The sequence below is a fragment of the Schistocerca serialis genome, chromosome 4, assembly GCF_023864345.2.
Source record: "Schistocerca serialis cubense isolate TAMUIC-IGC-003099 chromosome 4, iqSchSeri2.2, whole genome shotgun sequence".
Taxonomy (NCBI): Eukaryota; Metazoa; Arthropoda; class Insecta; order Orthoptera; family Acrididae; genus Schistocerca; species Schistocerca serialis.
This window is the reverse complement of record NC_064641.1, coordinates 817,616,503-817,688,591: the sequence shown is the minus strand read 5'-3', so window position 1 is coordinate 817,688,591 and position 72,089 is coordinate 817,616,503. Positions and strand designations below refer to the sequence as shown.

At 41.4% G+C, this 72,089-nt stretch overlaps 1 protein-coding gene across 2 annotated transcripts; it reads right to left on the bottom strand.

Moving 5' to 3' along the window:
- Positions 1 to 13,634: 13,634 nt before the first annotated feature.
- On the bottom strand, positions 13,635 to 62,348 carry LOC126473409 (uncharacterized). Of its 2 annotated transcripts, none has more exons than XM_050100431.1 (5): positions 62,140 to 62,348; positions 61,734 to 61,883; positions 28,552 to 28,658; positions 26,024 to 26,270; positions 13,635 to 14,539 (listed from the first exon to the last, which is right to left on the bottom strand). In XM_050100431.1, the coding sequence occupies exons 2-5, from the start codon at positions 61,855 to 61,857 to the stop codon at positions 14,502 to 14,504; spliced, it is 516 nt and encodes a 171-aa protein (XP_049956388.1). In that variant the 5' UTR covers positions 61,858 to 61,883; positions 62,140 to 62,348; the 3' UTR covers positions 13,635 to 14,501. The 2 variants fall into 2 exon arrangements, with proteins under 2 accessions (XP_049956388.1, XP_049956387.1); XM_050100430.1 differs by having other exon boundaries at positions 13,645 to 14,539; positions 26,024 to 26,273; positions 62,140 to 62,345.
- Between the last annotated feature and the right edge of the window lie 9,741 nt (positions 62,349 to 72,089).

Sequence of the window (72,089 nt, the reverse complement as noted above, 5' to 3'; positions counted from 1 at the left end):
TCAAGGATGAACGGATGTCGCTGGCCGATGACGCACGATCTGGAACGCCACACCGCATCACCGCCGATACCATTGTCCACCCGGTGGATGCCCTTATTACTGAAGACCGGCGAGTTACGGTGGTAGCCATTGCCTCAACGATCGGACTGAGCGTTGGAATTGCAGTGCTCGCCATACACATGTGCATTCTCTGACGAATTTCCGTTCCCTGCACCCATTCCCCTGTAACGAAACGCACTACGTCCCTTTTCTCTTCCTCTGAAGCCACCATTTCTCTGCTTCCGCACTACTGATTCCAGTGGAAGTTGACGCGTGCATGTGCTCGTTCTGTCGTGACGTGGGTGCGCGCCCGTGACCCTATAGCGACAAGTTTGGGGCCTCAACGCTCAACTAGCGACTACATGATCGTCTGTAAGCGGTGGCATCCCTTAGGTTTGGCTCGTTTCTTTTTTAACGCATCTGGTACACGCGAGGTCGCGCAATTTTCTTTCAAGCCACGCACCCTCTAAAATGGTTAAAAAGTACGGGGTCGTCAGAAACAGCCTGAAAAGCTTGTAAGGGTGTTGCAGGCGAGATTGTGCTGAGAAATGACTGATAGGAAAAAATTCGATACGTTGCGCCGTTTCCGTATTATTTAGCTTTGATTTTAGCCTATCAGGTCACTGCTCGCGCAAATTCAAGCGCTTACACACGCTAACATGCGGTAATGCGCAGGCGTTTGTAGGTTCCGTCAGTTACCACTTGTTCAAATGCTCATTACCAGTTAAAATCTGCCTTTTTCGTAAGCGATAAATTTAAGCTAGTTGAGCAAGTGCTACATTTGTTCGGTTTGAGGAAACCAAACTGCTGCAATTTGCGCGCGACGACCTGATTGGCTAATTTCAAAGCTAAATAACTTGGTAACGGCCCAACGTAATGAATTTTTTTCTTAACAATTATTTCACACCACAACCTCCCCTGCAATATTCTTATAAGCTTAGTTTCAGTCCAGCCTGTATGCATAATCGATGTCCAAAAAGGTTTACGGTTATCACCAATCATATAACGCCAAGTACGCCTTTTGGTGCAGAATTTCAATGAAAGGTTGCTTTCTACCAAGTTGACAGCACCCCAACTCACACCTCTGTCTGGTGTCAGCCGTGGGTTGGTGATCATAAAAAGCATCGGGATGATTCCTCTGAAAGGGAACGGCCTGTTAACTTCCACTTGTGCTCCGTCTCTAATGACCTTGCAGACCAGACGTTAAACCCTTATCTTTCTTCATTTCTTCTGATATGGTGTGGCTTTACTTCACGATCCTTGCTAAGGACACAAAGCGGTGCACAGCAACACAAACGGTATAACACTATGCCTAGCAAGTTACGTTTGACATGAAGTGGTAATGTTGTGCACATCTTTCATGGAATTAAAGTTGAAACTATTTCTTCAACTGGAGAGCACGGATGGCGCCTGTTATTATTAGGAACCAGTTTTACTCAAAATACTCGAAAAGAAACACAATTAATGAATGTCATCGTTCATGCTGTTGCAGCTACTCAGCCCTGGATTGGAAAACATTTGTTCGAAGAGATCTGACTCCTGACAGGTCGGGAGGACGAAGACGAGAGGTAGACGGAATCAGAATAAAGTAGTGTATGGACTGATCGACTTCAACAAGCTCGAGTGTATAATCTGTAAAAGGACGACGACAATGCTGGTACTGAATAAAAACGTCATGTTGGACGACAGGGCTGGTGACGAATAAAAACGTCATGTTGGTCTCCTGGAAAGGGGAATGCAGAAATAGAAAGAGATAGATAGATAGATAGGGGGATGGGGGGAGGGAACTTACAAGAACAGTATTCGACATACACGCTGCATAAATCTCAGTTCTTTGCGATTCTATTGATCTAAATGTATTCCGTCACCTTTGGTCGAATAATGCATACCACCAGGACAGACACTGCGAATCACAGCTTTGGAAGTTTGGTCACAACATTGCCTGGTAAACTTTTGGAGCCTGTTACAGTTTAAATACACTACCTGACCAAAATATCCAGATACCATTAGTGGTCTTTAATATGGCGTGCCAGTCCATTCCAAGAATGTTATTGTCTACAAACCAATGCCTTACGAAGTGCTGCACGAATACTGCCTGATATTGGTTTAGCTGTAGTTGTTCCTTTGCTTTTCCACTTCACAGTCATATCACCAAGAGTCGACTTGATCGATTCGTTACTCAGGTGACATCCGATCACTAATCCACATTAAAAGGCACTGAGCTCTCCTGACCGACCCTGTTGGTGCTTCTCTGATAACACAATACTCCTTGCTGCTGGTGGGTTCAAATGGCTCTGAGCACTATGGGACTTGGCTCTGAGCACTATGGGAGTTAACTTCTGAGGTCATCAGTCCCCTAGAAATTAGAACTACTTAAACCTAACTAACCTAAGGACATCACACATATCCACGCCCGAGACAGGATTTGAACTTGCGGGCGTAGCAGCAGCGCGGTTCCAGACTGTAGCGTCTAGAACCGCTCAGCCACCACGGCCGGCCTACTGGTTGGGTCCACTTCTCCTACCATCTAGTTTCCGCATCACATAGGGGAGTCAAAATGGTTCAAATGGCTCTGAGCACTATGGGACTTGGCTCTGAGCACTATGGGACTTAACTTCTGAGGTCATCAGTCCCCTAGAACTTAGAAGTACTTAAACCTAACTAACCTAAGGACATCACACACATCCATGCCGGAGGCAGGATTCGAACCTGCGACCGTAGCGATCGCGCGCTTCCAGACTGTAGCGCCGGCATAGGGGAGTTCTGAAGCTTTGTATCAGACAGTGTACAAACGCCTAATGATAAGATGCGATATTAATATAGAATGAACACGTGAACTCATTAACAGGTAAGGCAAATAGCAGACTTGTTGATAAGGTTCCGGGAAAGTGTGGTGCATCTCTGAAAGAAACCGCATACCAGACGATAGGTGCAAACAGTTATACGAGGCGCAGAAAAAAAGCTGATAATACGCCAAAGAAGTATATGGAGAGTCGACATAGCAAGTTTTTTAAACTAATTTTAAATTGGAAAGGCACCGTTGTGAAATAGCAGCTAATCACAGCTTGGAGGTTAACAATCGCAGAGTTGATAGCAAGAATTTTGTGGTCGTGGCCATAATTCTCAACACAGCAGGAATTTTGGGGAGCGTGCGCCCGTCATTTCTTTGAAGATATCGGTATTATAGCGATACTGAAATTTGAGCATTTACTATAAAAATATGTGATTTGAGGAACAAAGTGTATTCAAATATTATTTTCCTGTTTTCTTTTTCACTGTTATCTGTTTAGTGTTACTTATCTACTTGTTCGGATAAAAGTGTTGCGGCGTAAAGTCTAGCGCCGGCGCCAGTCGGAAACGAGAGAGCAGAGAGGGCTGTGAAGAAGACGTCAGCCAATTGCACGCTGACTGACCCCTCTCCAGGACGACAACGCGATGGTAGCGGCCTCTACGCGAAGAGGACGTAAGCGCCGCGCCGACTGGTCGCTGCCCACTTCTACAGCAGCATCAACATTAGGCACTTCCAGGCGAGCGACTTACAAATTGTATATACTGAAGAACATTGTTTATATTCATGTCGCCCATTGCTTGTGACATTTATGTGTGATTGTCAAAGTTAAGTATTGTCATTGTTCATTTCGTAATAAAACTCATTAACACGATTTGTTTGAATGTTGTCTATCGATCGGAGAAGGCAGGTTTCCTAGACACCCCATATTCGACGAGTAGAGGTGGCAGGATTCAACAGAAAGTTCAAGCTCTCCATACATTAACAAAAATTAAAACACGTGGCCTTTAGACTTCATTGTTAAAAATATTCCACCTTATGAGTACCACATGCTGACTACTTTACTGCCGTGCCGTTTAACTATTACAGCTTATCATCTTAACAAGTTAATATCATTCCATTACTTCTAGCGTACTTGATCGATAGTTAAGCTTTACCCTTCAGTGTGTCTGCGAATTTCACTGATTTCTTTTTTATATGACAATACAATGAAGTAACTCTCATATGTTGTTTACAGTACAGTGTGAATAACATATGGCAGTTGCTTCATTGTGATGTCATATAGAAATCAGCAAAATTCACAGGCATGTGTTTCTGGCGTGTTGGCATCACAATGAAGGTCCTTACATAGCAACTGAAGCCCTGATCATATATGCTCACTTTGTCATGCTAGGGCGGCGATCTACATTAATCCAGAACGGAAGTACTACTTCAAACAGCCAAGATCGCTATTACAGAGCATCTACTGTGATAACTGGTTTCAGCAAACTACTTTGCCATCATCAGTAGTGCAGAAGATCTGAAGATGTAAAAAAGTCACCACAATAAAGGCTGTACAATGGCGATCTTGGCTGTTTGATGTAGTCCTTCTATTCCTGAAGCCCTCACGATGAAGCTGTGACTTTCAAATATACATTAACATGCTATCGAAAAGACAGGAGCTGATTTCATTATTACGTTTCCCAAGAGCAAGAACTTGGTCAGTTTTAGTATACTCATAACCGAAAAAAACAGTAGTCCAAAAATTTTTTTTTTTCAATTTTAAGAAGAGCAGCTTTCGTAAAAGGAAAGCTAGTGCTTAAATCAATGAAATAAATTTCTTTCAAACATTACATGCGGAAGTAAGACAACAAGTTTTACATAATCTGAATACCTATTGCTGATCGGGGCCCCGCAGTTCATCAGTACTTAAACCAATCGTGAAGCTTTACAAAATTCAGGTGTTTCAGTTTTTTTCAGGTTTGACGTAAAATCGTTCCTATAGAGTATCACATGCTGACTACTTTAGTGCAGTGCAGTTTCACTATTCCAGCTTATTAACTTAACAAATTTATGTCAATTCCTTTACTTGTAGTGTAGTTGATCACTGTTTTATCCTACAGTACATCTGCGAATTTCGCCGATTTCTTTTGTAGATGACAATACAATTAAGTAACTCTGATTTGTTGTTTACCGTACAGTGTAAATAACATATCGCAGTTTCTCAATTGTAATACCTTACAGAAATCAACAAAATTCGCAGGTATGTTTTTCTGATGTGTTGGCATAGCAGTGAAAGTCCTTACATAGCACCTGAAGATGATGAAGCTGTGACTTCGAAATGCCGGTTTGGCATAATAAAATAATGCTGTCGAAAAGACAGGAGCTGATTTCATTATTACGTTTTCCAAGGGCAAGAACTCTTGGTCAGTTCCAGGTGTACACATGACCAAAAGATATAATGGTCCAAAAGTCATTTTTTCGTTTTTAAGAATGATAACCTTCATAAAAGGAAAGCTAGAGCTTAAGTGAAAGAAATAAATTTCTTTTAGACATTACATTCACACTGTCTGTGGACGTAAAATAATACGTTTGAAATAATATGTGTACATATTGCTGATTGGGGCTTGCAATTCATCAGTACTTAAACCAATAGTGGTGTATTCCAAATTCAGGTGTTCCGACTTTTTCAGCTATGACGTAAAATCGTTCCCACTTTGTTCGTCTAAGAAGGGGATTGTGCCTACGCGTCATCACCGATTTCCCCAAAATTTGTGGTACATGCAGGGCTTGACCAATAACGACAGTGATAGAAATGGGAGCTCCAGAGGGCCAAGCGTTGTCGGGCGAGGCACGAGCCATTTATGTTATCATAGTTCCCAGAAAGCGGTTAGCGCAGCGGAAAGGGTACAGATTGGTATTCCACAGGACGTTGAGTCGAGTCCCTGTGCGGAAATTTTTTCTTCCAATTTTTACACTGCAAATAAACCGAAATACTTCTTAATATATTTATAATATTTTCGTAACAGGCACGGAAAGGAAAGGCAAAGAAAAATTTGCAGCTGCAAATAAATTTCCAGCTAGGCATTGTACGGCGTACACGAAAACTTTGTAGATGAAAACGCCGCTTATTTACATGGTTGTTTTAGTTAATATAGAAAAACTAACATCGTCTCGATTCGTGAAAGGTCTTCTCTTATCACACAGTTTGGCAGCAAACTTGGCGAGCGTAGTTGGTGACATACATTGGAACGTACACTGAGCGATAGAATTAACGGATCACTTTTTCAAAACCCCGTAATTCCCACCGATTGCGAACGCTTTAGTTTGAAATTTGCCTCAAAAGTGCATAGAACCTACCTCTGTAATGGCGCAAAAGCGTGGCGCCCTGCGACGTCACCCTCTGGCTCGACGGCGCTTCAAACAGCAATGTGTCGACATACGAAAAAAAGGTCACACCTCAAAAGTTCATGTGAGGTGCAACGTGGGTTAATGGTGTCACATTGGCACCAAACTTCATCACAGTTCTGCCCAATGCCACCGTGCAGGTGTTACACGATGGGGAGGTCGTCATTTCGGTTGACGTCGGATAATAAGAGTTCTCTATTTACCTGTTTGATCGGACGCTTTAATTATAATCGGTTCTTCGAAAGTTATTTGCACAGTCCTCGTGGACGCTGTAAGTACAATCCTTTCTTGGAAATTTATTTGCAGTCCCAGATGTTCTTTTGCCTTTTAATATGTGTTATAAAATATTAATAAACACAGTATATTGAGGATTATTTTGGTTTATTTGCAATTTAAGTAAACACTGAAAATAAAAAAAAATGTTTCTCTAAATGAACACGACACAACGCCCCTCTGATTACTGTACGTGCTCTTCCCCGGTGCCTGGAAACTACGATAACATAAAACGGCTCATGCCTCACCCGATCCGTGTCCAAAATGCTATTTTTGCTAAACGTCTGGAACTCCCACTTCTAGTTTCTGATCGAGCCCTGCATATATCATAAATGACAACGAAATCGGTGATGATGATTAGACGTGGTCTCCTTCTAAACTTCAACCCTAAGGTAAACAAATGTCCGCTCAGCATGCCCTGCCATTAGTCGTCATGTGCAGTGTACCTACGCCAGATGTAAAGACGCCACTGGAAATAGGCTGTACTTAGTGTGTTTCGTTGTTATTCAGGAGTGAATGACACAATGAGGCACGCCACAGCATTGAAAGTATTGTTGCCAATCACTTTGTTAAATATTTAACCCATGCAGTTCTTGTTTCATATCCCTATCGGCACACTGTGTTTACTTCGGGTTCCCAAAAACCGGTTTTCGTAAACCGATTTTCCTATACCGCTTCTGATTGGTCACGTACACAATCCAAAATCGATTCTGAGAATGCGATTCTAGCTGCTGGATTTCCACCTCTACAGTCGATTTTCGCTCCCATCTAAACGCACAATCGTTTTCAAAATGTACTTTGTTTGTGATGTTACGTCTTGCTTTTAAAAATGTTCGGCTAATCTAAACGGAGTGACTTTTTGTACACTAATGGAAAAGTAGAAATATTAGACTGAGCAGGAAGATGTCAACCTCTATATGTAACTGATGAGAAACAGCCATTTTACTGACTAAATCGGAAATTGGAACAGCTGACTTCCAGTCGCCATTTGTGTAAAACAACTGACGGTCGAAAAACAGCTATTTGACTGGCCTAGCAAAACCGCTTCAAACCGTAACAGGTAAACACGACAGCGAAAAGCGGTCTCCCGATTTCGGATTTCGTCTTCCGGAAGTTGTGCTACACGCAAAGGGTCTTTCTGACCCGCCGGGCGTGCTCTTGAGGTCTTGTTCGTATGCGCTGTAAAAATGTTTATGCTCTATTGAAACACATGTGCGGGAAGCCGCTAAAAGGCAACGAGAAACTGGCGTTGCTAATATCTTCGAGATTTTATATGAAAAAGGCCGCTGGGATAGAAGTGCGGCAGCAGGTTAAATACGCCAGTAAGGCGATATGCGAGGCTGCAGCACAAACGTAAAAACCGTACGCTACTATACTTAATAGGGTGTGATACATTCCACGAGAAGGAGAATCCAGTGTGACAACAAACGCCGAGGTATGCTTTGAGCAATGTTCTCTCCCAACGCACGATGCACGGATCGCTTGTAATCCATCGGTCGCTTCCACCTCGTCACACACGAGCGATTTGCCAAACAGTGTCAACCAGTATTTCGAAAGCCACTGCCTTAATGTTCTGCTACGGAAAATGAACTGCTATGTTTAGCAGCAGTGGCAGTTGATCTTCGTATGTCCACTAATGCTCGCACAAATATTGATTAAAAAATGGAACTGTTATTAACTAAACTTGTTTTAAACGCTTTTCTTGGGAAAAATAAGAAATTAGATTTTGCACTGTGGTCAAGAGTGCTTGTATTTCGCCAACATGTCTGAATGTTGTCAATTCCTTTTTCACTTGTTATTCTTGTACTTCAACTGAAAGTATAGCACATAATGCTTTTGCCATCTCGATCTGTCTACAGAAATATTAACTGCAGCGCTATACAATTTTAATTAAAATGTTCAGTTGATTTCACGTTTACCTCATTCCTGCTCAGAAGTTAAAAACTTAAATAATACATCTAGTGTCTAATAAACAGGACATATCTCAATATCATCAGACGAAGACTTGTGTCACGTGACTATTACTGTGAATTTCTACTTCTACAGCACAAACTTCAAAAAGCTAATCACAGCAAAAACTGAGGGTTGTCAATGATTTTATATTTGTATTTCTTCTTAACGTACGTGGCAACTAGGGTTTCAATTTCACTTTTCTGGGCGTTTTTGTCCAATGAATAACAGTAAATTCTATAGTAAAGTTCTTACTATAGGAAACAAAACTACACAATCACACTTCACTACAGAAACGAGGCGCAGTCGGGCAGCCATACTTCCACACATGTGACGTATCATATTGCACGGTAATTCCGAACGATCAGCGATTGATCGCTGCGGTCTGCGACGGACTGCTGCGATACGTGGCTCCTGGGTGGGGACATTACGATGAACAGGGTTATAGCAGACACAGATGAGGCCGCACTATGGATAACAAGCAGGGTTCAGAGGTGTGCGCAGGTAACAGTGTTAGCGGCTCTATTCATTTCAGTGAGGGCGATTAGAGACAGCGACGCCCACCTGCTGCAGCGCAGCGTACAGTTGCTTTCTCACGTATCCCCGCAGTGGATTCTTTTCACAGCTGTATCCGGTCTTTTGTGAAGAAGCAGGTTGGAGCCGCATCCGGCCACACAAAGCGCGCGCCACGCGGCAATGAGCATACGCGCGGCGGATTATTAAGCCGTTTCCATTCACCAGCGCTCAGTCCACGCCGCCCAACCCGCCTTCCATTATTAGACAGGTAACAGGTGTTATAAAAACACACGTTCCCATTCACTGGCTGTATTGGATTTCTCTGAACAGAGAATAAATACAAACGACCAGCCGATAATTTTGGTCGCATGTGTTCAAAGTTAGTAACCTCTCTTCCGTATGACAATTAAAAACAAACATAATTGGACTCTGTTACCCAGAGTCATACTTATACACGGCTATCTGGGTGCCTGCATCATAAAAATTTAAAACAGGGTACATAGATTTTATTTCAATTCTATGGTGTAGCCTCTCTCATAACAGTAAAAATATAGAAGTAATTATTTTGTATGGACCTATCTAACTGAATTTTTTGACAGCATTCACTTTTCAAACCATGCATGCCCTCACATCAAATCGCAGTGGCACTAAGCTGGCAAAAATTCTGGTCCTTTAAAAATTAATGGTTAATGCAATATCGCTGGTTTGAAGTTAGTTTAATTTCCCATACAGCTAATTTCTTCCATACCTCACTCATTCATCGAAACAATTTTATTTTTTTACATCTTGTTGCCAGTTGTGCATTCTTGAGACGCTGGAGCTTGACAGAACCATTGTCACATACACTGAAGAGCCAAAGAAACTGGTATATGCATGTGTATTCAAATATAGATATATGTATACAGGCAGAATACTGCACTGCAGTTGGCAATGCCTATATATAACAACAAGTGTCTGGTGCAGTTGTTAGATTGGTTACTGCTGCTACAATGGCAGGTTATCAGGTTTTAAGTGTCCGCCCCTGGTAGCTGAGTGGTCAGCGCGACAGACTGTCAATCCAATTCCCGGCTGGGTCGGAGATTTTCTCCGCTCAGGGACTGGGTGTTGTGTTGTCCTAATCATCATCATCATTTCATCCCCATCGACGCACAAGTCGCCGAAGTGGTGTCAAATCGAAAGACTTGCACCAGGCGAACGGTCTACCCGACGGGAGGCCCTCGTCACACGACATTTCATTTCATCAGGTTTTAAGTGAGTTCGAATGTGGTGTTATAGTCAGTGCATGAGCAATGAGTCGCACATCTCTGAGGTAGCGATGAAGTGGGGATTTCCCCATACTACCATTTCACGAGTGTACCGTGAATATCAGGAATCCAGTAAAACATCAATCTCCGATATCGCTGAGACCGGAAAAGATCCTGCAAGAACAGGACCATTGATGACTGAAGAGAATCGTTCAACGTGACAGAAGTGCAACCCTTCCCCAAATTGCTGCGATTTCAATGGTGAGCCATCAACAAATACCAGTATGCAAACATTCAATGAAACATCATCGATATGTGCTTTTGGAGCAGAAGGCCCACTAGTGCACCCTTGATGACTGCATGACACAAAGCTTTACACCTTGCCTGGGCCTGCCAACACCAACTTTGGACTGTCAATGACTGGAAACATGTTGTCTGGTCGGACTAATCTCATTGCAGATTGTATTGAGTGGATGGATCTGTATGGGTATAGAGACAACCTCATGAAACCATGGACCCTGCATGTCGGCAGGGGACTGTTCAAGCTGCTAGAGGCTCTGTAATGGTGTGGGGCGTATGCAGTTGGATTACCTGCATCCATTCATGTCCATTGTGCATGCCGATGGACTTGGGAATTCCAGCAGGACAATGCAACAACCCACACGTCCGGAAATGCTAGAGTGTGGCTCCAGGAACACTCTCCTGTGTTTAAACACTTTGCTGGCCACCAAACCCTCCAGACATGAACATTATTGAGCATATCTGGAATCCCTTGCAACATGCTGTTCAGTAGTGATCTCTACCCCCTTGTACTCTTATGAATTTATGGATAGCCCTGCAGAACTCATGGTGTCAGTGCCCTCCAGCACTACTTCAGACATTAGTCAACTTCATGCCACATCGTGACGTGGCACTTCTGTGTGCTCTTGGGGGGCCTACATGATATTAGCAGGTATACCAGTTTTCAGTGTAACTTTATTCGCTAATGAGATACGGCAGGAAACACACACTATGTGTGCGTAACATGTGAGATATACCTTACTGATTTGTGACATCATAGCAAGGTAATGTGAATACTGTGGGAAATCCAAAATTTAAATAAACAAGTGTGTTTTTCTGATATGAATGTATTTTTATAAAAATAGACAATAGTTCTTTGTTTATAATAACTATTTTACTAGTTGGAAACAACTCTACAAATTTTTTGACCTCCTTTCAGCAGCATTGTCATGGCTGTATGTATCATTGTAGCATGATACAAAGAATGTCATCAAGTTGACAAAATAGTTATAAATGTAAGTGCCATGGTGGCCGTACCAGTCATCACAGATGAATGATGACATAGTACCAAAGAAAATTTACAACTGTAATAATATGATTTTTTAAAAAAAATTACATGTAATCTGTTATTGTTGACTTCCATAAAATACAAACTAATCCCTATAAAAAGTGGAAGTGCTAAACAAAAGTGTGTGTCATTCTTCTAATCTCATTCATTAGTTAAATCGTGAATTGGATATTAAAAAGATATATAATTTATTTAAAAACCTTCAATTCTGAATTAGAGACTTCTAAAATAACATTTTTAGAGGTTAGTTATAGCAAAATTCTCCCTCGTATGACCAACACCACAGCTGCAGCCTAATGGTCTGTAGATCCTAAATATGTCCCTGACAGTACGTCTAAGATTTTGTATTCACATTTGTTGGCTTCATCAAATCACAATCAAACTGTCACCTTCCAACCTAACCTAGACCTTGAGTACGCTACAAATCAGCTTCTCGCCAAAAGCTAGATTCCGAAAATTTATGGAAATAAAACAGAAATAATGTCAGTTTTCTGTTCTCTTTTTGTCTGCATATGTACAGCACATCACCATTATGTAATGGTACAAAGCCGTTGTCCAATATTGGTAGGTTCAGTTGACTCACTTTCAAAATCAACCAACTTGCATTTGGGAGGGTGGCTGTTCAAATCCCTATCTGCCTATCCATATTTAGGTTTTCATTGTTTCCCTCCATCAGTTTATAAGGAATCATCCTAGCATTTGATTGAAGTACACATCCAATTTTCTGCCACATTTCCCCCCAATCTGTGGGAGTGCTCTGTATCTAACGACTTTATTGTTAATGGCCATTAAACAACAGAATCTACTTCCAGTCTGTCAATTTGTTTATCATTATTCATATCCTGCACATAAGATTAAAAACTAAATAGCTGCACAACAGCTTTTACCATTTTATGAGACCATTGCTGTTAATGGGCCTCACTTATAATGGAATATGTGGTTTGGGACTGTGGTCAAATTTTCCACCATACACAAAAGTGTGTTTCGCCCTGTCATTCAAAATAGTTGTATGTGCATTTCTAAAATGGCACAAAAATTCCAATGAACCTTAATCACCTGTTATCTAAAAATTGAAGATGCATGAAGTAAATCAGACTCCAAAAACTTAATATCACCAAGCAGTGAAAAATATTCAGTTATATAAAAATGTGGATAATTTTATGTATTTGAGAGGAGTGAAGATGAACTATGACCAAGACTATCAACAGAAGTGGTAACGAAAACATTGATATGTGCTTCAGTAAAATTACTACCTCATTACTGACCTTTTCTGTTAAAGTAACAGCATAGCAAAGCCATTTTGTAGTCTTAGATGTGATGGCAGAAATACATTCTAAATCAATAATATTATATTTGCTACTAAATATAGTTTTTATTTATCACTAAACTTCATGACAACTGCAGTTTGAAACATCAATACACTGCACAAAACAAAATGTAAAAACAAGCAAAGCTCTGTGTGAAATACTTCACACACATATGTTTACATGTACCAATTAGTCTTGTTGTTCTGAATGTCCCTCATTATGCCTTTTACTGCACACCTCAACAGATACAAGAGTTGGACAAAATAACTCTGTACACCATGCTGGCTTCTAACACATTCTGAGCACCGGATACTGATGTATGGAAACCCTAACAGTAATCAATAATGTTTTCTACCATTACGTGCAAAGAAACTGTTTCAGCTCCTAGACAGATTGTGACAGAAGACAACTGGCTCTTAGTTGTTTTACAACTGAGACCAAGTGGCTCCATAACATTCAAGCCTGTTGATTGTGGAGGCTACGATGTGACTTCATTATTATTCTCATCCAAAAACCTACATGAGTGAAAAATTTATCTTCTTGCAATCCCCTCTGGCAAAAATCATCAACAGAACACATGATGAACATGTGTACGGCCATGAACTTTGATGGTGACCAGTTTCTGGTGCATTATGATTTGATTTTAGGTTATGATATGTTCTAAGGTGCTTTGAAACCATCAGAGATGGCACAAAGGCCGAAATCAATTGTGAAATTAACTGGACACAATATACCTTACAGTTATTTGGGAAGATGTCATTACATACATACTGTGTAACAGTTGCACCAACCAGAATGAAAATATCTCTCATGCATGTTATGTTTAAGTAGTGTCTGACATACTGTTTTCATTGACACTGTGTTCACCTGATACATACAAAGTTCAGCAATCACATTGAAGTACCAGTGTTTTTCTTAGACAATAAACATGACCTCCTGTCAGTAAGTTTAATTTACCTGAAGTTTACTTTACATCTCGCTATTGCATTTAGTAGATAGTGTTTGCTCAGAAACTCTATTCTGTCTTGACACTAGGTACAGTAACTAGCTAGTAGATTTATGACAATGATCAAGGATGCATCAACTAAACAAGCACTGACAACTTTGTCTTAGCTGAAAGTCTTGTAAGATTCAAGACGTCATCTCAACTATCACATACATACTGATGGCTAGGACATGCCCAGAGGAGATGTAAATGCATTAGAGATGAATCAGAAAACAGGCTCCAAAGTAGAGGTGCTTATATCAGAGTTTTCATATTACTTTGTTAGATTCCTGGCCACATTTTAGATGATGTTCCCAATGTAATGATTTCTTACACTATTCCATGTACAACGCATTAAATTAATCATCTCGTGACTTTTTCCCCATTGCTATTACCTGCATCTACAGAGAAACACTCATTCCACAGGAGTTCGTTTCTCTGATGCTATAACTAACTTTTCCCTTAGCTCAATCTTACATCCTTTACACACATTTCAATGGTCATGATCACTTGTACTGCTGAGTACATCTTCAAGTTTAACAGCTATAATTTTCATTTTAATATGTCTTCCTAGTTTCCCATAAGTTGATTCACGTTCAAACCTTCTCACAAGTCAGCTGTCTCTTCTCAACTCCAAATTCTGCTCAGCTTCTTTTCTGCAGCCTCAGCGACAACCATTTGTGCTTACACTCTTCTCAGTACCTACACAGGCATGTTGCAAAACAAGAAAGAAATTATTCAAGATACAATCAGGTGTGTGTGTGTGTGTGTGTGTGTGTGTGTGTGTGTGTGTGTGTGTGTGTGTGTGTGTGTGTGTGTGTGTGTGTTTCTATTAAATTAGCCTTACATGTTTGGTCAGTGAACTCCCACGACTGATACTTTTTCTTCTCTTAAATGCTAACAATATTTCAAAACAGAAAGGTAACAGCATCTACCAACTCTTGTGGCACTTATTAGCTACAGCTTAACGACCCAGTGAGAATAAATTCATTAGGGGTGAGACTCTCACTAAAGGTTGAATGAGGGTTAGGGATAGAAATGGCAGTAGCCTGGTTGGAAGAAATAATGCACCTGTCACATGAAGTGATGTAAGGAACCACAGAAACTCAAACCTGAATGACTATGTGATGGTTCAAATTACACTCCTCCCTAATACGTATACTAAAGCAATAAAACAAACAGTGTGCTAGAAAATGATTAATTGTTTAGTTCTCGCAGTGCTTAGTGGTTAACCTGTTAGGCGTGGTGGGTGTTGCGGCGGTAATGTGTGTTTGGCTATCTACGTAGTTGTGTGTACTTTCTACCAGAAGAAGGGACAGAAAGCTCAAGAGCTAGTGTTCACTGTTTTCTGTTACATGTGTGTATGTGCTACACATCAGTCAGCTACAGGCGTGTGGTTGGCTTTCTTGATCATATGTACAAATATACTTTTCACCTCGAGATGATGAGAAATATATTTATGATACTGCTACTGTGATTTCTTCAAAGTATTAGTAACAGTTGCAGATAACCCGTGTCCAATAGAAATAAAATACTGATCAAAATTATACAACAATAATGTATCGTTCCCAGTTATTTATTCATCTGCAACCATCATAAATTGGTCAATTTTGAGTCTTCTGTCTGAGGGGCTTTGCACCATCCAGAACAGCCTTTGTATTATGCCAGAAAAGAGTGAGAAATTTGTTTTTACATTAGATAAAAGAAAAATTCTTTCAGTGTAAAGGAAAGCAAATTGAAGCCACAATAATTTAGTTCAGGATGGTGGTAGTCATTTGTTATTCCTAGCCTACAGACAAAGTGTAAATATGAATCAAACTACTGTGATACACTTTGTGAATGTTATGAACTTGTCATATAAACACATGAAAGATAGACGGTTTGTTCAAACCTAGTGAGCATTTCTCTGGCTACAGAATTTAAATCTTTATGGTTAATTTGATCTCTCTTATTTGCACATTTGTACTTACACAGTGCTACAAACTATTTTGTAATTATTATTATTATTATTATTGTTGTTGTTGTTGCTGTTGCTGTTTTTGCAGAATAATGTCTGCTACCCAACATAAAACAGTAGAAATAATTTGTGCCAAACTTCCACTATAAGTATGCTGTTGAACAATGGCTCATTCTTTCAGAAATAAAACACTGTTGACAGCTATAGAACTCTTCCATAACACGAACTAAAGAAAATCTTTATTGTGCAGTTTTTAGTCATCTTGCTTGTGTAATAATGTATGTATTGTTGCTTTTGTATTCCATTTGCTGCCAACTGTTTCGGGTGCGAAGTTAGCCTGAAACTTTTCAAAACTTTTTGAAATGGCAAATAATCATAAAGATACAATTTTCTCTGACTTCCACATATTTATTAACACTGTTGGCCTGTGCCCTCGGCGGGTGCTCACTTTCAAATAAATTTTTGTACCTGGGCAAATATATTCAGCTTGCCTCATGACACATTTCTTTACCACAGAGAAACCCACTTACTTATAGACAATGATGTTACAAGTATTATAATATGTTGTAAATATTAAGAATAGAAGACTGACAACTTCATGCATACACTGACATAATATAAACACAATTCTGATGCTGCACAATTCATGAGAAAGAAACATGTTGGTCAAAATGTCTTCCATGAAAAATGTGCATATGCACACCCACCTCAGCTACACACACTACTGTGATGTGACAACAAGATATGTTGTGAACTTAGTGAAATAAAATTTGGTGAAGTATTTAGCCACATTGGAATGAACCGCGGCAATTTTGCTTCTTACATTAGGGATTAGGTACAATACGCTGAAAAATGTAAGCAGCTAAAAAGTGTGCACAATTACAATGGCTATCCAGAATGAGATTTTCACTCTGCAGCGGAGTGTGTGCTGATATGAAACTTCCTGGCAGATTAAAACTGTGTGCCCGACCGAGACTCGAACTCGGGACCATTGCCTTTCGCGGGCAAGTGCTCTACCAACTGAGCTACCGAAGCACGACTCACGCCCGGTACCCACAGCTTTACTTCTGCCAGTACCTCGTCTCCTACCTTCCAAACTTTACAGAAGCTCTCCTGCGAACCTTGCAGAACTAGCACTCCTGAAAGAAAGGATATTGCGGAGACATGGCTTAGCCACAGCCTGGGGGATGTTTCCAGAATGAGATTTTCTCTCTGCAGCGGAGTGTGCGCTGATATGAAACTTCCTGGCGGATTAAAACTGTGTGCCCGACCGAGACTCGAACTCGGGACCATTGCTCAGTTGGTAGAGCACTTGCCTGCGAAAGGCTATGGTCCCGAGGTCGAGTCTTCGTCGGGCACACAGTTTTAATCTGCCAGGAAGTTTCATATCAGTGCACACTCTGCTGCAGAGTGAAAATCTCATTCTGGAAACATCCCCCAGACTGTGGCTAAGCCGTGTCTCCGCAATATCCTTTCTTTCAGGAGTGCTCAGTTGGTAGAGCACTTGCCTGCGAAAGGCTATGGTCCCGAGGTCGAGTCTTCGTCGGGCACACAGTTTTAATCTGCCAGGAAGTTTCATATCAGTGCACACTCTGCTGCAGAGTGAAAATCTCATTCTGGAAACATCCCCCAGACTGTGGCTAAGCCGTGTCTCCGCAATATCCTTTCTTTCAGGAGTGCTAGTTCTGCAAGGTTCGCAGGAGAGCTTCTGTAATGTTTGGAAGGTAGGAGACGAGGTACTGGCAGAAGTAAAGCTGTGGGTACCGGGCGTGAGTCGTGCTTCGGTAGCTCAGTTGGCAGAGCACTTGCCCGCGAAAGGCAATGGTCCCGAGTTCGAGTCTTGGTCGGGCACACAGTTTTAATCTGCCAGGAAGTTTCACAATGGCTATCCTCTACGTACTTTTATCATTCACATGAAATGTAATGAAGTTATCCATCTAGAAAGTCATGTATGTTACCACACTGCTTCTGGGTTTCAAGCAGGTGCGTCAGCCCCAGACTGAATCTGCCCAGTGGATTAATGATGAGAGCTGGTGTGCCAGCCAGCTTGGGTGTGGTTTTAGGCAGTTTTTCATGTCTGACTATGTGAATACTGGGCTGGTACCCACATTACAAATCAGTTACAAGGTTTGCAAACACACACACACACACACACACACACACACACACACACACACACAGAGTTGGGTCACACAAATTCCACCCCGTGGGGTAAAGGGGTGGTGACAGGAAGGGCATCTGGTCACCCTCTAATCCACAGTATCTTCTTGGTCTAAAAAGGCTGTTCCTGCACTGTCTAATAATTAGCTGCTTTATGTGGGAGGGTAAGTTTCAAGAGCAACAGAGTGGCCACAGGAAGTTTGATGATCACCATTTTCCCGTGCAATTGGCACAGCATTTGTCACCGAGGGAATCCTTAAGTTTTGTGCAAGAATGCTGAAGATATATTCATCATCATGAATTACTGTTTAGGAATTCCTGAGTCACCCTATGCTATCCTCCCATGTATGCATTTTGTGATGAAAATGGATGAAATTTTATGAGCTTTTTTGATGTTCTAAGCTCCCCACTATACAAATAGCTGATTTACTTTGACCACCAACCCTACCAGAACAGGTACAATAAACACTCTCGGATAGCTACATTTATATGCAAGCCTGAATATGAATAGGATACATTGAAGATGGGCAGTCTGTGCCAGATTATTACACAAGCAATGGCAGTTGTGTCAAAATTCAAAATCAGGCAGGGCTTCTCATTATAATCTTTGAACAACAGATAGAATCACATGTATTTTATTGAAATATAATGTAAAACCAATCAGCAAACCAATGAAGAAAATTAGTTCTGTGAGACAGTCTGTCAGTTTTGCTCACTGTGCCAGTCATCATCTACAGATTCACCATAAAAAGAACCAAAACCTTGACCCGTAAAACAATAATATATTCTGTTCACATACGTTTTCATATTTATCTCATCACCATTTCTCATCTAAATTGGAAAAACGATAATTTTCATACCTTTACAGACAGGAAAATTCCAAATAACATTAGTGTTCTTATATTTTATGCCACTAAATGAATTTAGTCTGTAGAAAAATAACTGAAAAACCTATCAGAATGGAAATGACTTTTTTCTGTTGGCAATTCCATTCTGATTTGCTACAGTGTAAATTACTTTCCTAGTGTGTCTCAGGATGAACTATATTAAAACTGATTACAATTGTGCTGAGATGTTTAGTGAGTGATGAAGGAGAAATGAGGTGTAACAGTTCCATACATAAGGGGTGTTCAAAAAGAAACAAGCCCGAGTCTGGAATGCACAAACTGGTGACAGGAGAGTAAAATCGTGGCGTGTGTAATGAGGTGTGGCTCCAACCAGAGCGTGGAAGTTCACAGCCTGTTGTTACAGGCCATGCGTGCATGTCACTTGCCTATACAGAGCTAGCAGCAGCATGTATCAATCACCCAACATTGTCAGTCGCATTGCAAACACTGACATGGAGGCATCAAAAGACAAGCAAAGAGGCAGTGTTTGTTTTCTGGCAGCAGAAGGAGGAGGAGGAACAGCCATTCGTTGACAAATGTCACAAGTGTACAGTAAACACTGCATGTCCCTTGCAAGGGTCAAGGTGTGACACAAGCACTTCAGGGAAGGATGGGTGTCATTAGCTGATGGTGCTTGGTCTGGAGCACCACACTGCATTACCGAAGACATTGTCCAGCTGGTGGATGCACTCATTACCCAGGACCACCGACTGACAGTGAAAGCCATAGCTGCCGTGGTTGGATTGATTGTCGGAAGTGTTTACACCATCATGAAGGAACAACTGCATGTGCACAAAGTGTATGACCCATGGGTGCCCCAGTCTTCAACCACACCAGGAAGTATGTTGAATGGCTCACTGTCTTGCTCATCTGCAGTGCTATGCTTGGGAAGGGAATGTGTTCCTGGCACAAGTGGTGGCTGGAGATGAGTAATGGTGTCATCACTTCAAACCAAAATCAAAATGACAAAGTCTCCAGTGGAAGCATCCAGGGGCACCACCAACAAAAACAGCCAAGGAAACCCACGAGTGCAGGAAAGGTTATGCTGACATTCTTCTTTGACAAAGATGGCCCCATTCTGATTCAATTCCTGCAGCACGGGACAACAGTGAGTCCGCAACGTTAACCCGCAAACCTCAACCACCCTTCACCAAGCGACCAAATTAGAATGACCAGGCAATCTCATCCGTGGGGTCATTCTGCTCCATGACAATGCAAAGCCTCATATGGCCAACACAGTCACAGCACTCCTGCAGAAATTCAAATGGGAGGTTCTCGGCCACCCTTCATACAGTCTGGACCTCTCCCCTGTGATTATGCCATTTTTGGTCCCCTTAAAAAGGCACCTCGGACGACGACGTCCAGCTGTATGTGTGGAACTGGTTAACATTGAAGCCCCGAGAAATTTATGAGACAGCCATTCACCACCTTGTGTCATAGTGGGACAAATGTCTCAACAGCCAGGGTTAATACTTCTAACAGGTACTGGTTTCTGTAATTATGCCTCCAGCTCATTTCTTTTTGAATGCCCCTTGTAATTTACTTGTACAATATTGAAGAAGGAATTCTCACATTGAACAATTGTCTGGTGATATGTGTTGTTCTTTGAATTATTCTTTATGTTTAATAGCTATATTGTATCATAATAACACTGCTACTTATGATGGTCTCTTTGTTAATAGCCCAGTTGCATCCTCTTCACTCTAGTGTGTATCTGACTTAATAGGCAAAGCATTGGAAGCTGAAGCCTTGGAATGGGGCAATATTCTTGTTCTACACTTCACTATAAATTGCAAGAAACTGTGGAGCACTAGACATTGAATACAGCCTTCGTTCCCGAAATAAGGGCTGGGTTTAAGCATTTTGTTATGTGGTTACAGAGAACTTCATAAATGTCAACTGATTTTACTTGCACATTTGTTATAGGAGAAGGAAAGGAAGTTTGATTGAAATGTGCTACCAACATCAGGGTCTTTAGAGATGAGGACCTCTGTAACATATAATGGCAGAATTAATATAAACATTTAGGCAATAATGAAATTATTATACACTTACCAGATTAAAATGTTAACTCTGTATGTTAATAATACAGTGACAAAAATATAAACTTGGGAGCATGTGAGAAGAATTCTCCATAAATTCTCGTATTGGAAACTTTTCCCTTCTCACTTCCTGAAAACAGAATGTTGCTAGATGACAATTCTCAAAGACAAAGAGATTGTCAATTTGTCAATTTTGGTCTTCATGGCAAGTAATAGGTTTAAGGGATTTTTAATGGTGAAACCATTCTGACACATTCATTTAAATCAGTTGCACTACCACGAGAACATTTTTATATGTTCTAAAAATATAAAATATGTTGCAGACTGACAGACTGAAAAACTTCAGGTTCAAATGTCCCAAAAAGTAGCAACACATACACCATGCCTACATACCTGCACCATACAATTTTGTACTGTAAATAGATGGAAAAAATATGGATGACTGTAAATGCTTAGACATATCACATAGGAACAGTGGGAAAGAAAATAGATACTGTGTACACCTGCCAAATAATTTGGAGCTGTCAACAATGTTTAATACTGTTATGCCAAGCACATTATTTTTTAGGTGCAATGAATTCAGCACATAATTTTATGCTTCCTTCCAATGTATAAACGAAATATGTATCACAAATTTCAAAATTATTTTCTCTTCCCAGACACATTTATTCTATTACAGTATGACAATAAGTCCATGTAGCACTTCCAACTGCACTAAAAGATGACAAAAAGAAGTTCAGAGTTTCATGCTATACCAGTGGTGGGGGTCCTTAGGAGAAACAGTGCTACTCCACTGTGGTCATTCCAAAAGAAATGCCATTCGACATATCGGGGCAACCATCCCAGCATTTGCCTGAAGTAGTTTATACAAACTATATAAAACCTAAATCAACAACAAGAGAAGGATAGGGTGCTATTCCCGTATAGAGGTGGTGTTGAATGGCCTTCATTGGAAGTTGGCAAAACCAAACAGACACATATTCACACATGCATAGCTCATGCACACATGGACACTGTTGTCTCTGGGGAAGCCCTGACTGTGAAGTGTCTGTGGTGAGCAACACATATTTGCTGTGGTGAGTATTGGGGATACAGAAGTGACCTGGGGCAGGGAGGGGGAGTGAAAGCACAGAGACATGAGATAACATGCTAATGCTGCCTATGGGAGTAAGCAGAGATGTGGTGGGGCACCTCTTAAGTTATTTGTGTAATCATCAGCGGAAAATTTCCAGATTGGCTAAAATATGCTGAACTTAAGCCTCTTTACAATAAGAAAGATAAAGAGATACCTTGCAACTATCAACCAATTTCACTTTCGCCGGTTTTTCCAAAAAAAATTTGAAAAGGTTGTGTTCAAGCATCTCCTTAAGCATCTGACTGCAAATAACATATTGTCCAAGTCACAGTTTGGGTTCCATAATGATTCTGATATAGAGAAAGCTATTTACATGAATAGTGAAAACGTATTTAATTCATTAGACAACAAGTTAGGGATTACTGGCATTTTCTGTGAGCTGTCAGAAGCGTCTGACTGTACGAATCACAATATTCTCTTAAGTAAATTAGAATATTATGGTGTCACCGACAGCACTGTGAAATGGTTCGAGTCTTACCTAACAGGAAACAAAAGTTGTCATCATGAATTACTCGTGCAGTATGCAATTGGTCTTCATCTGATTGGGAATTAATTACATGTGGTGTTCCTCAATGTTCCATATTGGGTCCATTGTTTTTTCTTGTGTGCATTAACAACCTCTCGTCTCTTACATCACCAGATGCTAAGTTTGTTTTGTTTGCAGATGTTACAAACACTGCAATAAGTTGCAAGCCAGGTAAAGATTTAGAAATGTCTGCTAGTAATGTCTGCTAGTCCAATTTTCACTGACATTAAGTGGTTTAAAGCTAATTCACAGTCATTAAACTTTGAAAAGACTCACTGTATGCACTTCAGAACCTGTACAAAATTTTCTCCCAGCATGTGTATAACATATGAAGACATGCAGATCGAAGAGGTTGATAGTGTTAAATTTCTGGGATTCCAACTCGAAGATAATTTCAGTTGGGAAGGGCATACCACAAATCTGTATTTGCAGTGAGAATGATGTCGGATGTAGGAAATATAAATATAAAAAAAAAACTTGCATACTTTGCTTACTTTCATTCTACGTGTCATACAGGATCATATTTTCGGGTAACTTGTCAAACTGAGCAAAAGTGTGCAAAAGCGTGTAATAAGACTAATTTGTGGTGTAAATTCAAGAACATCATGTAGAAACCAATCCAAGGAATCTAACCAATGCTCAGTATATTTATTCCTTAATGAAATCTGTTGCAAGTAGTATATTTCTACTTTCAGGCAATATTCAATACATAAAATCAATACTAGGAATAAGAATAACTCACATAAAGACCTAAAATCACTTACCTCGGTCCAAAAAGGGGTCCAATATTCAGGAACACACATTTTCAATAAATTGTCAGCAACCATTAAAAACTTGGTTTCAGATAAAACACAATTTAAAAAGAGTTTGAAAGTCTTTATGATAGGCAATTCCTTCTACTCTACAGATGAATATCTTAACAGAGACTGTTAGATCAGCTTAAGTAAAAATGTCTGTTAGATTTCAGTTCTGACAGCACTTGGTCACAACAGTCAAGATTAGGTATTTTGTATATGATAAATGTATTAAAAGTGCATAACTAAGTTTCATTCTGATGGTGTACTAATTCTGTAAATATTAGCAGTTTCAGTTTACTATTTTGACAATCTCCAGACAAATGGTCAGGGTAGTGATTATTATATTCCAATGTTTTACGTTTTCCATGTTAAACTTTCTGACGTGTTCCACACAAGTGAGAATCCCCTCAATTTTGGGTCTACAGAATCAAAACTGACTCTAATCTAATCTAATCCTCTTCTATAGCCCCAGCATCCACCTCAGCAAAGGCTGCTGCTCACCTCAGACACAGTCACTATTGGGCCTTAGTATCTGGAAACGACAGTGGTCATGCGTGGGATAGTTTTGCATGTCTGAATATGTGTGTGTGTGTGTGTGTGTGTGTGTGTGTGTGTGTGTGTTCTAACTTTGATAAATGATCTAGTCCAACAGGTAAAAATATCTAGCAGCCTTTTTTCATTGTGCCTGTCTGTCATTCAACACCTCCTCAATATGGTGAGTAGCAATCTATCTTTTCCATATTTTTGTTATTCCATCCTGGATTTTCCACTGTTTGATAAAATGTAAATCACGATAATACGAGATGAAAGGGAGTCCTAGTCTTCCTGAAAATTACAAAATATCATCTAAACTCAAACAAAAGTAAATTTCTGGAAATGTGGGTTTGCTGTCACAAACCGACTGAATTTCTTATGTGTGACCACAACATCCCTACACCTAAAATAATTGAAGAAGCCATTGCCTTTATTATAATAAGCCTACTACAAATTATATATCTAGAATGAAATTTTCACTTTGCAACGGAGTGTGTGCTGATATGAAACTTCCTGGCACATTAAAACTGTGTGCCGGACCGAGACTCGAACTCGGGACCTTTGCCTTTCGTGGGCAAGTGCTCTACCATCTGAGGTACCAAGCACGACTCACGTCCCGTCCTCACCGCTTTACTTCTGCCAGTATCTTGTCTCCTAACTTCCAAACTTTACAGAAGCTCTCCTGTGAACTTTACAGAACTAGCACTCCCAAAAGAAAGGATATAGAAGAGACATGGCTTAGCCACAGCCTAGCAGATGTATCCAGAATGAGCTTTTCCCTCTGCAACGGGGTGTGCGAAAGGCAAAGGTCCCGAGTTTGAGTCTCGATCAGACACACAGTTTCAATCTGCCAGGAAGTTTCAAATATTATATAGTTGTTCTAATACTGATTGAGCAATCCGGGGGTAAACCAGGTTGCAGGAATCAGCAGGTGGCAGAGGCCACTACGTGACAGTAGCAAGTGTTCAATCATACTTCACGCCATAGTCCACCACAGCACACAGCCCTTCAAATACTGCATTTGAGAAAACGATGCACTTCAAGGACATAATTTTATAATGTTGTACTGTTACTTTAATGTTGAGTTTGATCTGATGTTTTGAATCTGAGCTACAACTCTGACTTGCAAAATCACTCAAAAACTGTATAAAATCTGTGTAGTTATATTTGTACAGTAAAACAAACCTGAAGATTACTGAATGTAACAATTCTTTATTCAGAAAAAAATATCCAGCGATATCCTAACTAATTTATTTTGGTGAAGATGGAATTATTGTTTAAATACTTTATAAAGTGTGAAAACTCCAAAGGTAAGGAAACAAAATTAAGGAAAAGATGCACACTGGAGGGTGAGTACCAATAGCCATGGTTGTATATACACATATAAATAGAAGAGAAAGTTGTATACAATGGAGGATCTCGATCAAATTAAAATTCATTAAAGTAGATGATGATTTTCAGCATGGGCCATCCCAATAGGCCCAAAATTTCCATTAAAATTGAAAGTAATATCTTATGAGAATTCATGCAGTACACTGCTAACAATATTCTGTCTCGGATAAATTTGATACAATATTTTTATGTAATCACACTTAATCTTGATGAATTAAGATGATGAACGCTCAGTGAAAAATTACTAAGAAGGAAAGCTTTATACAGGGTGATTGCGATCTCAGAAAATTTAACTTACAGTTCAAACTTAGCTAATCATGTGCTTATTTCAATAAATACATCCAATTATTTTGCTGAAATATTCTGAAGATATGGTAAATGGATATGACAATAATAGTTCACACAGCCCCTGTTCTGACTAGAAAAGTAACTTTGCTGTATTTTGATCCATAGTTTTTATCCAATCGAAATGCTAATTTCTTACTTCTCAGTTTTATGGTACTTAGGCTCCATATAAATATATGGCACTTAGTTGTAAATTAGTTTCACTAACAGTGTAAACACAAAAAAGTAATATAAAAACGAAGTAATGTACAATACTACAAATTTACAAAATTTTCTTCAAAGTTACATGCACTTAATAGTGAACTAATCAGAAACTGTGCAAAAATGAAAGAAAATACTTTACAAACAAAACAAATACAGTACTTTTTAAGAACAGAAAAATTAATGTTGGTATAGTGAAAAATCACTCACCAACACAGCACAAGGCAATCCAGTCATTAGGATTCGTGGCTTCCTGGATGTTCCACTGAAGGTGAAACCTGCCATTGCTGCATCCCAATACACTTAGTCTACTACTGGATGTGGATTGGTTGGTAGACTGCGACAGCCACTGGCTGCGGATGTGACGCGTCCTGTCTGCTGAGAGGGGTCTGTGTCTGGCTCTGACAACCTCCCTTGTAGCTGGTGCTACAACCGTGGCTTCATCTGGTGCAGCCGCCTGCTACAGCATTATGTGGAAGTCTTCATTACAAACAGATTAGTTTTGCAAATTAAAATTTCAAGAACACTATAATCACATGGCTAAGTCAGTGCTGATCATGTTAGTCATTAAATGTTTATAATATGGTGAGCACCACCTACATAAAATTTATTACTTTAAAAACTTACACTATATATTCACTCCACACAAAGACAAAAGTACAAAACCTCTACATGGCCATTCATTTCACACAAATTTTCACTCAGAGTGAATCACAGACCATTCTACTCTGATGAGTCCATACATTATGACCACCTGCTTAACAGAGTGATGGTCCACCTTTGGAACATAATATAGCAGCAATTTTGCATGGTGTGAATTTTACACGCCGCTGGTAGGTTTCAGGAGGTATACGGACCAGACGTCTACGCACATTTCACCCAATTCATGCAAATTACGGGTCGGTGGTTTGCGGGTGCTGAGCTGGCATTCAATAGTGTCCAAGATCTGTTCCATTGGGTTCAGATAAAGTGAATTAGGTAGTCAAGACATAAAAGTGAGTTCACCATACTGCTGCTCAAATCAATGATGCCACTGCCACTGGGTAAGGCATCAAACATGAAATGATGCAGGTGGTCTGCAATAATGTTCATATAGTCCACAGTTATCTTGGTGCCTATGATTACTACCACAAGCTTCCATTTGAGGATATGCGATGTGGTAAGGAAACGATATAAGTGGAGCATAGATGAATAAGGAAATGGAGTATAGCAACAATATGAGCCATAAATGGGGAAACCCAAGTGGAAGTGGAAGCTAAGGTGAGTGTCCCCCATGGCATAATACTGGCCCCCCACCACTTTCTGTCCACAGCACAGTGCACTTTTCATGCCTGGATGACTGTTATTCTGGACATGACATCAAGATGGTGTAACATGAAATGTGATTCAGCTGACCAGATGACACGTTTCCATTGACACTCAGTCCAAACTCAATGATATCATGTCCAGTGCAATTACAACTGACAATTTCATTGGATCAACAGGGGAACAAGTACAGGTCGTCTTCTGCAGAGCATCAAGTTCAGCAACATGTGCCGAAAGGAGCACTCCAAAACACATGTGCTTGTGATCACTGCCTATCCTGCTTTACAGAGTGGTCAGACCTCCAAGTTACACAGTTTACGAACAGGTGTGGACATCTGAACCTTGCTTCTTTCTTATGGTTTCATCATCTTCCAACTACTTTCCATAAATGCTCACAGCAGTAGCATGTGAACAGCCAATCACCTTCACCATTTTTTAGATGCCTGTAGCCACTGGATTATAACAGGCTGCCTCTTGTCACAGTCATTTTTGACTGGATTTCCCCCTTTATGGCTCACATTGTTGCTAGGATGATTCCTTATTCATCTCTGCTCCACTTGCATAATTTCCTTCACACATCACATGCCCTCAACGCCACCAGGTGGAATTCATTCTCCTGTTGGGCAGTGGTGATAATGTTTTGGCTCTTAAGTGTATGCTGTTTCATTAACGTAACACACCCACACACACACACACACACAAACACAGTCTCTGTCAGCAGAAGGCACATTGTGTGGCTTCAGCTGCTAGAGGCTGTGGTACTGTGTGTGTGTGTGTTATCTATTTTTGACAAAGGTATTGTAGGTTGAAAGCTTATTTTGTGACAGTCTTTTTGTTGTGCCTATCTGCGACTCAGCATGTCCATTATATGGTGAGTAGCAACTATCCTCTTCATAATACTGTTAGTTTGAAGATGGATGCTCAACTATGGAAACCAAATTTACATCATCTGTCTTAAAATACAAATGGAGTATACAGCTGCATGTTAAGAGTGACAAGCACTGATTGCCAGTTTGTCAGAGTGACTTTATCAGCTGTACCTGAAAACCAATTAATATTTTTTTATCAATTTTAAGCCTTAAATTTTTTGAGTTGTTTCCACTGCATTGTGAAAAGAGAAATAGTTAATTTTGAAACTTTTGTGATATCTGGAAACTGTTGCTGCAAACTGACACCCTGGAGGCCTCAATCACCTAATTACACAGCAAGTTCATAAGCTTTCACTGTTTTGTTGTGATTGCAGATAGCAACTAGTTTTGATGTCAGTGAGTAAGATCGTACTTCTTGGGTAGTATCGTGACACTTTCGATCACGTGGTTTTTTGGAGAATAAAAGATTTTTGAATATTTTAACTATGAGTATGACATTTCAGAATTTTATGAATTTTTATTGGGACGTGTTTTTAAAGAAAGCAGATGGGCTAGAAACTTTACCTGTGCATCATTCGATGCGTCAGCTGATGCACCACTGATGTCAGCCACAACAGCCTCAGCTCTTGTTCCAGACTCTTCAGGAACTGGTGATGCTGAGGTAGAATTCGCTGAAATGAGAAAGCGGTAAATCTAACGAGCTTATAAGCATCACTGTTTAGTTCCCTAGATAATTCATTTTAGTGCCACTGAAGCAACTATGAAAAGTTTGAATAAGAGTCTCTTATGAAGACGGACCATAAAAGCTATCATTTCTAAGTGTTGATTGGTGGTAGTTGTTAATTTCCATGAAATGGCAAGAAATGTTGTTGAGAGGTATGGCTATTGGAAGATGTGAGGATACAAACAGTTTTAATAGGTGCAGATAGTAGTGTCTTCAATGATATTTGGTATGTTTTGTAAAAATGGATAGAGGCAGAAGCATCATGCAATGGTAAAACGTTTTTATTTAAAAAGTGGACTACGGCCAAGATGTGTTGCAGGAAGTTCAAAGGGCTGTATGACAACACTTGCGAGCATTTTTTATCATATAAATAAACTACTTTTTCCCCTATGGCTATGTCCATGTGTGTGTTTGACATTTATATTGGACACACATCCTCCTCCCTCCCTCTCTCCGTGTCCACCTCTTCCTACTCCATCTCTCTGTATGTCTCATTCTCCCAACTCTACCTGCCTATCTCTCCCCCCCCCCCCCCCCCCCCAAATCACTCTTAATCAAATCATCTCCCCTCTCTTCTTTGTCCATCTCCTCCATTCCCTTTTTCAGACCCCATCTCCCCTCCTCTGTTCACCCCCTCCATTATTAATTTCCTCCTCCCCCTCTTCGTTTGCCACCAGTCCACTACCTCACAATACTTACACCTGCCTCAGGTCACTCCATGTCAGATCAACACAGAAATAGATCATTTTCTACCTCACCATCTAAGATTTTCTTGAAATTTGAGACAGGTGTACTGTTGGTATAGACTTAGAAAAATATAAAGTTTTACTCAGATATGATAACTTGTTTCTGAATTACAGAGCTGTAAAGTTATCATAAACGGGCACAAAAACAGGGAACAGCAGTTTTTGAAACTGCTGTAGAAGCTTTCCTAATTGAGCTACAGACCTGGGATGAATACTATTTTACAACATTTTCCACGCCCTTTTCTGTAGACACAGGTTTATGTAAAAATTCTTCTCAAAACAAAATTAAAAATTTTGATTTTTTTTTCCAAACAGTCCATGCTTTAAAAAATCCAAATTTACTCCATGAGTTACTAGCATTGTAAGTCACAGGCCAAATTATAAATTTGGGTTGATGATTTCTCTGTTAATTAAAAAAAAAAATGAAGACTGAAGCTCTATTTCCAATACTTTGAATGTGTACTCGTGTTATTTATTACCACATTACAAATATTGATACTTTCATGAAAACAAATATGTACACTGTTGTGATAAAAGATTCAAGTAAATAGACCACAGTAAAACTAACTATTAAGTAACAGGATCTGTTTATCATTTTAAGTTTGAAAAGACTTCATTCTTTTGGTAAACACCACTTTCAAGTAAGTTAGTAGTTCTTTCAATAGGAGCAATGGGATTCACTTTCACCTGAACATCCCATTACTGACACCCACAGAACATTAGCATTTCTTGGATATAAGAAAGATGTAAATGGGCCAGCTGGACGAAGAAAATTTATTTTTACCTCATCAAGTTCATTTATCTGTAAGACATACTTCACCCACCAGTTTGCTTGATAGACAACAGTGATGTAACCTGAAATATCTGCTTATTTTAGTTTATCAGGAGATTTTGACACTTCCTTTTCACAGACTTCTGGAAAAAAAAGAAGGTTTTTCACCACCTTTTTTGATCTAGTTTACAGAATGAATGTACGGTGCTGATGTTTTCCTTTGATAGTCAATGCTTGCTGAAAGTGATTTTTCAACAAACATTCTGATTCAACATAGTCTTTTTGAGCTCAATATGCCAAGCCTACATTGGTAATGTTTTCTACTGCCCATTCAAAAAGTTGCAGTGTTGATGGTATTTGGTTTCCAAAGGGTCTTTGCCAGCTGGTGCGAGCTGCCAGTCTCTTTACATATCCTCAAAAACTGTCACAAGCCCCTTTGATATGTGCTGTGGAAAAAAGTGTCACTCTGCTTCCACTTTAAAATCTTCCTCATGGAAACAGATGTTTAAGAAGCTCTTTTTGTTTCTGTATTGGGCAGCAGAGCAATCTGAAAAATAGAATAACATTTTTGGAAGGTTTTGAAATTTGGCTGCCAGAAAAGTTAAGAGTGTTTTTTATTTTTTATATATATTTTTTAGTATATACAGCAATTGTGTTTTGCACTAGTGAATCAGAAACAATTACATAATTAAGAGGTTCCACTTTGTTTTCCTTTTTGAAATGTATAATGAGTTGGATTGTGATCTGTTGGTTGGTCCAGTGGTAACTCTGAGCTTCATGTTGTAGAATTATGCTGTTATTTTCAGAAAAAATCACACACGAGAACAATCCTGATTCTTTCAGATTTTATTTTGTGCACTTAAGAAAATATCCTTGCTGGTTTGCAATGAAGTCATACTGAACCCCAGAGGACAACTTTCTGCAGAATAAACCAATAAATTATTTTGAATCTTTCTCCAAAGTCTCTAGATTACAAGGGTCAACTGAAACCCACACGTGTAATTACACTTTTTCAATTGAATTTTCAGCAAAGGATTCTTCCAAAATTTTATACATCTCAGTTCCACCTGGACAGTAAGCAACGTTTCCCAATGTTGCAATCAATAGATGATGGGTTACAAAGCACTTATGCAAGGCACTGCTTGTAATTTTGAATTTTACCTTTTGTTGCAGTTTTCAATTTGGTATTTTATATCATTAGTCTCATGTTTTGGTTATGTGTGTGTGACTTTGAACAGCCAACATACAATGTTTAGGTCTCAATTCAGCAAATTTAAAGAAACATATTTTTATGCCAGAAAACTTGTCTTTAAAATTTTTGTATGCTTCTTTATGGTTACATAATACGTCTTTTCAGATCTTTGATTTACTTCTGTCTCATTCAGAAACTGTCACAGTCTTTAACATCTGGTGTTGCCCTCCTACTACATCATCTTCAAAAAATGAATGTATAATTCTCACGGTCACCATTGGCGAGCTTTCCCCTGATTTTAAATCTGGACCTTCTCAAATGCCTTTTTGTTTAAGATTCTTTTTAACTGGCTAGCCATATAGTTCAGCCCATTATATTCATGCATGATCATTCTTATGCTCCAATTATCTGGTAAACACATTTGATGCATTAACCTTTTCATCCTACTTGTAGAATTTACTTTTCACAGCTTCAGTTTCCTCAACATCACTATTGCTTTCTGATGACAAACTTTCAGTAGAAGCAGAAAATAGTTTAATGTTCATAGTTGAGGAAATTTTTCTTACCTTTAATGTGCAATACTTCTTGTATTTAATTTTTCTCTTAACAATAGGAGACTTACCCAACAGTTCAAGATATATATCAAGTGACTGGACAATGTCTGAAGCAGTTATAAATTCTATATCACTGTGCAATAATGTTTCTGTTTGAGAATGATCATGTTCAACACTTTTGTCACTCAGGATTGTGCAGTTTTTTAAAATAGTAATTTCCTTCTGACATTTATCACAGATTTTTGAACCACTGACTGGATACAATTCAGGCATTCATGATGTGACATTTCTGAGCTTTCTGCTGTCTCTAACAAAGTGATTTGTTTTCTGTAACAGATTGCAACACTGTATTCTCAATGTATGTTTCCATCTTGAGGGACAATGTGTCAGTTTCCATCTCAATGGGGAGAAAAAAAAACAATGACACACTTATTGTTAAAGCAGAAACTAACTGGTTAAAAATTAGTTGATAATTTTTACATTTTCATGATAGATTTTAAGTCAGTTTATAGCTTCCAATAACACTTTGTTTTACTGAAGCACTAAATATTTGGCCAAAACACTAAGTGATTTTAATACCAGTTCACAAGTAACTAACTTATTACACACAACCACTCAGGAAGGGTTGCACTCACTCTATGACAGTGAGTATTATTTTAACAGTCAACATAAGTCCACAGCCAAATTATTGGACATAGAGCTTCAGTTTTCTTTTTTTTATTCATTAAGAAATTATCATCCCAAATTTATGTTTTGGCCTGTGACTTACAACAATACTAGCTACTCATGGAATAAATTTGGAAATTTTAAAATATGAACTTCTTGAAAAAAAAAAAAAAAATTAATTAAATTTTGTTTTCAAAACGATTTTTATATTAACCTATATATTATTGTATACTATGGAAAAGGGCATGAAAAATGCTTTAAAATGGTATTGAACCCAGGTCTGTTGCTCAATTAGGAAGGCTTCTACAGCAACATTAAAAACTGCCGTTCCCTGTTTTGGGCCCTTTTATAAATTTGCAGCTCTGTAATTCAGAAACGAGTTGACATATCTCAGTAAAATTTCATATATTTCTAAGTCTATATCTACAGTACATCTGTGCCAAATTTCAAGAAAATCTGAGATGGTGAGTTTTAGACTCTGTGTTGATTGACATGGAATAATGTCCTCCTGCAGCTCCCTCTCTTCTTCCTTCTCTCCCTGTCTCTGTCCATCTTCTCATCCACCCTCTTCAAGCATATCCTCCTCCCCTTTCTCTGTCCATCACCTGCTGTCCATTCTCTCCCCATCTAGCCCCCTCCCTCTGTCCATCCCCTCCGCTACCCACTTCAACCTTCTCCCACCTATGCTCATCGACACATTGCAAAATAATCAATAAACCAGGCCAATACTACTTGGACAAAATGACTGTCATACAGGGCAACCTACATATCAGGGATCTGAAAACTGTTTCTTCACTATAATATGTACAATACCACCACGACACAAGATGCCTGTCGTGCAAGGCCCCCCACACTTCAGGAACTAGTAAACAGTGCCTTCCCCCTGACGTGTGGGCTGCCCAGTAAAGCAAGATGATAAGGTGCATATATATGTTCAACACATATACTGCACACACCTTCCCCCTCTCCCATCCCACTTTGCTTATTTCTTACTCCTCTGTCAAATTCCTTCTCCCCCTCTTTCCATCTACTCCTTGTCCCCCTCTCTGACCCATCTCCTCCTCACCCTCTGTCTGTCCGACTCCCTTTCTCTGCCCATCTCCTCCTTCCTTCTCTCTCTGTCCATTGAATCCTGCTCCCCATCCCTCTCTGTCCATCTCCTACTTCCCCTCATCTCGCTGTCCATTTCATCCTCCCCCTCTCCCTGTCAACCTGCTCCACCCGTTTCTTTCTCTGTCCATCTCATCTACTCTTGCCCCCAATCTTCCTGTCTGTCTACTCCTGCCACAATATCCCTGTACATTTGCTCCTGCCTGCTCTCCCTACACCTCATCCTCACCATCTTCCCTATTCATCTCCCTCTCCCCATAACTCTCCTCTTCCCTCCTCTTCATACCAATCTTCTCCCCCTCCTCCTCTTTCCCTGTACCACTGCCACCTCTCTCCTTCCATCCCTCCCCACCTGTCTCTGTCCACCAATTCCTGCCCATCTATCTCTAACAATCCCCTCCTGCCCCCTCTCTTTATCCATCCCGTCCTTTACCAATTTCAAACTTCCACAGACAGTCTCATCCACACATATACCCCTGCCAGAAAGATCGATCAAGTAGGCTGATACTAATGCCACAACATGCCTGTTCCGCCAGGCAGCCTACACATCAGGCGGTTGGAAAAAAGGTTTTTAGCCCCTGATGTGTAGACTGCCCTGCAAAACAGTCTGATATGACACACCTGCAGTACAACATAACATGCCCATCATGCAGAGCAGCCTACATGGCAGGGGCTGAAAAATGCACAAATCTGCCCATATCTTCACTCCTATTGGAGCTAGGAGGTTATAAGTCCCGAAGTGCCAATACTCATGAAATTTGCTATTTATGTGCCTAATTTGACTGAAATTGACAATGGTTTAGGAGGAGATCAGAGACATACATACACACTTTATGTATACAGGGTGTCTCTTTCAAGAGTCATCAGGCAAATTTTCTGTGGTATTTTGGCAGATATATGCAATTTTGTTTTTGAAATATCTAGATGGAAAAAGCCCAAACAAATACAGTTCATCATGTCTTTCATCTGATGTCCAGTGTCGATGGAAAGTTTATTTTTTTCTCATTACAAAAAAAATTATTTTCAAAGTGAAATGTTACATGCGCATCCTACAGAGTGGTCCAAACTAGTCTAGTGTGATATTTGTTTTATCAATGTGTGATAACAGGGACAGTAAAACAAGAAGAACAAGCAGTAAGCCAGCAGCGACAGCCACACCCTGGACCCCGCAGATTGCTACAGCCTTGCAGAAGAGCTCCTATGCCACTGCTGGAGTACTTATTATTCTTTATGTTTTAGTGTTCCTGTTAATACATATCAATAAAACAAATTATGCACTAGACTAATTTGGGAGCACTCTATCGAATGGATGAGCAAAATTACTATTTTTAAATAATTTTGTTTGTAATGCAAAACAAACCAACACTTTCCATCAATGCTGTGCATTGTATGTGAGACACGATGAGCAGAATTTGTCTGGTCTGACTCCAGCTAGATGTTGCAAACACAAAATTGCAATTATCTGCCAAAACACCAGAGAAAATGTGCCTGACAACCCATACAAGATACACCCACTAGATATAGATTTAAATGTGGTTGTGTCAACACTCTGGACTGGAATGTAGGTATCCTATTGGGGTTTGTTCTGAAGAAAACCGACACATTAAAATTTAAAACATTGTTGAGATGATACACATCTTACATGAATGAAGTTCTGCATTCAGAGAAGCAATGGGTGTGACGTTTGTTGAATCCATGGCAAAAATAGGTGAGGAAGAGCATTTTGAAAGCTTGTTGGAAAATGTAACATAATCTGAAGAATTGTGAACACTTCTGCATGACATAGACAAAACCACTGCTAGAACATTATGTAGGGAAAAAATGAGAATGCAATAAAACCACAAAAACTGCTTTATTGGCAAGAAAAACTTTCATAGTGACTTTTCTTCTTTGCAGAAGGGAAAGGGGGTGAAAAGACTCACTCAGTAGCTTCAATGTTCACTATTTTGAAATGTGACACTGAGACTGGTGGCAGTATAAAAGTTATTTGCAATGTTTCTTTTTAATTTAATAATGAATTCGCCATCTTACACATAAAACAAAAGTTCAAATTTGCTTAATATGTGGATCTCAAAAACTTCTGACATGAAAAGCAACGGCATTTTTTAAAAAGAAACTGTCACTGTTACTTGCCTGGTAAAATAGAGCTTGATGCCGAAGAGGTAATGCAAGGTTCTTGAAAGGATCAAATAAATTTGGCTTATGAAATTGAATAAAGTAGTGTGGACAATATGAGTAAGACAGTTTCTGTGGTCAGTTCAAACTGCAAGTACACAAGTACTGTATAGATAGCCCAACCAGTATGATGTCTCATCAGCTTCAAATACCACCTGTATTTCTCTGAATTTTTTTTCTGAAATCTGTGATGACTGAACATAGTTTCAGGCATGGGAGTGTGTGTGTGTGTGTGTGTGTGTGTGTGTGTGTGTGTGTGTGTGTTTCTTCATCTGAATATTTTTATAACTGAAGCAAAATAAGTTCACAAATATTTTAGACAAAAGTTATAGCAAAGACAAGTGTCAACATCTAGCCGGTGAATTAAAAAATTTTGGACAGCTGTGAACAGAATGAACTTATAAAAAAACTTTTGGGCCTGTAAGCTTCAATGTGAGTATGGCAGCATCACAATAATACTTTGTCAAAGGGCAGTTCAATTAAGGAAACAAATTATGAGACAGAATTGCTGCCCAGTACTTACATTCAGGAGGTGAATGTGTAGTGATGCCTATAGATATGTTTAAAAATAAAAGTGGTACACGCTCTAGCTTTCAGAAGTAATAGTTCCTTGCTCAGAGAGGTGAGAAGGATATGTTGGTAAAAACTGACAAGGAGAGCAGGTCAATTAGGGGAGGGGCCCATATGTAACAAGAATGAGGGAAGACAAAGATGAAGAAGGGAGGCACCAGAGTGTCAGAGAATGTGGTACGAGTAATCTGCAGTGGGGCCACAGTGTGCAGAAACAACAACGGCCATGTGTGTGTGAGTTGTGTGTGTTTCTTTATCTGAATCTTTTTATAACTGAATAATATCCAACACTGTAATTTTAAATGTGTCTGTTTGCCACTCAATACTTCCTGTATGTGGTTAGCAGCAATACAGAAATCGTAAACCAGATGTGAATGTCATTCCCTCAAAGATATTTATGGAGACCAAGATGCATATTTCTTAGTACTAAGAACTGCAGAATCACTGTAACTCTTGTTGCAACCAATATTCATCAACCATAACAATGTAGAATCAGCACTCACCACAAATTTTACATTATTACATCCAAAATAAGAAACACAGGCCTATATATTTACCAGACAAAGTACAATATCCACTAGCTGCATTAGAAAAAGGTGCTGTTGAGGCAATACCCCAAACAGAAGCTATTCTCCATTCAAGAGAACTACACTCTTTTATGGTGACGTAGTGAATACTTAGGTGTCATCAATGAATTTAAGGAAACTTTGACAAATATAAGAAACAAAGCACCCAACAAAATAACACCAACTTACAGAAAATACAAGCAGATATAGAAATGAATAAGGCAGCATAAGAGAGGACTTATACAATTTGTTAACCAAGAATATTACAGATTGAAAGGTGTGGAAGAAGCTTCAACAAATCCTAAACATCTTGCAACTTCTACAAGCATTTGCATTATAAAACAGATGTTAGAGAAGATGATACTATTCGTAGTCATACTTCTTCCAAACACAGAGGACCCAGGTATAGTGGACAATGTGAGCCAATAGTATACTCTTTGAATTGTGCCATTTGTTACTCACATGACTTTTGCAAATTGTTTTTGTTTCTATGCTTAATTGTAGTTGTCACTCGTGTGTTTGGTTTGCAATATGTCATTTAGTTCTTTTGAGTAGCGGCTTAGATAGCGCCATTTGTTAGATCTACAAAGGTTTAGTGGAGATAGCGATCCACTGAGGATGATGACTGACTGCACAGTGTTATACAGTACACATATATAGGCCTCCTGAAGATGATGAGTGCACTGAAGATTGTGATACTGTCATTCTGCTTTGACCAGTGATGTCAACATTTATTTATTTAAATTTCCTGGGACCATCTCACAATCATATAGGACATTTCGTCATAATACAATGAAAATAAATAGTTCAAAATAGACTTTTTTTTTTAAAAAAAAAGCAAGAAAAAGCTGACTACATCAGGTGGGCCAGAAAGAGCAAACTGCATCTTCCTGATTAAGAGATCAGCCTCTTAACACCCACCCTGCCCAATGCTGTTGGTAGCTTTTGTACAATGTTCTTTAATTTACACGATTTGCTGCAGATGACTTATAAAGTAAAATGCAGTATTGCCCTTCACTGCTGTACACACTTAAAGACACTTCCTGGTGATTCCTGGACCACGAACATGTTGCTATGCCCCTTGCATTAACTCCAGTCTGTTTGAAAAACTGACTGCAGGCCTCTAAAGATGCATCTATACCCTGTGCACATCTTCATGGTCTCCCATCAGTCTGCCTGAAAAACTGAGTCAGCAGATCCCCCCGCCCCCACCCCCTTGTGATGAGCTTGGGAGAATGACAAGATACTAAACGTTCCAGTCACATTAATATAACCACTGCCTTTGTTTGCAACCACTCATAGATGGCAGGTGGGTATCAAAGTTGTCCAGGGGACATGGAGGACAGTGCAGCTGCTATCATAATTTGGAAAAAGAGGATTTACCGGGTGTCAAAAAGGGCATGATCATTGACTTTTACAACACAGAATGGCTAAGTTTGTAAACTGTTCGCATACTGCCTTGGTTGAAGCATACTATGGCAATTGTGGTGGACCAAGAACTATAGATGACAGGTAGGACTGATGGCTGTGGAAATGAATATAGTTGGATAGACATATATCTGTCAATCGGCTGAACAGCCAGATGAGCCAAGGGGCTACTGACAGTGTCTCTTCTATGGCTGTCCAGCGACGTTACTGCAAATGAGCCTCCGTAGTAGGTACCTGGTTCATGCTCCCTTACTGACTGCTGTTCATTGCCAACAAAAGGTGATACTGGCATGGCAATATGACAACTGGACACCTTCTGAGTGGTGATTGATGCCCTTTCAAAGTGAATCCTATTTTATGGTTCATAGGCATGAAATGTCTAAAAGCAAACACCCTGCAATAATCAATGGAAGGGTCCAGGCCAGAAGGAGGAGCATTATGGTCTGGGGAAAATTTTTGTGGCATTCCCTGAGTGAACTCATCATTCTGGGAGGGAACAGGGGATCAACACAAGTCTGCATATTTCCTTAGGACCAAGCCTACCCCTACATACAGTTTGTTTTTCCTCGGCACGTGGCATCTACCAGCAGGACAATGCAACACGTCACACAACTCGCAATCTACGTCTGTGGTTCGAAGAGTAATAGGAAGAGTTTACCACACTTCCCTGGCCACCAAACTCCCTGGATTTAAACCCAATCAGGAATCTGTGAGACCACTTCAACTGGGCTGCTTGTGTCATGGGTCCTCAATCGAGAAACCTAGCGCAGTTGGCCAAGGCACTGGAGTCGGCATGGCTTCACATCCCTATCAGTACGTTCCAGAACCTCACTGACACTCTTATTGCAATCTCGCAGTGGTCCCCACAGCAAAAGGATGTTATCCAGGCTTTACACAGGTGGTCACTTTAATGTGACTTGACAAATACACACTGTAGGCATTGGCATCTGATTCTCTTGTAAAAGCATTAACTGTGACCATGTACTGTATGTGACAGTGTCATGTAGTTATCCTCTTTCACTATTAACCACAACTCAGAGTCCTCTAACTAACTTTTCTTTTAAATTCAGTTTCTGGTGTGACACTTTTTCTGCTGCATGGACTAAGCATAAGGTGAAGTTGCAAGGTGACAGTTTGGCTGTAATTGGTCGAAGCCAGTGTCATTGGCCTACCAATGCAGTAACATGTTATTTATTAATCCTGAGGATCGAAATACAATGTATTCAGTGTCTTCTATGGCTACTCTCAATGATAGAGTTGTAGAGAGCTCTCAACTTTGGTAAGTACCACTCTTTAACAATACCTGCAATATCATGCCTTCATTTACGCCTGACAAATGAAAGTATTTACAACATATTTATAGTACAATGTTGATCAAAGATTGTAATATTAAGATTCTGAAAACAGATAGAGTAATACATGTGGTCACACCAGGAAAGGCACCATAGGTTGCTGTGTCAAGCTGAGTGTAATGAGCTTTTCTTTAGTAATCAGATCTATGAAATACAACATCGTTTCAGCAGAAACGTCTATCTTAGCAGTCCTTCTGTAGCCTAGCCTGTATCTTCTATCTATCTATATATTAAATGTACTAACAATATTATGGAAAGTATAGAGTGCTGCTCAAAATACAGTGGAGATGATGAGTCACAGACAGACAGAACATCACCAGTGTACGGTGAGTAGCAATCTATCCTTTTCATAATATTGTCATTATTCCAAACTGTATTTTTCATTATATGTTATATTATATACATTGTTGTTGTTGTGTCTTGAGACTGGTTTGATGCAGCTCTCCATGCTACTCTATCCTGTGCAAGCTTCTTCATCTCCCAGTATCTACTGCAACCTACATCCTTCTGAATCTGTTTAGTGTACTCATCTCTTGGTCTCCCTCTACAATTTTTACCATCCATGCTGCCCTCCAATACTAAATTGGTGATTCCTTGATGCCTCAGAACATGTCCTACCAACTGACCCCTTCTTCTAGTCAAGTTGTGCCACAAACTTCTCTTCTCCCCAATCCTATTCAATACTTCCTCATTAGTTATGTGATCTACCCATCTAATCTTCAGCATTCTTCTGTAGCACCACATTTCAAAAGCTTCTATGCTCTTCTTGTCCAAACTAGTTATCGTCCATGTTTCACTTCCATACATGGCTACGCTCCATACAAATACTTTCAGGAACGACTTCCTGACACTTAAATCAATACTCGATGTTAACAAATTTCTCTTCTACAGAAATGCTTTCCTCGCCATTGCCAGTCTATATTTTATATCCTCTCTACTTCGACCATTATCAGTTATTTTGCTCCCCAAATAGCAAAACTCCTTTACTATTTTAAGTGTCTCATTTCCTAATCTAATTCCCGCAGCATCACCGGATTTAATTCGACTACATTCCATTATCCTCGTTTTGCTTTTGTTGATGTTCATCTTGTATCCTCCATTCAAGACACTATCCATTCCGTTCAACTGCTCTTCCAAGTCCATTGCTGTCTCTGACAGAATTACAATGTCATCGGCGAACCTCAAAGTTTTTATTTCTTCTTCATGGATTTTAATACCTACTCCGAATTTTTCTTTTGTTTCCTTCACTGCTTGCTCAATATACAGATTGAATAACATCGGGGAGAGACTACAACCCTGTCTCACTTCCTTCCCAACCACTGCTTCCCTTTCATGTCCCTCGACTCTTATAAGTGCCATCTGGTTTCTGTACAAATTGTAAATAGCCTTTCGCTCCCTGTATTTTACCCCTGCCACCTTCACAATTTGAAAGAGAGTATTCCAGTCAACATTGTAAAAAGCTTTCTCTAAGTCTACAAATGCTAGAAACGTAGGTTTGCCATTCCTTAATCTAGCTTCTAAGATAAGTCGTAGGGTCAGTACTGCCTCGCGTGTTCATTACACACATATAAAAATTGAAAATGCTGTAAGTGAAGCAGGCAAAACGGAATACAAATGTCTCAAAATGATATCGACAGGAAGTGCAAAATGGCTAAGCAGGGATGGCTAGAGGACAAATGTAAGGATGTAGAGGCTTATCTCATGAGGGGTAAGATAGATACTGCCTACAGGAAAATTAAAGAGACCTTTGGAGAAAAGAGAACCACTTGCCTAAATATCAAGAGCTCAGATGGAAACCCAGTTCTAAGCAAAGAAGGGAAAGCAGAAAGGTGGAAGGAGTATAAAGAGGGTCTATACAGGGGCGATGTTCTTGAGGACAATATTATGGAAATGGAAGAGGAAGTAGATGAAGATGAAATGGGAGATACGATACTGCGTGAAGAGATTGACAGAGCACTGAAAGACCTAAGTCGAAACAAGACCCCGGGAGTAAACAACATTCCATTAAAACTACTGACAGCCTTGGGAGAACCAGTCCTGACAAAACTCTACCATCTGGTGAGCAAGATGTATGAGACAGGCGAAATTCCCTCAGACTTCAAGAAGAATATAATAATTCCAATCCCAAAGAGAGCAGGTGTTGACAGATGTGAAAATTACCGAACTATCAGTTTAATAAGTCACAGCTGCAAAATACTAACGCAAATTCTTTACAGACAAATGGAAAAACTGGTAGAAGCCGACCTCGGGGAAGATCAGTTTGGATTCCGTAGAAATGTTGGGACACGTGAGACAATACTGACCCTACGACTTATCTTAGAAGAAAGATTCAGGAAAGGCAAACCTACGTTTCTAGCATTTGTAGACTTAGAGAAAGCTTTTGACAATGTTGAGTGGAATACTCTCTTTCAAATTCTCAAGGTGTCAGGGGTAAAATACAGGGAGCAAAAGGCTATTTACAATTTGTACAGAAAGCAGATGGCACTTATAAAGTGTCGAGGGACATGAAAGGGAAGCAGTGGTTGGGAAGGGAGTGAGACAGGGTTGTAGCCTCTCCCCGATGTTATTCAATCTGTATATTGAGCAAGCAGTAAAGGAATCAAAAGAAAAGTTCAGAGTAGGTATTAAAATCCATGGAGAAGAAATAAAAACTTTGAGGTTCGCCGATGACATTGTAATTCTGTCAGAGACAGCAAAGTACTTGGAAGAGCAGTTGAACAGAATGGACAGTGTCTTGAAAGAAGGGTATAAGATGAACATCAACAAAAGCAAAACAAGGATAATGGAATGTAGTTGAATTAAGTCGGGTGATGTTGAGGGAATTAGATTAGGAAATGAGATGCTTAAAGTAGTAAAGGAGTTTTGCTATTTGGGGAGCAAAATAACTGATGATAGTCAAAGTAGAGAGGATATAAAATGTAGACTGGCAATGGCAAGGAAAGCGTTTCTGAAGAAGAGGAATTTGTTAACATCGAGTATAGATTTAAGTGTCAGGAAGTTGTTTCTGAAAGTACTAGCACTAACAGGCAGCCTGGGTGGCTGACTAGAGGGATAAGAATATCTTGTAGAACAAAGTGGCAATTATATCAAAACGTTAGAAACAGGCAAAATCTAAATGCAGCAGCCTATTACAAACAGTATTGTAAGGTGCTTAAAAAAGTTATTAGGAAGGCAAAAAGTATGTGGTATGCAGGTAGAATAGCTAAAAACCATATGGTCAGTCATAAAGGAAGTGGCTGGTCTGCAGAGACAGGTCGAGGATATAGAATCAGTGCGTACTGGGAATGTCCATGTTACTGATAAGTCGCATATATGTACAGTATTTAATAATCACTTTCTGAATATAGCAGGTGAACTAAATAGAAACCTAGTCCCAACAGGGAATCATATAGCGCTCTTAGAAAAAAGTGTTCCGAGACTGTTACCTGAATACTCCTCCGTGATACTGACAAGAGGGAGATTGAGTTAATAATTAAATCACTAAAGACCAAGAACTCTCATGGATATGATGGGGTATCTAGCAGAATACTGAAGTATTGTTCTATGTATGTTAACCCAGTACTTAGCCATATCTGTAACTTTTCCTTTAGGAGTGGTCGGTTTCCTGACCGATTAAAGTACTCGGTAGTGAAGGCACTTTATAAAAAGGGAGACAGGGATAATGTTGACAATTTTAGACCTATTTCTATGCCATCGGTGTTTGCTAAAGTTATCGAGAAGGTTGTATATACAAGGTTACTGGAGCATTTAAATTCACATAATTTGCTGTCAAATGTACAGTTTGGTTTTAGAAATGGTTTAACAACTGAAAATGCTATATTCTCTTTTCACTGTGAGGTTTTGGATGGATTAAATAAAAGGTTGTGAATGCTAGGTGTTTTCTTTGATTTAACGAAGGCTTTTGACTGTGTTGACCACAAAATATTACTGCAGAAGTTGGACCATTATGGAGTAAGGGGATTAGCTTACAATTGGTTCGCCTCTTACTTCAAGAACAGAAAGCAGAAGGTAATTCTCTGCAATATTGAGAGTGGTAGTGATGTTCAGTCCCAATGGGGCACTGTTAAGTGGGGCGTTCCCCAAGGGTCGGTGCTGGGGCCACTGCTGTTTCTTATTTATATAAATGATATGCCTTCTAGTATTACAGGTGATTCAAAATATTTCTGTTTGCTGATGACACCAACTTGGCAGTGAAGGATCTTGTGTGTAATATTGATACAGTATCAAATAATGTAGTTCATGAAATAAGTTCATGGCTTGTGGAAAATAATTTGATGCTAAATCACAGTAAGACTCAGTTTTTACAGTTTCTAACTCACAATTCAACAAGAACCAATATTTTGATCAGACAGAATGGGCATATTATAAGTGAGACGGAACAGTTTCAAGTTCCTAGGCTTTCGGATAGATAGTAAGCTGTTGTGGAAAGCCCATGTCCAGGATCTTGTTCAGAAACTAAATGCTGCTTTATTTACCATCAGAACAGTATCTGAAATAAGTGACAGTTCAACACGAAAAGTAGTCTACTTCGCATATTTTCATACACTTATGTCATATGGTATTATTTTCTGGGGTAATTCTTCTGATTCAAAAAAGGTATTTTTGGCTCAAAAACGGGCTGTTCGAGCTATATGTGGTGTCAATAGTCTAGGAATTCAATAGTCTAGGAATTCTGACATTGCCCTCTCAGTATATAATTTCTTTAATGTCATTTGTTGTTAGCAATATTAGCCTATTCCCAAGAGTTAGCAGCTTTCACTCAGTTAATACTAGGCAGAAATCAAACCTGCATGTAGAATGCACTTCCTTGACTCTTGTGCAGAAAGATTGCAGTATTCTGTTGCATCCATTTTCAATAAGCTACCACAAGAACTCAAAAATCGTAGCAGTAGCTCAAACTCTTTTTAAGTCTAAACTGAAGAGTTTCCTCATGGCTCACTCCTATTCTGTCGAGGAGCTCCTGGAAGAGCTAAAAAATTAAGCAAATTCTAGTGTTACATTGTTGATTTTCTTTATTTAAACTTACGACCTGTTGCCTGAATATGTTTTTTGTATTTCATTTTATCTGTTTCTACTATCGTGTTATAATTTCATGTATTGACTCGTTCCATGACCATGGAGACTTCTCCTTAATTTGGTCCCACAGAACAATAAATAAATAAATAAATTTGTATGGAGTGTAGCCATGTATGGAAGTGAAACATGGACGATAAATAGGTTAGACAAGAAGAGAATAGAAGCTTTCGAAATGTGGTGCTACAGAAGAATGCTGAAGATTAGATGGGTAGATCACTTAACTAATGAGGAGGTATTGAATAGAATTGGGGAGAAGAGAAGTATGTGGCACAACTTGACTAGAAGAAGGGATCGGTTGGTAGGACATGTTCTGAGGCATCAAGGCATCACCAATTTAGTACTGGAGGGTAACGTGGAGGGTAAAATCATAGAGGGTGACCAGGAGCTGAACACACTAAGCAGATTCAGAAGGATGTAGGCTGAAGTAGGTACTGGGAGATGAAGAAGCGTGCACAGGATAGAGTATCACGGAGAGCTGCATCAAACCAGTCTCAGAACTGAAGACCATAACAACAACAACAAATTGAAGTCCCCAGCCACACTTTTGCATGTAAAGATATGTTCAAGCTAATGTCAGGAACTACTGTAGGGATTTTGATACGTTTTTTCACTAACAGATAGACTGGCTTATGAGGAAGGTTTATGTACATGACTTATAAATAGTTTGACTGGCTGAACTATAATAAATGAAAGTCTTCCGCTATTGTGAAAACAATCCTATTGCCATCTATCGGTGAATGATAGAACTACTTGGAATCACAGTAGCTGGCACAGAGCTCCATACCAATGTTACATGGCACAGGGTGCTTCATGCTAATGTTACGGGGCTGAGAATGGTTTGTATCAATGTTAAGTGGCGAAGGATGCTTTTTACTACTGTTGTATGGCAGAGTCGTTGGTACTAATAATGTGTGGCAGAGGTCACTTTGTGCCAATGTTGCGTGGTGTTGAGTGCTTCACACCAATCTGGTGTTGCTGAGTGTATTTAGTACTGATGTTGCAAGGCAGAGGGTGCATCCTACCAATGGTGGGTGACAGAGGGTGCTTTGTACCACTGCTCCATGGCAGAAGGTGCTTCCTAGTGATTTTACATTAAAGAGGGTAATATGTACCAACGATGCATGGTGGGAGATGCTTTGTGCCAACATTATGTGGTAGCAGGTGTTCCATATCAATGTTGCATGGGACAGGGTGCTCCATGCCAATGTTGTGTGGCAGACTGTGCTTCATACCAATGTTGCATGGGAGACGATGCTTTATACTGATGATGCATGGAAGAGGGTGCTCTATACCAGTGATGCAAGGCACAGGGTACAGTGTAACAATGTTTTGTGGCAGAGTGTGCTTCATACCCATGTTGAGTGGCACAGGGCACTTGATAGTGATATTACATTCAGAAAAGCAGGCAAAGGCTTTACAGAAAATATCTCTTGCACCAGACTGGTACTAGAGTTGGGTAGGTCCAAGTGGCCACAGCTCATGCCAAATTGCCGCTGCAGTTGAGACGACTGGGCGGTGTGGTAGCCTGCAGCTCCCATAATTAGCAGATGTCACGCCAAACACCACTTACATATGGAACAGGTAACATTTGTGCTTACTGATTTATTTTCTAGTATGTACAGCTTAAACTGTTTAAGTCTGACCATGTATATTTAGTGACATCCATGCAAAGCTGTGGTGGGTCAGTAGCAGCATACAGCTAGAGAAGGTGAATGTTCTGCAATACTCAGATAATTTGCACAGAGCGTGTGTACAAGAGATCAGAAAGTAATGCACAATAATAATTATATTACCAAATAGTTTAAGAGGAAACAAAAAATCACAAATGAACTTACATCTTTCCCTAATTTTCTACATAATCACCAAAGTTTTCAACACATTTCTCCCATTGTGGTACAAGTTTCAATGTGCCCTATTCACAGAAGTCATTTTGGCTGGTATAGCCTTCAATGGACAGCTGATTTCACTTCTGCATATGTTGCAAACTGTTGATCCACCAGGAATTTCTTCATGGAACCGAACAGGTGAAATCCCAAAGGTGCAAGGTACAGGCTGTGTAGTGGATGCCGAGTATCTCCCACCCAAATTTGACAATTTTCTCATGAACAGGAGTAGCAACATGGGGGTGAGCATTATCACGAAGAAGTTTGACACCAACTGCATTAATGATGTGGCGTTTGTCACGAAGGGCACAATGCAACTTAACCAATGTTTTACTGTAGGCTGCAGTATTCACAGTGGTCCCATGTTCAGCACACCACCCATATCCCAGAACACTGCCACAAGCACTTTCCTAGCAGACTGAGTCACTTTGATTTTTTTTTTTTTTTTTTTTTTGTGCTATGGAACTCCAAAGAGGCCTGCTGGGTTTTGGGCATGTAGCACTACATCCACGATTCATCAGCAGTGACAATTACTCTCAAAAAGTCACGCCATTCTGTGGTGTAACGCGGTAAGTGAGCAAGCTTCTCATCATTTGCTGGCCCTTGTGGTTGTCTGTCATGTTCTTCAGTACCCAGTAAACACAAACTTTACAAAATTTCAATGTGTCAAGAAGTATATCGTACACTGCACCATAAACAATGTTAAACTTCCGTGATAATGTTTGCAGTTTCACATGCCAGTTGTTCAAAACTGCTGCCTCAATGGCTCCGACAATCTGTTGGGTTGCAGCTGTTACTAGCTGCTCGGAGCATTGCGGATCCCTAAGGTTCAAATTGCCTGCAAGGGCTCTGTAGAGCTGCAGCAGCGTACAGCAATCTGCACCCCTAATGGTGTTTCTCAGGCAACGGAGGGCATTGAGGTGCTGCCAGCACTTCTGCTTAAGCTGACGAAGATGAGGGAGCCAAGTCAATCGAGCATTGAAAACCAGTCCTAGGAATTGATATGTGTACACTACAGTGAGTGGATCGTCATAAGGTAAAGTGTGGGTTCCTGATGAACGGTATGACGCTGACAGAAGTGCATGAAACACAACTTTGCAGCTGAAAACTGGAAGCCATGGGCTAGAGCCTATGGCTGCGCCTTGTGGACGGCTCCCTGGAGGTGCCGCTCAGCAACAACAGTACTGGAGCAGCAGTACGAAATGCAGAAGTCGTCTGCATACAGAGAAGGTGAGACGGAGGGCCCGACAGCTGCTGCTAGACCGTTAATGGCCACTAAAAATAGAGAGACACTCAATACAGAGCTCTGTGGAACTCCATTCTCCTGGATATGGATGGAAATACGGGAGTCACCATCTCGGACACGGAAAGTACGGAGCAACTGGAAGTTTTGGATAAAAATCGGGAGTGTTCCCCTGAGACCCCACTCATACAATGTGGCGAGGATATGACGTCGCCAAGTCGTGTCGTATGCTTTACGTAAGTCAAAAAAGACGGCAATCAGGTGTTGCCATCTGGAAAAGGCTGTTCGGATGGCAGACTCGATGGACACAAAATTATCAGTGGTAGAGCAACCCTGGCAGAAGCTGCCCTGATATGGAGCCAGCAAGCCACGTGACTCCAGGACCCAACCCAACCGCTGACATACCAAACATTCCAGCAGTGTACAATGAACGTTGGTGAGGCTGATGGGCTGAAAGCTATCCACATCAAGCGGGTTTTTACCGGGTTTGAGCACCAGAATGATGGTGCTCTCCAGCCATTGCGAGGGAAAGATGCCATCACACCAGATCCGGTTGAAGATGACAAGAAGATGTCGCTTGTAGTCAGATGTTTAATTATCTGGCTGTGGATGCGATCAGGCCCAGGACCTGTGTCAGGGCAATGTGAAAGGGCACCGAGGTTTTTTTTTTTTTTTTGTGGTTTTAGGGCACACAACTTCAACGGTCATTAGGCCCAGACTACGTTAGGAATGCACCGCGAGTCACAAGTTTAAAACAGCAACGAAACGGAAAACATGATAAAAGACAGACTGACAGGCATAGGATAAAAAAAAAAAATGCATAATCAAATGTCCTTAGAGAGGGTTGTCAAGTTGATAAAATGAAGAACGCGAGCAGCTGCTCGTGGGTCATCCGCTAAAATGGCATCTAGAGTACATGGCAGGCCAAGATCAAGACGCAGTGTGTTAAAATCCGGACAGGACGTTAAAATGTGGCGGACCGTCAGCAATTGCCCACATGGGCAGAACGGCGCCGGCGCAGCCGTCAGCAGATGGCGATGGCTGAACCGGCAGTGTCCAATTTGTAACCAGGCCAAAACTACCTCCTCCCGCCGATAAGGGCGTGAGGAGGACGTCCAAGCTGCGGGAAGAGGTTTCAAGGCCCGAAGCTTGTTGTCTGTAAGTGCAGCCCAATCGGCATGCCACAGCGATAAAATGCGCCGACAAATGACCCTGCCACAATCTGACGAAGGGACACAACAAGAAGCTGTCCGAGGCTGGAGGACCGCAGCCTTGGCCGCGGCATCTGCAGCTTCATTCCCAGGGATACCGACATGGCCAGGAACCCACATAAAGCTAACCGGAGAACCGACGTCCACCAGCTGCTGAAGAGAGCGTTGGATCCAGTGCACGAAAGGGTGAACCGGGTACGGATCACTGAGGCTCTGGATGGCGCTCAGGGAATTGGAGCAGATGACATAAGCAGAATGTCGGTGGCGGCAGATGTAAAGAACAGCCTGGTAGAGGGCAAAGAGCTCAGCTGTGAAGACCGTACAATGGCCATGGAGCCGGTATTTGAAACTTTGTGCCCCGCCAATAAAAGAACACCTGACCCCGTCATTGGTCTTAGAGCCATCTGTATAAATGAAGGTCATATTAATGAACTTCGAACGAAGTTCGACAAAACGGGAGTGGTAGACGGAACCAGGGGTAACCTCCTTTGGGAGCGAGCTGAGGTCAAGGTGAACGCGAACCTGAGCCCGGAGCCAAGGTGGCGTGTGGCTCTCGCCCACTCGAAAGGTTGCAGGGAGTGAAAAATTAAGGTGTTGAAGGAGGCGACGAAAGCGAACTCCAGGGGGTAGCAGGGCAGAGACATACAACCCGTATTGACAGTCGAGAGAGTCGTCAAAAAGGAACGATAAGACGGGTGGTCGGGCATTGCCAGTAGCCGACAGGCATACCGACAAAGCAGTATATCGCGCCGGTAGGTGAGTGGCAATTCACCAGCGTCAGCATGAAGACTCTCAACGGGACTAGTATAAACCGCTTCGATCGCAAGTCGTAAACCCCGATGTTGTATGGAGTTGAGGCGGCATAAGATGGATGGCCGTGCAGAGGAGTATACGAAGCTCCCATAATCCAGCTTGGAGCGGACGATCGACTGATATAGGCAAAGTAGGACGGTTCGATCCGCTCCTCACGACATACCACTGAGAACACGGAGGACATTTAGAGAACGGGTACAACGGGCAGCCAAATATGACACATGTGGAGACCAGCTAAGTTTCCTGTCAAATGTAAGACCTAAAAATATTGTTGTCTCCACGAATGGGAGAGCAACGGGACCGAGTCGTAAGGACGGTGGGAGAAACTCTTTGTAGCGCCAGAAGTTAATACAGACCGTCTTCTCGGCAGAAAAACGGAAGCCATTGGCGACACTCCAGGAGTAAAGACGGTCAAGAGAATGCTGAAGACAGCGCTCCAGGAAACATGTACGCTCCGCGCTGCAATAGATGGTAAAACCGTCCACGAAAAGGGAGCCTGATACATCAGCTGGGAGGCAATCCATTATTGGATTGATCGCTATGGCGAAGAGAGCGACGCTCAAAACTGAGCCCTGTGGCACCCCATTCTCCTGGCGAAAGGTGTCTGACAGGACAGAACCCACACGTACCCTGAACTGTCGATCCATTAAAAAGGAACGAATAAAAAGAGGGAGGCGACCGCGAAGGCCCCATGTATGCATGGTGCGGAGAATGCCCGCCCTCCAACAGGTGTCGTAAGCCTTCTCCAAATCAAAGAACACAGCTGTGGTCGGGCACTTCCGCAAGAAGTTATTCTTAATGAAGGTCGACAAGGTAACCAGATGGTCAATAGCAGAGCGGCGCCTACGAAATCCACATTGTACATTGGTAAGTAGGCGTCGAGACTCGAGAAGCCAAACCAAACGAGAGTTAACCATTCGCTCCATCACTTTACAGACACAGCTGGTAAGCGAGATGGGTCGATAACTGGAAGGCAAGTGCTTGTCCTTCCCCGGCTTAGGGATCGGGACAACAATAGACTCGCGCCAGCATGCGGGAACATGTCCCTCAATCCAGATGCGATTGTAAGTACAAAGAAGAAAACCTTTACCCGCAGGAGAAAGGTTCTTCAGCATCTGAATATGAATAGAATCAGTCCCTGGAGCGGAGGACCGTGACCGGCCAAGTGCGTTTTCGAGTTCCTGCATGGTGAATGGGGCATTATAACTTTCACGATTCGAGGAGCGGAAGTTAGGTGGCCTAGCCTCCTCTGCCTGTTTGCAGGGGAGGAAGGCAGAGTGGTAATGAGCGGAGCTCGAAACCTCTGCGAAAAAGCGGCCGAAGGCATTGGAGACATCCTCAGGGGCCACCAGGACGTCATTCGCGACCGTCAAGCCAGAAACTGGTGAGTGGACCTTAGTGCCAGATAGCCGGCGCAGGCTACCCCAGACAACAGAAGAAGGAGTAAAACTGTTGAAGGTGCTTGTGAAAGCAGCCCAGCTGGCTTTCTTGCTTTCTTTAATAATACGACGACACTGTGCACGTAATCGTTTATAATTGATACAATTCGCCACTGTAGGGTGGCATTTAAAGGTGCGTAAAGCACGTCGACGAGCACATAAAGCGTCTCTACATGCTGCGGTCCACCAGGGGACCGGTACGCGACGTGGAGAAGAAGCAGGATGAGGGATGGAATATTCAGCAGCAGTGAGAATGACTTCCGTGTGGTGTGCGACCTGACGATCGCAGCTTGTGAAGGTTTGATCCTGAAAGGTCGCACTGGAAGAGAAGAGCCCCCAGTCTGCTTTGGAGATGGTCCAACTAGATGAGCACGGAGAGGGGGTATGTTGCAGGAGATGGATAACACACGGGAAGTGGTCGCTCGAATATGTATCAGAAAGTGCATACCACTCAAACCGGCGTGCAAGTTGGGTAGTACATATAGAGAGGTCTAAATGGGAATAGGTGTGAGATGTGTCCGAAAGAAAAGTAGGGGCGCCAGTATTGAGGCAGACAAGATTGAGCTGGTTGAAAAGGTCTGCTAACAGGGAGCCCCTCGGGCAGGATGCTGGAGAGCCCCAAAGGGGATGGTGGGCATTGAAGTCTCCAGTTAACAAAAATGGTGCAGGTAGCTGAGCAATAATTTGCATCATGTCTGCCCTGGTAACGGCAGACGACGATGGAGTGCAAACGGTACAAATGGAAAATGTAAAAGTGGGGGGAGTAATTCGGATGGCAACTGCCTGCAGGCCGGTGTGCAACGTGATGGGATCGTAGTAAATATCATCCCGGACCAGCAACATAACCCCTCCATGAGCTGGGATACCTACCACAGGGGGTAGGTCAAAACGCACAGAGGTGTAGTGTGCCAAGGCAATTTGATCGCATGGGCGTAGCTTCGTTTCCTGGAGGGCTACGACGAGCGGACGGTGCAAGCGGAGCAGCAACTTCAAGTCCTCTCGGTTGGAGCGAATGCTGCGAATATTCCAGTGAATAAGTGCCATCGTAAGAAGAGAAGGAAGATGAAAGAAGGGGTCACCTCAAAGGCCGCTGAGGGCCTGGCTTCGAGCGAGCACTGCCGCCGCTATCAGTAGGCGGACAGTCATCGTCCATTGGTTCTATAGGTTCATCGGCCATCTCGGTAAGATGGCCGGTGAACGGCCAGATGTTAGGCTACCAGCGGTGCAGCCAGGCGAAATGGATGACGGCCTGGGGCGGCAACCGCTGGGTGGCGCAGGAGAAGAAATGTGCCGTGGCGGAGAAGGAAAACTGTACTTCCTATGAGCCTTCTTGGAAGGTCGTTTGGTGGAAGTACCGGTCAATGGCTGGGGGGTCGAGGTACGTAGGAAGTCTGCACGGGACGGTTCCTTCTTGAAGGCTCGTGCATCTGACTTCTGGGTCTTCGTCTTAGCAGAAGCTGATGAAGGGGCTGGTGTCTGTGGGGTGATGGGAGGAAGAGGAGACGTCGACCGCGCGATCTCAGCACTGGCCGAACGGATGACCGTGGTGCTGAAGGTCAGTTCGCATGTCTGGGTTGCCACCTCCCTGGTAGTCCGAGGAGAGGCGAGGACAGTACTGTATTTCCCCAATGGGAGCAGCGTGGGCTTCCTACTAGCCAATAGCTTGCGAGCAGCCGAGGTGGACACTTTCTCTTTGACCCGAATTTCTTGGATACAGTGTTCTTCCTTATAGACGGGACAGTTGCGTTAGGATGCTGCATGGTCACCCTGACAGTTCACACAACGAGGAGACGGAGGTGGACAGTCACCCTCATGGGCATCCCAGCCACAAGTGACACATTTAGCCGCATTGGAACAAGACTGTCGAGTGTGATTGAAATGCTGACACTGGTAGCAGCGCGTAGGTGTCGGGACATAGGGGCGAACAGAAATAACCTTGTAGCCCGCTTTGATGCACGATGGCAGCTTAACACTATCAAAGGTTAAGAAAAGTGTCCGGGTCGGTACAAGGTCATTGTTGACCTTTTTCATGACCCTATGGACAGCCGTCACGCCCTGCTCAGCGAGGAAAGACTGAATCTCCTCGTCAGTCAATCCGTCGAGGGATCTAGTATAGACCACACCACGAGACGAATTCAAAGTTTGGTGAGCCTCCACCCGGACAGGGAACGTGTACAGGAGTGTGGCTCGAAGCAGTTTCTGTGCCTGAAAGGCGCTCTAAGTTTCTAGTAACAAGGTACCATTACGCAACCTCGTACAAGGCTTAACAGTACCGGCTATGGCATCTACGCCCTTCTGGATAACGAAAGGGTTGACAGAGGAAAAATCCTTTCTGTCCTCAGATCGAGAAATGACGAGAAACTGTGGGGTAAGCGGTAGTACTTTTGTCACTGGGGGCTGGTCATGTTTCCGTTTGTGGGCAGAAGTCGAGAGAGAAGAAGAGAAATCCATTGCGGAGGAATCCCCCATGACTGCCAGCGTCTCCGACGGCGCGCTCCTTCCTTATGGGGACCCTCTCAGAGGGCACTCCCGTCTTAGGTGAATGTTTACACCTCAGGTCACACCTCCCGAGAAACAGACGGAGGGACCAATCGGCATGGTCAGAAGGTATCAGCTCAGGCAATCACCCCTCCCTGGGCCTGGCCTTTACCAGGGGGTACGTGCGTGCCTTACTTGTCTACCCAGGGCGGGGAATTATGCGTTACCCCGTCACCGGCTACGCGTGCGAACGCGTGGGTCGGCCTTCAGGCGCGCACAGGGAGGAAGGAAGAAGAGGAAAAGGAAGAGAGAGAGGACAGACTGACTCAAACGCCGAAGCGGAGCCCAGAGAAGGCAAGGAGAAGAAGGCAAGGAGAAGAAGCCAAGGGAAAGAGTAAGGAAGACAGTGAGATGGAGAAGAACAAAGAAAGGAACCAACCAAAGAAGGAAGAAACAAGAAGTGAAAAACCAAAAAGACCACAAATATAGGTTGTGGGACCGTCCGTCTCCGGACGCAGGCGCTAACTACCCCCTTGAGGGGGATGGACTCCTTTTAGTCGCCTCTTACGACAGGCAAGAAGACCTTCTAACCCCCGGACCCGCAGGGGAGGGGGGGGGGGGGGGCACCAAGGAGCTCACACTCTGTAAATGGGGCATTATAGGATTCACTGCAGCGTATAGTGAATGAGAGGACATTCCCTTCCAGCTGCTGTCTGAGTGTGCAAAAGGCTGGGGGGTAATTCTCCAACACAGAGGCTCGAGTAAAGTGCTCGGTGATTGCGTCGGTACATAACTTGCCATTCATGGTAACACGGGGGACAGCTGTTGAGGCCTGGTAGCCGAAAAGACATTTGATCTTTGCCCAGACTTGGGAAGGTGATGTGTGGCACTCAATGGTGGAGACATATCTCTCCCAACATTCCTTCTTCCATTGTTTGATAAGGTAAGGTAGCGAACATAGGCACATAGCCGTTTAAAGGCTATGAGGTGCTCCAGGGTAGGGTGCCACTTATGCCGCTGTAGAGCTCGCCGACGCTTCTTAATTGCTTCAGCGACTTCCGGTGACCACCAAGGGACTGCCTTATGCCTCGGGCACCCTACGAGGGATCGTGTTTTCTGCTGCAGAAACAATTGTTATATTCACATGCTCAACCATCACATCGATGTTACCTTGTGGGGGAGATTCAGTGGTGACATCAGAGATGAAAGTTCCCCAGTCCATCTTGTTAAAAGACCATCTGGGCAGGTGTCCGTGTGCCTGACACTGGGGCAGTGATAGAAAGATGGGGAAGTGGTCTCTACCACACAAGTCGTCATGTGCTCTCCAGTGAACAGATGGGAGAAGTCCTGGGCTGCAAATTGATAGATCAACAGCTGAGTAACTCCCATGAGCAACACTGAAATGTGTGCCCCCCCCCCCCCCCCCCCCCAGTATTTAAGAGGCAGAGGTTGAATTGCGACAGTAAAGTTTCAACATCTCTGCCTCGGCCAGTAAGCATGGTACCACCCCACAACGGGTTATGTGCATTAAGATCTCCCAGAAGTAGGAAAGGTTTAGGGAGTTGTTCAGCCAGTGCAGCTAATACATTCAGGAGTACTGCACCATCTGGAGGAATATATACATTGCAGACAGTTATTTCCTGCGTTCTCCTTATTCTGACAGCCACAGCTTCAAGAGGGGTTTGAAGGGGCACATGTTCACTACTGACCGAGTTTAGGATATAAACGCAAACTCCAACTGACACTCAATTATAGTCGCTACGGTTCCTGTAATATCCCTTATAGCCGTGGAGGGCAGGGGTCCACACTGCTGGGAACCAGGTTTCCTGGAGGGCAATTCAGATAGCAGGTGTAAAGCGTAACAGTTGCCGTAGCTCAGCCAGGCAGTGTAAAAAACTGCCGCAATTCCACCGTAGGATGGCATCGTGAGACTGGGAAGGCATGGAACATTAATGAGGCAGTTTACGCCTCAGAGTCACCTGCTGCCACCGATTTATTGCCTGAGCAGTCTATACCCATTGTGTCTGAGGGTCTGGCGAGATCTAGGTCCTCAGCGGACACCAAAATCTCCACCCCATCCTCAGCGCAGACCTTGTAGGTAGCGGTGGTGTGGGTGCCAGTGCAATTTCCTTGGTCTTAGGGGTTTACTGTTTGGATTTCTCTTGCTGATCCTTGGGTTTCCCTGGCTGGGAGGACTTCACTGGCTCAGTCTCCGGGCCTGAGGATGAGTGTGAAACCCTACAACCAGCTGCTTTTGGGCTCTTTAGCCACTGGCGGGTGTTGTCTTTCCCAGTAGAAGAAACCTGGGAAAGGAGTGACCCAAGAGACCCCTTTCTAGCGAGAGAAGCCAAAGAAGACTTACGCTTCTCTGGCTTAGAATTTGGGATGGACGTCCCCGATGGTTGAGGGGGTGTTGCTCCCGAAGTAGGTGATGCAGGAGCAACAGGGAGGGAAATGCCCCCCACCATCAAGGAGGCATGTGTAGTCTTCCGGCTCTGAGAGGTGACCTGGGTTGACGAAGCTGATGGTGCCAGAACTGTTGTAGCAGCGGGGAATGACAATGTCATACGCAGAGGATGCAGGTGTTCAAATTTTCTCTTAGCCTCAGCGTAGGTCAGTCTGTCCAGGGTCTTGTACTCCATGATTTTCCTTTCTTTCTGAAGAATCCTGCAGTCAGGCAAACAAGGTGAATGGTGCTCTCCGCAGTTGACACAGATGGGAGGCGGGGCACATGGAGTATTGGGATGTGATGGGCGTCCACAATCTCGGCATGTGACGCTAGAAGTACAGCGGGAAGGCATATGGCCGAACTTCCAGCACTTAAAACACCACATCGGGGGAGGGATATAGAGCTTTACATTACACTGGTAGACCATCACCTTGACCTTCTTGGGCCATGCATCACCCTCAAAGGCCAAGATGAAGGCACCGGTGAGAACTTGATTGTCCTTCGGACCCCAGTGGACATGCTGGACAAAATGTATACCTCACCGCTCTAAATTGGCGCGCAGCTCACTATCAGATTGCAAAAGAAGGTCTCTGTGAAATATGATACCCTGAACCATATTTAAGCTCTTATGGGGCGTGTTGGTTACAGAAACATCCCTCAGCTTGTCACAAGTGAGTAACTCCCGTGACTGGACAGAGAATGCTGTTTTCATCAAGACTGACCCAGATTTCATTTTGGACAAGCCCTCCACCTCCCCAAACTTGTCCTCTAAATGCTCAACAAAAAACTGAGGCTTCATCATCATGAAAGATACCCCATCACCTCAGTAACATACAAGGTACCGGGGCGAATAAGATCCACTGAAATCCTTAGCCTGACGTTCCTCCCATGGTGTGGCCAGGGAGGGGAATGATTTTGGGTCGTACTTCTGTGCGTTAAATTGAGCTGGTGATCGCTTAGAGATTGCTGGTGTTTCACCACCAGCAAGAGATAATGGACTACGCTTCATTGCGTGTCATCCGCCCTGATGCCACCCACTCCGACCAGGGGCCCTCCCCACGGCCGCCACCCAGTCGCAGTAAAGGCCACCTGGCAGGATTGCCATTGGCGGGAGTCCCGATGCCCCAGGGGGATGGGAATCTATCCCTTGGCATATGTGGGGAGTTAATGGCGCAGGCATCAGCAGAGCAATCCCTTTTGGTCAGGAGGCTACAACCAACAGGGTTCATGGCGGCCCCACCACAACAGACTGGCTACCGTGCTGGATATCAGGTGCAAAGAAGTCCACGGTTATCGACGGCGCGGACATCAACACTGCATAGTGCATGGTGGAAAATGCACCCAGGAAGGTGTCCTCGTCCAAGAGGTGGAGAATGGGCAGGACAATGAGAAAGTGGGCTAAAGATCTCAATGCACAATGGACACGATGCACCTTGTAAGGTGCCCTTCCACAACTGGCTCACTCTTGAGGAAAATTTTTAAGGTCAAACCCTACAGGGACCATCACAAGGCCGAAACTTGTGAAACTCCTTTTAGTCGCCTCATATGACAGGCAGGAATACCTCGGGCCTATTCTAACCCCCGGACCCGCAGGGGGTTACGGCGAGTATGTGTGACTTCACATTCCTATGCAGTCCAACCTCAGGCCACTGTCACATGCAAATGCCCCACAAATCTCATTGCAACTCTAATCATTTACATACCCACCAATGATGCATGTATGTACTAACATCTGACCATCTCAGGCAGTGTAAATGGTTTGCAAGTATCACCAGAAAAATCATTTGTGGCAATGTTCTCTAGCCACAGGGTGACAACCTCATATAATCACGCTTACCCCATACCACTTCTCATGAAGTATGTAAATGTATGTAAACTCTGTCCATGGGCCTTGGTGGGATTATCGGTACCAACTGATTCCAAATGCATCATTGAATGTGCTATGGATTGGTATGGGGTCAGCACACTACTCTCCCAGCCGCTGTCAGTATTCGTGACTTGGAGCCGCTACTACTTGGTCAAGCGGCTCCACAGCTGATCTCATGAGGCTGAATGCACCCCAGTTCAGCACTCACACAAAGGAAGAATCTCTGGCAGTACTGGGAAATGAACACTGATACCCTGCATGGCAGTCAGCTGCACTAACCACTTAGCTATGGAGGCACACTCTCCATCTATATAAACAATTTGGGAGACAATCTAAGCAGCCATCTTAGGTTGTTTGCAGATGACGCAGTCATTTATTGACTAATAAAGTCACGAGAAGGTCAAAACAAGTTGCACAACGATTTAGAAAAGATACCTGAATGGTGTGAAAATTGGCAGTTGACCCTGAATAACGAAAAGTGTGAGGTCGTCCACATGAGTGCTAAAAGGAATTTGTTGAACTTCAGTTACATGATAAATCAGTCTAATCTAAAAGCTGTAAATTCAACTAAATACCTAGGTATTACAATTACAAACAACTTAAACTGGAAGGAACACACAGAAAATGTTGTGGGGAAGGCTAACCAAAGACTGTGTTTTATTGGCAGGACACACAGAAAATGTAACAGATCTACTAAGGAGACTGCCTACACTACACTTGTCCATCCTCTTTCAAAATACTGCTGCGCAATGTGGGATCCTTACCAGATAGGACTGACGGAGTACATCAAAAAAGTTCAAAGAAGGGCAGCACATTTTGTATTACTGCATAATATGGGAGAGAGTGTCACAGAAATGATACAGCACTTGGATTAAAAGAATGGCTTTTTCGTTGCGACGGAATATTCTCAAAATTCCAATCACCAACTTTCTCCTCCGAATGCGAAAATATTTTGTTGACATTGACCTACATTGGGAGAAACGATCACTACAATAAAATAAGGGAAATCAGAGCTCGTATGGAAAGATATAGGTGTTCATTCTTTCTGCATGCTATACGAGATTGGAATAATAGAGAATTGTGAAGGTGATTCGATGAACCCTCTGCCAGGCACTTAAATGTGATTTGCAGAGTATCCATGTACATGTAGATAGAAGTAAGTTGTGAAATATCTGGGACTCTTCATCAAGTAAAGATTAACAGTCACTTTCTAAATGTGGTTCATAAACTCAGTTCACACATCTCAAAAGATGTATGCAGTATACGCAACAATCAGTACCACAAGCAATCAATTCAACTTCTTTCAGGGAAATCTGAAAATATTAACTACCTTAAAAGTAATAATTCTTATGGGGCTGATAACACTTTGGCCAAAATATTGAAAGAAGGTTATTCTGATACAGTTACTATACTCAGCCACATATTTAACCCATCCCTTTCAAGAGATACCTTTTCAGAGAGTCTCCAGTATGCCATTGTTCAATCTCTCCAGGTGGCATATGCCATCAATGGATCAAAATTGATGTTGTCTTTCTAGGTGTACTAGTTTTTCTGACAGTGTATTATTAAAGTAAATGGCCTCTCGCTTAAAAAGGGGAGGGGGGGGGGGATGGCAGTTCATTCAACTCTGTACAAAGAACGACTGACTTCAGCAACATTTGCTCTACATGTAATTGCAGATTTTGGTGATGAAAAGAATCAAAAATTATTTTACGTAGCATTCCTTAATGCCATACAGAATAATTTTCTGGTGCAATTCCATGCATAGAGACAAAGCATTCATTGCAGAGATATGTGATAAAGATAATATCTGGTCTCCATGCTATTCATAAACATAAAATTACTCTTATACGAAAAGGAGCAAAGTATACAGCTGGGAAAAAAAAAAAAGTTTTTGGAACAAGTTGAAATCATTTCTGCTTGACAACTCCATCTACTTCATAGATGTATTTCTGAGTAGCTAGTATGTATGTAGTTGGGTTACATCTATCTAATTTGTTTGTACATAAAGATAAAAACAGAAAATCCAGTTATGTAAATGACCAGTTTGTGGCAATGTTTTCACAGAGAAATTATATCTCATGGTTACATTCTGCATCATGGCGAGTATATGCAGACAGGATCCATGGAATATGCAAAACTTACGAAATATTTTTGTCCTCCTCTGAAGACTAGTGATCAGTGTATCTGAATGTAATGTGATGGACCCAGGCTCTATTTTCAATACTATTACAGATTTTTCTTGTTGGCAAGAACAGACCAGTGTGCAAATGAACTCTGTGAGGGCAATTGTGAAGCTGCTAGAGAGGTAGTGGCTCCATTGTTCAAAAAGCAGACAATACAGCTGGAGTTTTGTTGTGCTAAACACATGCACCTCCATATTGAATTCAAATGGTGCCACAGACAGTGGAGGACAAAGCAACCATTCGGAGCCTTCTGGTCTGATGGTGGAGGTTTTTTTTTTTTTTTTTTTTTTTTTTTTTTTTTTTTTTTTTTTTTTTTTTTTTTTTTGGGGGGGGGGGGGGGGGCTAGTGTGGCTCTTAGAGAAATTTCAATGTGTGCACCTATATGTATTTATAAACAAGTAGGCCTAAGAAAGAAAAACATACTGAAATAAATATCATGCAGTAACAATAAAGTGAAATATTATTATTCTAAACAGCATCCCAAGCTCACCTCAAGTACGCAAGAGACTAATTAACCAACATTAAATACCTGAGCTTTTTAAATAACCATTAAGAAAATGTGTGTGTCTCAACTTTTGCGTTTAGTGCTAATTACTGAACCTGCAGGACTATGATGCATTATTTAGCAATCTATTCAACCCAGAAATATAATTACTATGACTGACAGGTAAATACTAATTATATATAGCTGAAAATGGCATATTCTGGAAGTAAAACTAAACAAGAATTCAAAGAATTTTTCCACAATAACTATAAATGGTATCCATCTGCCCAATAGGCCTACGTTGCTTGACTGTAAAAGTGGTACCCCTCTTTAAATCGTGGCTATGGTGACAGACTGAACTGTAGCGTAACCCCGAGGTCCCGTTTAGGTTAGACGATGCATATTACATAAATGTCATATACAAACTATGAAATATGCAAGGGTGGCTACTATGTAACTTTATCCAACATATTATGGGTGGGAGCACTCATTGCAAATGAATTAAATTTTCATTGTTGTTTTATCTAAGTGCAAGAGGTCTGTCATTTTTGTAAGTAACATTGAGAAAATGTGAGCAATGCAGATGATTGTTTTCAATCAATCTAGAACTTAGAGATTTACGTAGTTTGCAGTAGCCTAACTGACTGGTCACTAAACAAGTACACTGACATTCTTCGTAGCCATTTGAACTGGGATAAAGGGAACATACATCACCACCACGCGATGATAAACGAAACATTTACAATCAAATAGTTGGCGTACATTTACTTGAACCGTCATGGTCGTTTCTCGTTTGATCTGGTGAAGGTGGTGTGGATGCTGGAGTCTGAGAATCTTCAGATTGTTCTCCTTGAAGTGATATCGCGCCACCTCCCGCAACATGCATGAGCTCGAGGACAAACCTGGTGAACTCTGCAAATTTAAATGTCATCTTAATAGCGTGAAATACCTTGACAACAAGCAAAGTTTTTACTTGAACTGTGATGGAAGCAGTGAACTGAAGCTTCCAGGTACGAATGTAAAATAAGAATGAAATCTAGAAAATTATAATCGAATGCTATTACATTGAAACGTCGACAAAGCAAATCGAACATAACTGTAACTAATGAGCAGCCTACATACGATGACAGCTACTTCGTAAACAAAGAAAGGTACAAACGCAACTCACATTTCCTTCAGAAAGGAGACTCAGTTGACCTCCATGATCAATATAAAACTTCTAGTAAACTAAATCTATTAAAGAAAATATCACTGTATATCACAGACACAACAAATTGCACATTTATCACGTTCAGGTGCTCTTTACGCTTCTCTTGTTGACAGTTACACATATCGCAGGGATCCCATAACAACTCTCTGCATTGCATTGCATTTGTTATTTTTTGCGCATGCGTCTTGCGCAAAATCAAAATAATTCGTATTTTGATCTCTGAACGAACTTCACCTTGTCTAAGCTAAAGATTAACTCTGGTTCCACCCGTAAAACAAATCGGGAAGCAGAGAGAGAGATTTCGTTTATACAGTGAGTTCGCTAGTGTTTATTGTGTTTGATAAACCGGCGTCGCCGGTTTCGAGTGTTACGAAGCAAGTGTAGTTTCGTACTATTGCAACGGGAATATGGTCTTCAGAAACAAATAACAGGCTCACACATGTATGCAGCGAATGTTTTTGTTGACCAGTACTACCAGACTGTTATAAACTGCCATGTGGTTTGCTGCATATAACAGGTTTTGGGACGATTGATGGATACCTGCCACAGTGCGGATATCTGTGGGTGACGCGTACTATTCCAGCGGAACATTTTTGTAAGAATTAGGTATGAGCAAGTTGTTTCGTTTAGAATGCTACACATCATATCCTGATGTACTTGTTGGGTACCGAAAACTGTAATTAAGCTCGTAAGATACAGTGGCATATGCTGTTTGTTCTTAGTCTTATGTGGGACTAACACATTGTACCTTTAATTTTCTGTAGAAAAAGAAAATGAACTGGACTTCATAATTTATGGTAGTAGCCTGGAAAATTGTAGGAGTGCATATTTATGAGTTCCTAGTTTCCCCCCCCCCCCCCCCCCCCCCCCCGATTTCTGACGTGGAGATTCCAGTTTTATTACTACATTTCGGGAAATCGTATCCACCTATTAATTCAGTATGCTATGTAGGACAGATATAACAATTCTGCTTAACTTCAGAGTATTACGTTAGGCCCTAAAGCGTGGCAGTTTGTTTTGTGTGTGGCGAGATTAAGAAGCTCCTTGTAACGCAGTTTGTTGTAATTAATGGGTGTGTTTGTAATTGTACATGGCAGTATGCTGTACGGCTTACTTTAATTAATGTGGTCTGTTAAGTTAAGAAGTCAGTAAATATGCATGAAGTACATGATAAATAAATCTAGAAATATAGCATATAAATTTATTTAAAATGTGTTTTCTGGGAACATGAATGACACGTGTGATAGGCCTATGTATTTACAGAACCTCCCTTTCACCTGTTTGTTCTATTTTATTTAGTATTTAATAGCTCTGCTTTAAATTTTCTGAAATTCAGTAATAATGATAGAACAGGGAAAAACTGAGAATGTTTTTTATATTACTCAGAACTGACTTTATTTATTTCAAATAGGTTCCTGTAATACCATAAAGCATAGATTAAGTAGCAACTTCTTTGTTCTGCTTTGTCTGCACTCTCCCCCCCCCCCCTGCCCCCCCCCCCTACATATAAAGTGAATCGTAAGATTGACAGTAGATGGAGAAGAGGTGGACCTACTTCGACACTAAAATTGAAAAGAAATATCTAAACCAGTATGTTTTCCTTGAGACATCATGTGTATTTTTACCATATTCTACTAGAGGTCATTGACAGTATTTTGGACAAGATATGTGTAGGCCTATTTCAGTTTTCAATAAACTAGTGATTGTGGCATATGAAATAAAAGATACTCTTCCAGAAAGTTGTGTAACAGGAAACATGAAAATCTTAAAATTCCTGATAGGCACACAACATTAATTTCTTTTTCTTCCCAGAGCAAGAGGAAAATATTTTCCAAAGTTGGTACTGTTGATAATGGCATCTAGCATCTGTGAATCATATCTGGCAATATTGCCCAAATCATTTGAAATGGCTGTCAACAGTCCATTTGGACATGCAGTTCTGTTCACTTATCTAACAATCTATGATGATTTTTCTGTGCTGAAGCTGTGAAACAGTTCCTTCTGGACTGAGAATTTCGAAGCTCTAATTTCATAATCCAGTGAATCTATCTAAACAGTTAAGTTTTATCTGATAATGCTTGTTTCTGAAATGTGGGGTATAGCATTTTGTTAGAGATGTGACAAGTCTATTCTTCCTCAAAAAGATTGGCTAAACTTAGTAACCATGTCTCATACAACTGGGATTGTAAGCTGGCAAAATTGGAGGAAGATGCTAGCATGTCAAGAAGAAAAATGTTGAAAAGCGAAGCAGTAACAGAGAGGCAGAAAGTAACACCAAAAGAAGAAAGTAGTGCAACATTGGAATAGCTATGCAAAGGACCTGCAGAAAGGAAAGATTGTCATCAAGAGCAGGAAAATATTGAAAAGCCACAAGAAGACATTTAAAAGAAATTTCCTAGCAGATTAGAACTGTGTGCCAGACAGAGACTCGAACTCTGAAACTTTGACTTTCATTGAGCTATCTGAGCATGACTGATGACCTGTCCTCACAGCTTTACTTCTGCAGTACCTCATCTTCTACCTTCCCAACTTGGCAGATGTTCTCCTGTGAATTTTGCAGGACTAATGCTCCTGGAAGAAAGGACATTGCAGAGAGTGGTGTAGCCACAACCTGTGGTATGTTTCCAGAATGAAATTTTCACTTTGCAGTGGAGTGGGTACTGATGTGAAGCTTCCTGGAACATTAAAACTGTGTGCTGGACCAAGACTTGGAAGGCAGGAAATGACGTCCTGGAAGAAGTAAAGCTGTGAGGACGGGTCATGAGTCTTGCGTGGGTAGCTCAGTACACCACTTGCACACAAAAGGCAATGGTCTAGAGTTCGAGTCTAGGTCTGGCCCACAGTTTTAATTTGCCTGGAAGTTTATCCTGACAGTGTGCATTCCACTGCAGAGTGGAAATTTCATTCTGGAACACAAATGTTGATAATATTTTTCCTCAAACGCTGGGAAAAACAGTCTGCAGAGCCAAGAAAGCACTGCCAGTCACCCAATAAATAGGCAATGGTACTGCAGCAAATTTACTGCTGCTCATCAAAAAAGACATGGTTGTTGCTAAAACATCATGCAAGGAGAGATTTGATACCATTGTACATGACATCTGAGGTGTGATTCAAGGCTTTCTGTGTCCATGATATTAGAAATTATCAATTCTTGGTGTGATGTAGACTACATAGTGTGTCAGTTGTTACACCAAATCTAGATGACTGATGAGGTTAATTTTCTAGAAACTTAACAATGCCACCTTCATGTGGCCAGATGAAAATGGTTAATATGTTCTGACTGATGATCCCAACATAGTGTCTGTTTTACCTGAGCCAACACTTGGCGGGAGGAGTGAACTGATTTTTGCTGGGATGTTACGGGTACAGTGTGCATTCTGTAGCTGGTAGAAATATACTGTTGCTTTGTTTGATATTTGTCTGTTTATGTCTGCAATGTTAGTGAGTAATTGTGGACCTCACTCCAAAATCTTTTTGTGAATTGTGGGCTTGTCTAATAAGTTCATAGAATAAATAAGCCTTTACTCTTATTTTGTAGAGTTCTTGCGTGGTATGTGACAATCAAATTTTAAGCTCTATAGCAATTAAATATCTTATGCACAAAGTCTCACATGTGTAATATGCACTAGCATCTATAATAATATGTAACAAGTAGTAAAAGTATGGAAATAAAGTCTTATTACCATAGAATCATAATGAATGGTCTGGCCACCAGTCATCAGACTTGTAACAAAAGTTCAAAAGATTTTCTCAAATTACTGAAATGATTTTTTTCCACATTTTTTCTCTGTCATGTACATAACAGATGTAAAGTAATTTATTTTATATAAAAAAATATTGTAACCTCTCATTGGTGGGTACCATCATCATCAGCACTACTGCCATCATCATCATATGAGTAACCTATGGTTGTCCCATTTCTCACATCCTGTTTTTCATTTCTTCCGATCTTGCCCGTTTCCTCCTTGTAGTCCTTGGGCATCCTTCAAGATCTCTTGGCTCCAGCTCCTGTTAGGTCATCCACACTTTCTTCTCTCTGCTGTGGTCCACTGTTTTTAGGCATTTCATCTTTAGGGTGTTTATTACTGATTTATTGACACCCATAGCCCCTCTTATGTTGAAATTTTGTACACGATCCAGCCTGGAACTACTTGAGATAATTCATTAGCAATCTCGGGTTCATTATTCTCAAATATATGTGTCATTATTATTCTTTATTACTGTGTCTTTTTCACAGAGGACGTAATGGTGATGTTGAATCATAAGCAGTCTGAGTGGTGGGGGTAAGGAGGAGGCTGGGGTGGGGAGGGAGATAGATAGTGTGGTAGGGGTGGGGGATGGTAAAGTCCTGCTTGTGGGAGCATACAGGGACAATGATGATGCAGGGAAGGGCAGCTAAATGCAATCGGAAGGTTAGATGTTGCTGGAGGGGGGGGGGGGGGGGGTGGAAGGGAAGGGAGTGGAAATGGGGAAAAAAAGTAAAACAACTGTGGGTGCGTAAGTGGAAAAGTGGAAGAAAAGGCTGTGTAGTGCTGAAGTGGGAGCAGGTGAGGGGATAGGAGGGTGAAGGGCAGTAACTAACATCAGTTGAGGCCAGGAGGGTTATGAGAACAATGTTATATTGCAAGGAGAGTTCCCACCTGTGCAGTTCAGGAAAGCTGGTGTTGGTAAGAAAGATCCAGATAGTGCAGGCTGTGAAGCAGTCATTGAAGTGAATAACATTGTGTTGGTCAGTGTGCTCAGTAACAGGGTGGTCCATAGATTGTATTGGCCATTAGTGTGAACAGGCAGCTTGTTGGTTGTCACACCCGTGTAGCATGCAGGACAGTGGTTGCAGCTTAGTGTGTAGATTGCATAACTGCTTTCACAGGTAGCCTTGCCTTTTTTTGATGAGATAGGTGATGCTTGTGGCTAGACCTGAGTATGGTGGGAGGATGTGTGGGACAGATCTTGTATCTAGGTCTGTTATGGATATGCGCCATGAGGCAAGGGAATGGGAGTAGGGACGGACATTGGAATGCCGCTGTGAGAAGGGTGGGTAGGTTAATGGGTATGAAGAGAGGTAGTCAAAACTGTGGCAGATAATGTGATTCAGGTCTTCCACTTCTGGGTGATAGTGAGTCATGAAGGAAATGCTCCTTGTGCCCAGAGGTGTGACTTCAGGGGGGGGGGGGGGGAGGGGAGACTGAAATGTTATGGCATGGGACATCTGTTGCTGTACAAAGTTGGAAGTGTAATTTCAGTCTATGAAGGTCTCAGTGATACCTTTGGTATATTTGGAGAGCAACTGCTCATCACTATAGATGTGATGACCCTAACCCACCTTGCTTCAACCTTTCGTGGCCATTGTCCTTCACCCACCTGTCCCCTTCTGTGTTCCCACTCCAGCACTACAGAGCCTTCTATTCCACCACCAATGCTCCTGCTGTCATTTTACTTTGCTCCCTTTCTGTCTCCCCCCCACCCCCCACCCCTGGTCTAACCTCCCAAGTGCACCTATCTGCCCTTCCCTGTCCCCATCCCATCCCTGTGTGCTCCATGCTCCCACAAACAACACTTAACCATCACCTACCCCTACCCCTGTCCCTACCCCTACCTCCACCCCTACACTGCTCTCCCTCCCCACCCCAGCCACCTCCTTATACCCACCACCCAGACTGTTTCTCCCATCATCCATAGTTGCTCACAGTCTGGTCCCAGCAGCCAGAGACAGTGGTCATGTTTTTGTGTGTGTGTGTGTGTGCGTGTGTGTGTGTGTGTGTGTGTGTGTGTGTGTGTGTGTGTGTGTGTTTTGTCTACCATAGGAGAAGGCATTTTGGCTAAAAGCTTGCTTGTTGAGCAGTCTTTTTGTTGTGCTTGTCTTTGTCTCAATATCTCCTCTGTATGGTGATTATTATTATTATTAATAATAATAATATTGCTACCATCATTATTAGTGAAAACTGCCTTAAGGAATAAGTATTTCCTTAAGTCAAATGTCATACAGTAAAAATGTTTTTACTTTACCTTTCATACTTTCTTTGCCAGTGCTTAAGAGTCTAAGCTTATCAGAATTTTGAATATTTGTTTGTGTCTTACGGCTGAAGGAACAGTGAGAACGAAGTTGAAAGGCATATGAACCACAGTAAAGTGTGGGGGCCAGAGTAAAGTAGTGAGAATTAAAAGGCTGATGAGAAAAAGGGAAGTGAGGTAAAGGAAACTGGGGGGGGGGGGGGGGAGTAGTGGTTGAGGTGGATGAGAGAGAGTGATTGCTGAGGCCATGGGGTTATTGGACTAAATGATGTGTTGCAAGAACAGTTTATAGCTCTACAGGATCTGGCATTAGAGGGAAGGAGCAAGGCTGCATGGCTTAAAAGCAGTCATGCAAGTTGACCATGTTGTGATTAGTATCATATTATTGAGGTTAAAGTTACACTCGGTAGCAGTTTGGCATTAGCCATGGCTGTGAGAAGATGCTTTCAACCGTCATGCCAACTTAAGGGGAGCTGGAACGAATCATCTCCTACATGTTAATTTTAGCAATTAGAAGGAACATTTTTTTTCTAAAACCATTTAACATATTGCTCTGATATTTGGGCTATATGTTCAGTGAATATTTCTCTACAAAATTATAATGCCATGTTAAGAACTATTTATTGGTTTTTGTTTTACAATTTTTGTAAACAGATGCTTATTTTTTTCTCTAAAATTTTGCACTTTTTCTTCTATAACTCTTGAATTGTATAATATTTTTTTGACAATTTGTTATAAAAATGAAACAAAAGAAGTAAACATTATTATATATAAATTTCATTGATATACTGTTAGCAGTTTTTGAGAAAATGTTCCTCAAAAGTGAAAATTTTAAAGTTACGGGAAATGGCTTCCAAAGTTTTTAAATACATTCCTGTGCCCTATATGATGGATTATCAGCATCCTCTTCTTTTTCCAGTGTTAGTTTCCTTTTCACTGGTCTTTTCTTCCCTTTTGCTACATGTTGTAGGCTTTTCACTCTTCTTCCTGTACGTCTTAGTCTTTCTTCATCAATTAGTACATTGTGCAAATGGTGTTGTGTCATAGTTGGAAACCTAAACGTTTCAGCACATCACATTTGATAATGTTTCCATCATTGTGTGTTGCCACTGCATCATACACTCCAAACTGCAATGTTTTTATATGTACAAACACTTTTTTGGAAATCCTAATCCAAATTAAATTATGTACACTTTCATTTGGATTTTGTGTTTTCCCATGTAAACACTTCTCCAATAAACTTGGCTGTGATAAATCTCTGAATATGGGCTTAATTACAGCATTTGGCAAACTGTTTTTATGGTCATATTCCTTTCCTGATTGGTACTTACACCATGAGTCATCACCTGTGGGACACAGTGCATGTTGTGGGTGCTCATTTGTTGATGCAGTATGAAAAAATAATGCCCAAACTGCTCTCCTCATGTGCTCAATGCTTCTTGTATTTTGCCTAATTGCACACCCATAATACCTCTGCAATCTATCAATTGCTTCATCTGTCAGTCTTCCTCTTCCTCCAAGGATCTTACCATCACTAAGCTTCTATGATCCTAATGTCTGCTTTAGTTTGTGCAAGCAAGCCCCCTTGCGCTTCTGCACAAGTCCAATGTACTCCTGTTTTTTAATGTGAATTTCATTGTCATAAGGTTTGAGTTCCTCTACAGCTTTATATCCCTTAGAATCACCATCTCCTAGATAGTTAGTGTATCGTACATTATACCACTCCTGTGATCTGGAAAAAATTGCTTTCACTCCCTCTACTTCCATCGCTCCACTCGTGTCATGAAAATTTGCTTCACAACTTTCACTATGTTCGTCCTTGGTATTGCCCTTACATCTACAATGTTTTGAGAGAATAGCAACATCAATTACTTTGCAACTGTCTCCACTGGTAGCTGTCACAACTCCATTTAGAGATTTATGACCTCTACATTGCCATGATCCATCCAAAGCAACAGTTAAATCTCTACAATTTCCATTGTCTGTCACAGCTTCTTCAACTGCTTTCTTCATTGTTGCTTGAGCAATATCTTCAGCAGAAGATCACACCAATTCATTATAAAATCCAAACTTAGTTGGTGGTTTTGGCGAGTTCACAATTCCAGGTAACATTGTCCCTGCAGCACTGCCCTTGCCAATGCAACGCAAACCATACACTGGCCTAACATTTACATCATACACCTTCATTCCACTATTACCACTATGAGGAATATTGTTAGAATTAGAAAACAAAACTTCTGTCGCACATTTGTTACACTTCAGTAACATTTTACATGCCAAACCAATATGTGAAGTTACTTTCATTTCCAGTCCTCTTTCTTTGCAAACTTGGCATAATACATTATGTTTCAAAATATTAGAGTGCAAGGAAATGTTAATTATTTCATTCACATCATTACTGTCACTCTCATAGGTTTCAAATTTTTCTTTGCTGTCACAAAGTTTCTTGCTGGAAGAAGTTACATCACATTCATTTGGAATAGTCGGTGAAGCAGTCTGAGCAGCATCTCCCTTCGAAACAATGAAAGATTTCTTCTTCCACTCATTGTGCCTTTTCTTAAACACTCGATTGCTGAAACGGGGCATATTGATATCCACAAACCAAATATGTAAAACAGGTTTGAGCAAAATTCATCAATGCAAAATTGAACAGCTAAACAACACAAAGCAAACTCCACAAGTAAACACACATGGTATAGCGTTTATGTTTACTGATATGAACAGTCACTTGTCACAGAGATAAAGCCATACAACATTGGAAAACAAAACCCTGTCTAATTCCGCAAAGATAGCCTGCTTGCAGCCAGCAAGCAGTGTCATCAGAGGTGACACACCAAGTCGCTACAACTGTTTACATGGTGCGTCAACTTTGCAGCAATAAAAAACACACTTAGAATTCACTTAGAAGGGTGAAACTTAATTTGTTTTATTCAGAACTCTCCAAATAATTTGATAATGAAAAAAACCAAAAAACGTTAATTTCGTCTTTTTCATCGTTCCGGCTCTCCTTAAACAGTGAAGCTATATTTTCAACAAAGTTGGTATATGATATGACTGACTTTATGGTGGGATACAATATACCAGGGTTCGCTATGGATTTTATATATGTTTGAGGGACAGATTTTGCATCTTTTCTACATGTGTATGATCTGTATGGCAAAGGATTGTGAGAAGGAATGGAATAATGATGAAGCTATATATTTTGTATTTTTGATGGGTACCAGAATACCACTTCAGTGGGGGGAGAATAATTTTTGGGAACAATATTTTTTCCTCACTTCAGGGTGCAATGATTGATAGTCAAAGTACTGGGGGAGAATGTGGCCAGGCTGCTTGAGACAGCATTAGTTTTAGGTAATAAGAAGCATGCTCCTTTGGTTGTTGTTGGAGTATCAGGAGTACAGTACCATGTTTGTTGAGTGACGCCCTTGGCAAAATGAGGCATACAGAGAAAGGGAATGTTCATCATTGCAGGTTCATGCATGTGGCAAGACTGTACTGGGGAAACATTTTGGTATAGAAGGGACATAATTGATGACTGATATTAGTATTATATAAGAGATTTTTTGTGGAGAGAGCAGAGAAGTGGAAGTCAATATCCAGGATGGTGGTTTGCTGAGCTGAAGGGGTTCAAGAGCACTGCTTAAGTGAATAGCAGTTGCAGGCCATTATGTAATTGTTCATCTGTATAAGGAATAAGCAGTAGGTCTAGGGTTGACAGGGACGGTGGTAGGGATACTGTTTGATGGTGACAAGGCCTTTAGATTGAATGATGTTGGTGATAAGCACAACTAGAGGGAGTCAGGAGTGAATGGATAGGAACTATGGAGAGGTGATGGAGGAAGTGGTGAATCTATAATGTGGGAAGCTAGATTGTGACCATTGGACTGGAGATG

Coding starts and splice junctions, on each gene's coding strand:
- LOC126473409 (XM_050100430.1), bottom strand. CDS start 61,857: ATGCATGTTGCGGGAGGTGGCGCGATATCACTTCAAGGAGAACAATCT. Junction 26,274..28,551: donor ACGCATCGAATGATGCACAG/GTAAAGTTTCTA, acceptor ATAATGCTGTAG/CAGGCGGCTGCACCAGATGA. Junction 14,540..26,023: donor GATTGCCTTGTGCTGTGTTG/GTGAGTGATTTT, acceptor ATGCCTGTGTAG/GTACTGAGAAGAGTGTAAGC.